Source organism: Arachis stenosperma, chromosome 5 (genome assembly GCF_014773155.1).
Source record: "Arachis stenosperma cultivar V10309 chromosome 5, arast.V10309.gnm1.PFL2, whole genome shotgun sequence".
Taxonomy (NCBI): Eukaryota; Viridiplantae; Streptophyta; class Magnoliopsida; order Fabales; family Fabaceae; genus Arachis; species Arachis stenosperma.
This window is the reverse complement of record NC_080381.1, coordinates 118,232,175-118,304,263: the sequence shown is the minus strand read 5'-3', so window position 1 is coordinate 118,304,263 and position 72,089 is coordinate 118,232,175. Positions and strand designations below refer to the sequence as shown.

Sequence of the window (72,089 nt, the reverse complement as noted above, 5' to 3'; positions counted from 1 at the left end):
TCCCTTCCGATTCATTCATGTATGATGTATACATGTAGATAATGAAAAAAAGGTAGTTTAGTAATTATGTCTTTAGTAATTAACTATTATTCCTTTAGGCGGCATTTATTTATAAATATAGGACAGTAAAATAAGAATATAAAAATATAAAATTATATTTAATAAATAAAATATAAATAAAATTATTATATCTAAAAATATTAAATTAGTATATTTTGTATTTATTACGGATCCGATCTTTGAATCTCGCACTGGAACGAATTTTTATTCAGATACTCGGAATTGGTCCCCATTTTTTTCTAACAGGCCTAAACTGGCCCATATCTTCTAACTAATATTCAAATTTAAATACATCATTTATCTTATCTAGATAAGATAAGATAAGAACTACCACCAGCTATATAAAGAAGAGCTAAAGGCCTCTCAGATACATCATTCATTTTACACACTTCATACCTTTCAGATTCATTTTAACTTGAGCTTCGAAGTATCTTTGTAGGTAGCTCCCCCTATTGCTTCAGTCAGTTAATCCGGCGATCACCCTGATCTGCAAGTCCTCGATCCATCTCACAATCCGTATCAAAGACATCTCGTACAGTGTCAATCCTGAGAGAAAAGACACATAAATATTAGCAAAAAACTCAATTTATTTTTCATTTTTTCTTTCATTATTTTTGTTTATTTTTTATTATTATATTTATCTTCTTAAATTTAAAAAAAAAATAAAAATAAATTAAATTTTCATAATTTATTTTAATTTATTACTAAACAGAGTACAAAAACACAAAATTTTATATTTTTATCTTTTATATCTTATTTTTGGTATCTTATCTTGTCATATTCTCATAAATAATTAAATGCAACCTTAGCTATGAATCTTTTATGCTGTTAAATAAGTTTGGTTAGTAAGCGACTCAGTTAATATATCCTCCTTAGCACTGGTTTATTTGCTTTATTTATTTTTTCTTCAATTTTTTTTCTTTTCTTAACATTTGTCCGTCTATTATTTTGTTAGTTGATTGATAGTTAAAATTTATGAAAATTTATTTCCTAACAAGACTGTATTTTACTATATCTAGTTAATAAATAGAGTTAATATTTAAAATAATTCCTGAAATTTGATCCCTAATTCAATTTAACTCTTTAATTTTTAATTGACTCAATTTGTACCTTAAAACTTTAAGGTATGATTTAGGTTAGTCCTTCCGTCTAACTCCATCACCGGAGAGATGATGTGGCACCTAAATTTCACTACATACCTTTTCTTTTTCCTCTTCCAGGGATAACGACTCTACTTCCTCCATTTTCGACTCTTCATCTTTACTATTCTCAAAAAATTATTAAAAAAAGCCCTAAGAATTTGAAGTCATCTTCCTCTTTCAACTCGCAACTCCATCTCTTAACACGTAACTCCCTCTCTCCCAATAGTGTTGTTGTCTTCTTCCTCAATACGTCATAACCCTTCCCTCCAACTTGTCATACATCTCTGTCCAACCCTCCCTCATCGTCGCTCATTCCTCACGCCGTCATTTGCATTTTTCAACTCGTCGCATTGTTGTGTCTGTCTCTGAAATCGTCGCGACGCCGCCTCGTTCTCTCAACCCTCTTCCTCGCCACCCTCACTATTCAACATCATAGTACTTCACCCTTTGTTCACCATTTCTGTAACTTTTTTCCTCTTTAATTTTTCTTAAGCATTCATTGTTAGGATTTTGATTTTGTTTAATTTTAGTTGATTATTGGTATTGATGGTTTGATTTAATCGTTTAAAATTTTCAATTTTTGGTTTTATTTGATTTAATGTTCCTCTTCCATGAATAAGGATCCGGCAAGAAGTTCGGCAACGGTGGCAAGCATATGTTGGCGGTGAACGGAGGTGGGTCGAGCCGCTGAGGTAAGTTTTATGGTGTTGTGGTGTCTGAGAACGAGCAGTGAGCTCCCAACAATTTGACAGAGACTGAGAGTGAGGGAGATTGGAGTGTGGGGGTGTGCTTTAGAAAGATTGAGTTTTGCGTCAACTAAACGTGCCACGTCATTTATCCGGTGATGGAAATAGATAGAAGAGTCAAATTTCAAGGGTCATTTTGAGTATCAACTCCAAAAATATACGATAACTAATTTTAGTAGCTGATTTTAATGTGAAAATAACATTTTGATCTCCTAAATAATGATTATTTGAGACTAAATATGGGACTTGTCACTCCACTATGTGGTTTTAATAAAAAAAACTGAACAAAAATAGTTATACAATATGATAAAATTTAATTTGTTCTCCACCAAAATAATAATGTCTCTCTATATTAAGACTAATCTCATTTCATTTATCATTTCCATTGCTAAGTAAAATTTGAAAATTATCCATTTCTTATGCATAAATTTATTATATATTACTAATTTTACAATTAAAATGTGTCACATGACACTCTTTTATTGCAATTGAAATAAATTTTTTTCTTTTCAAATTAAATAGTTTTTTCTTTCCCTCTCCTGTTTTCTATCTCTTTCTTCCTTTACTTACTACTCTATCTCTCTTATATATCATTATTAATGAATAATTATTAATTATTAATTTGACAACTAAAATATACAACATAATATTTTTTAATTACAATTGAAATTAAAATATATTATTAATTTTACAACAAAAAAATATCACATAATACTTATTATAGTTGAAATAAATTCTTTTTCTCTAAAATTAAGTTTTATCCTCTCTAGTGGAGGGCCTCCTCTATTCACTCTATCTCTCTTTTATTTATATTATCAATTGAAAAGACCCATATGTGTTTTAAATATTAATACAGAAAAAAGATTTTGAAAAAAAAGTGCAGATATCAGTCTTCTAGAAAAATATCTCAATATTATCAACTAACCACCTGTTGACAAAACCTCACTGACCGATTGCCAACTTACCTACCAACTAACCACCTATGACATACGTTGGACATGGACTGACCAATTGCCTACTTAAAGTCCCAAACCAACTGCTAACGTCATCCAAACGATAGCTTGACCACCTGCCCTATCCAACTGCCGACAATACTGACCAACCTACACCGATTGATTGGCTACTCCTTAACCGACCAACTATTTACCTTCCTCAACCTATCAATTCATTTTTTATCTGCCTGACCTATCACCCCACGACTAGCCTATGTCAAACTGCTACTGACTGACCTCGGCCAACACAAATAGATGACCTACCATTGGTCGACGTTGGTGGAACGATTGGGTTGATCATCAAACAACACTTGGCCACCTAACCTACCAAAATCTTAATCAAGTGCTGGACAACACCAAACTATGAAAGTTGACTCGATTGCCCATCCCTAGACGTCTGTTATTCTACCATAAATGACTCTCTTGGGTTATGAGAGTTTTTGGAGTTGGTTCTATTAGGCTTATTAGGAAGTTTGTCTCCACGACCTTTTTGTGTGGTTTATTGGCTTTGTGAATATTTTGGAATGTACCACAGAATTATGACCAAGTCTATGTTAGGTTGACGCTATTGACAACTCTATATATATTTTTTCTTTCTTTAACTTGATAAAATTTTTAATATTTATTATAAGAATGTTAAATGTTCATACCCTAACCTAACAAATAAACGTCAAGCCCAATAAGACAAAAGGCCCACTAATAAAGTGGCCCTTCATGGTAAACTCTTAAAGAGGTTGGACATCAACAAAAAAGACCAACTCTACTTGATCTAACGAGTAACTGGCTCCGGATATTTTTTTGCTACATCTAGAAGGGAGATCTTAATAGACTCCTGAGATAAAATGAATAATTATCTATCAGAAAAGATAGAATTACTCCAACAAAGGTGATTAGCAGTTCTACTATAAATACACTGAAATTTCTAGGTATAACTCACGTTCTAATCTACTAAAAACCTGGCTAAAGCTCATGCTAACTTAAGCATCGGAGTCTCATGCAGGTACTACCCCCACATCCTCACGAGGAATTCGGACAGGTGACACCTCAGCACCAGAGAGGTCAGATGCTGCCATCACAAAGAACCTGGACCTCGCGTTCAGACCCAAACCAACATTTCAGGTAACCTGATAAACCCCAATTTTTTGGTTTATCTTGTACTTATTTTGGGGGATTTTATCACCTTTTCTCACATTTATTCAATGAAATGGCATGGTTTCATGACTTTCTCCTAATTTGTGCTTGAAAGTGAAAACATGCTTTTTAGGCCCCTAATTTGCTAATTTTAATCTACCTTTGATTCTACTAGATGCCTTGATGTGTTTGTTAGGAAATTCAGGTTGAAAAGGTTAGGAATGGATCAAAGAAGTGAAGAAAAAAACATGCAAAGGGGAGAAGTCATGGAAAATCAAGGATTTGGAGTGCTGACACCGACGGGCACGCGTGACATACGCGCACGCGTGGATGATGAAGTCGCAAGGTGACGCGTACGCGTGCACTACGCGTACGCATGGATAGCCAAACGGCAAACGATGCGTACGCGTAACTGATAAACCACTATTTTATGGTTTATCTTGTGCTTAATTGAGTGGATTTTATCAACTCTTTACCCACTTATTCTTATGATTTGCATGTTTTTATATTTTCCTTCCTGATTCTGTGCTATGATTGAAAACATGCTTCTTTGGCTTTTATTTCCTTTTATTTTAATCCTCTCTTATTACCATTAGATGCCTTGATATGTGTGTTAAGTGATTTCAGGAATTACAGGGCAGGAATGGCTTAGAGGATGGAAATGAAGCATGCGAAAGTGGAAGGAATACAAGAAGTTGAAGGAACTGAAAAGCTGTCAACCTGACCCTTTCGCACTAAAACGATCATAACTTGAGCTACAGAGGTCCAAATGATGCGGTTCCACTTGCGTTGGAAAGCTAACATCCGGGGCTTCGATTTGATATATAATTCGCCATAGTGGTCGTACACATAGGCAACGCGAACGCGCGCTCCACGCGGACGCGTCGCATCTGCGAATCTCATTCCGCGCGGACGCGTGGATGACACCTCTGCGTCACTTTGCCGCGACCTGTACGGACCAGATTTCACAATCAGCGATTTCTGGGCTGTTTTTGACCCAGTTTTCGGCCCGGAGAACACAGATTAGAGGCTATAAAGTGGGGGAATGCATCCATTCATAATCATGCTTTCATAATTCATAATTTTAGGTTTTAGATGTAGTTTTTAGAGAGAGAGGCTCTCTCCTCTCTCTTAGGATTTAGAAATTAGGATTTATTTCAACTCTTCATCAGGTTCAATATTTCTTTTACTTTATATTTCTCTTCTACTTTAAGATACTTTAATGCTTTTATTTGTATTTGATTTATGTTGCCCAATTGACTTATGAACTTTTTCATGTTAGATTTTACTACTTTGAATGAATGTTATTTGAGGTATTCCAGATATTTATGATTTCAATTTAGCTTTCCACATTATTGGCTTTAATTGATTAACTGGAAGCTCTTGATTTATCAACTATTCATGATTGATTGTTATGTCGGCTAATTAACTGGAATTCCACTAACTCTAGTCTTTCCTTAGGAATTAGCTAGGACTTGGGAAATCTAACCAATTAGTTCACTTGACTTTCCCTTGCTTACGCAAAGGTTAACTAAGTGGGATTAATTTTCATTCTCATAGGAGTAACTGGGATAGGACTTCCGAATTTTCATATCTTGCCCAAAAGTTTATTTTATAGTTAATTATTTATTTTATTTGTCATTGAATTTACTTGTTCCTCACCTTCAAAACCCCAATTTACAAAAACTCATAACCAATAATAAGATCATACCTCCCTGCGATTCCTTGAGAAGACGACCCGAGGTTTGAATACTCGGTTATCAATTTTAAAAGGGTTTGTTACTTGTGACAACCAAAACATTTGTAAGAAAGCTTGATTGCTTGGTTTAGTAACTATACTTACAACGAGAGTTTACTATAACTTCTAAACCATTAATCATCCTCTCTTTAAAATGGCGCCGTCGCGGGAGAATTGCAACAGTGTGCCTTATTATTGGTTATTGTAAATATTTTTCTTTTACTTGTTTATTGTTTCTTCTTTCCCCCCTTTTATTTCTGATAATTACTATGAATTCTCACCCCTCTCGCTTTGAGTTTGGTTCTAATTTTGTTGCAAGGAATGGAAACTATAACAGGACTATGCATCACGGTCAAAGCAATCAAAGATGGATGGAGCCAAGAGGATCTGATCACCCCTTTAGGCAACAACACCTTCCTAGATATCATGGACAGAGACCATTCTACAATGCATACCAAGCTGATAGATATGGTGGACCACCTTGTAGCTACCAACAAGCCCCACCATATGCTCAAAGACCATCCTTTCGACACAACCTCAACCCACCATACTCACAAGCTTCTTTTCACCATTCGCCACCATATGATCCTTATCCACCTCAACACCAATCCAATTACTCCCAAGAACCACCACTCCCCCATACACCATGCCCATATCCATCAAAGCCAGAATCACAGGTTTGCCTCGAAGAATCAGTAAACTGATTTAATGCAACCCTTCATCAATTGGAGCAAGCAATAAATCAATTATCTTTCAGATGTTCAGACACTGAACAGACTCACATGGCTTCATGTGGAGAATCTAATGAAGAATGTGTTGTGAAGAAGACACGAGACGCTCCAGTGGACAGCATATAGCATAACTTCGCCCTGGAACAAGTAGAGGATGCTATCATTATAGAAGAAAAAGAGTTGGTTGAAGATTTAGGAGATGCCGAACCTCCGCAGGAATACAGAGTTGCAGAGAATTCCGTCGAAGGCGTAACAATTAATGCTAAGGAGGTTAGTGCACAACCCCCAAGGCAGATATCTTATGAGGGACTGGACAGAGTGATCCAAGACTCAGGTTTTCTTGATGATGATGATAGTCACCACTCGAGTTCTCCTAGTAATACACTTGCGTCTGCAAGTGAATTTTTTGAGACAGAAGAATCTTCTCCAAGTGAATACGAAGATGATGCAGAGGTTGACATTTCTCAACCTCCCAATTATGACTCAAGTGATGAAGAAGATAACAGTGACGTTGATCAAGACATGGTTGAAATGGATGAAATTTGCAAGAAAGTGGAGGAATTCACAGATGATCACAAGGGAGTAAAGCTTGCAGAACCACTCGAAACACCTATCCCAAGGCCATTACCACCCAATACAGACTTCATGTGGGTAAAATCCTTGACTCTTATCTTTATTTTTCCACTTGAATATGGTTTACTTGAGACAGATGGCCAGCTTAGAGCTCTTTGCGGCTTTAAAAGAAAACGGGAAATGACTCGCACTCAGAGCTGGTGCGCAAGACTCAACAAGGTTTCACACTTCAAATTAAGGTGCAAGGATTGGTGTCAAGCTCAGATGAATGGATCTCGGAAGCTGTTAGGTCATTACAGTGAGAATTCAGATCACTTACCACCCGGTTGGAAAAATACAGATCAAGACAGAAACGGGTGTAAAAGTAGAAATTGGGATCCTGGAATCTATTCCGACAGTGGTCACCCCGGGAGCCTGAGCATATGTCTGAAGCTGCTTAGAAGCTTTACATGCCTAATTTGGGACCTCGGAGGATGCTGGCACTCCAAGCACTAGTGGAGATTTTAGGATGAGTTCAAGCACAAGCCACCATAACAAGGAGCTCGCCAAATGTCCAACTTAAGGACTTTAACTAAAAGTGTTAGGTGGGAGACAACCCACCATGGTATGATCGTTCTCTTTTTAGTTTTAATTTTAGTCTGTTTTTGAATTTTTATTGAACCTGAAATTTTTGCATGACATTCATTACATTTTGCATTCGGCATACTGCATAATAAAAAATATAGCGCACGCGACGTGTAAGCGTCGCTGACGCGTCCGCGTCACAAGTGCGTTGGGAAGATAGCAAATTGAACAGAGAGTCACGCGAAAGTGTGGCTGGAGGCGTGCCTTTGGCACAAATTGCCCCACTCGACCGCGTCAAGTGGGAAAAATGCCTCCCACGCGTCCGCGTCACCCACGCGAACGCGCGCCTCAAAATCGAAGTAAAAAGGGTGTATGGCCGAGAGTTGAGCTAGAATTGGGCTGGACTCGTGCTAGAAGCACAAGCCTTGCCACGCGTACGTGTGCCCCACGCGTCCGCGCCGTTTTCAAATTCAGGCCATCCACGCGATCGCGTCCACCACGCGACCGCGTCACCCTAAATTTTGGCAAAATGAGTTTCAAACAGAAAGTTGCGCGAGCGCGCGGCTGCCCTCGCGCCACTAGCACAAACCATGTCACGCGTCCTCGTGACCAACGCTCCCGCGTCACCTCACTTACGTGCTTCCTGCGCGAACGCGTGCCTCACGTGTCCGCGTCACCAGCGGCGCACATCTTATCTTAATCTGCCAAAATATCTTTTTTTTTTTCTTCTTCCCCAAATCCTACTTTTTCTCTTCCTTTCTTATTTCTTCCTTCCCCCTTCCTCCTTTCTTCCTTCCTTTCTCTTCATCTCTTTAACTTCTCATCCTTCTTTTCCTTCTTTCTATTTTACTTACTTTATCTGCATACTTTCATTCATTGCATTCATGCATATTTTTATTGGTGTTGATATTTATTTTGTGGATTGTTGAGAAATTATTTGACAATTATATATTATTTTTATAGGGTTGCTTGCATGTTCTAATTAATATTTTCTATACCTTATTTAATATGCATGCTTTGTGTTTGTGAAAATGCCCATATGGCATTTTGCACTATTCTTGGATCTCTTTTAAATCTACTACTCTAAATGCCTGCTTTTCACATAACCCCTTCTCTATTTTATTATTTAAATATAATTGTCTTTACAAACGTATTATTAATTTGAGAGACTTGGTAATCTAAATTGGACATTGAATGCTTGACCTATGCTACTCATGCCCTTTGCTGGCATGCCAATAAACACCTTGCATTCAACTTTTCTCACATGCACTTGCTATATTTCCATTGTTGATTTGCCACATGTAGTCATGACCATGTATTCACATCATTATCCATACTTGTGCATTGATTACCACCTTTCCTATTCTTTTCCTTGCTATAACCCTTGAATGCTAATGTCTTTCCTCGTTTCCTTTCAGGATGACCACTAAGAAAGGTAAAGAGAAAGCTACTCCCATACCACTGGCAAGGAAAGGAACAAAAAGAGCACTAGCTGCGGAGCCACCCATCCACCTGTACATCTTAGCATGCATCGAGGACGGTGCAATCTTTAAGTGTGGGGAGGTCGACACCGATCTCCGTGGGTTAGTTACTTCTTTTTTTTTTCAACACCAATGTTAATTTGTTAATTGCTGCATTTGCATATTTGATTGCATGTTTGTTTGATTTTATACATTTAGTCACTACTTGGTTGAAGTAATATTTTCTTTTTCAAGAAATTTTTATAGTATTTCACTAATTTAAATTGAAAATTTTGTGTTAAACTTGTTTTGAAGTTGTATTTGGAACATGGGTTTTGAGCCAAAGAACACACAACCTGTGAGATTTTGAACTTAATTGCATGGTTATATTATTTAACCATAATATTTTATTCTTGTATGTTTTCTTCTCTATGATTGCAATCTTTACTTTGTTTCAGTCTATATGTCCATTGTTTAGTATATTTACATGCTTGCATATGATTGAGGCCATATTTGATTATTAACTCACTTATCCCAAATAAAGCCTACCTTTTATGTTACCTTTGTCAGCCACCTTGAGCTTGTTAATCCCCTTTTGTTTTATAACCACATTACTAGCCTTAAGCAGAAAAACAAATTAAAAATCCCAAGTTGAATCCTTGGTTAGCTTAAGATAGATATTGTGTATAATTTAAGTGTGGAGAATTTTGTGGGAACATGGGTTAATAAGAGAATGTATAATGTTTCTAATATTGAGAATTTGGGAACCTACTCATGAAAAACCAAAATAGAAAAATAATAATAATAAAAAAAATCCATGTGCATTGACAATGTTATGTTTATTTTTATGATTCAAAAAAAATTCAATAAATAAGGGGACAAAATTACCCCAATGTTAAGCTTTAATAGAAAGATCAATGCACATGTGATAAAAGTAAAGAAATATCAAAAGTTTGGCATATGAGTATGTGATACAAAAGTGGAAATTATGGGTAGCTAGACGTGATTTAAGAAGTTATATAGAGTGTGTGTGTATTTATGTGAGAGCTTATGTTAGTCAAAGATTCAATTTATAGCTCACTTAGCCATACATATATCTTCACCCTTACCTTGGCCCCATTACAACCTTGAAAAGACCTCATGATGTGTGCATGGGTATACTAAATATTTGTTGATTGGTTAGATGAAGGACAAAGTTTAGAAAGCATGATTAGGGAAGAATAGAGTGAAGTACCCTATACACTTGAGAGACTAGAGTGATATACACTACTAGTGAGGGTTCAGTGCTTGATTCTATGTTCCCTGCTTTCATCAGCTATCTTCTTACAAGTTTACTTGTCTTTTATTGTGTAATTTGAATTAGCGGAATTTGATTCATATTTGTCTTGGAGAACTTATTTACTTTTAACCAAGTAGGTAAAAACATTTTGCATATAGTTGCATTCACATAGATAGGTTGCATTGCATACTCTCTATCATTCCTCTTCACTTCTTTATAGCTTCTCTTAAGCTTAGCATGAGGACATGCTAATGTTTAAGTGTGGGGATGTTGATAAACCACTATTTTATGGTTTATCTTGTGCTTAATTGAGTGGATTTTATCAACTCTTTACCCACTTATTCATATGATTTGCATGTTTTATATTTTCCTTCCTGATTCTGTGCTATGATTGAAAACATGCTTCTTTGGCTTTTATTTCCTTTTATTTTAATCCTCTCTTATTACCATTAGATGCCTTGATATGTGTGTTAAGTGATTTCAGGAATTACAGGGCAGGAATGACTTAGAGGATGGAAATGAAGCATGCGAAAGTGAAAGGAATACAAGAAGTTGAAGGAACTGAAAAGCTGTCAGCTTGACCCTCTCGCACTAAAACGATCATAACTTGAGCTACAGAGGTCCAAATGATGCGGTTCCACTTGCGTTGGAAAGCTAAAGTCTAGAGCTTCGATTTGATATATAATTCGCCATAGTGGCCGTACAGATAGGCGATGCAAACGCGCGCTCCATGCGAACGCATCGCATCTGCGAATCTCATTCCGCGCGGACGCGTGGATGACGCCTCCGCGTCACTTTGCCGCGACCTGTACGGACCAGATTTCACAATCAGCGATTTCTGGGCTGTTTTTGACCCAGTTTTTGGCCCGGAGAACACAGATTAGAGGCTATAAAGTGGGAGAATGCATCCATTCATAATCATGCTTTCATAATTCACAATTCACAATTTTAGGTTTTAGATGTAGTTTTTAGAGAGAGAGGCTCTCTCCTCTCTCTTAGGATTTAGAAATTAGGATTTTTAGAAATTAGGATTTATTTCAACTCTTCATCAGGTTCAATATTTCTTTTACTTTATATTTCTCTTCTACTTTGAGATACTTTAATGCTTTTATTTGTATTTGATTTATGTTGCCCAATTGGCTTATGAACTTTTCCATGTTAGATTTTACTACTTTGAATGAATGTTATTTGAGGTATTCCATATATTTATGATTTCAATTTAGCTTTGCACATTATTGGTTTTAATTGATTAACTGGAAGCTCTTGAGTTATCAACTATTCATGATTGATTGTTATGTCGGCTAATTAACTGGAATTCCACTAACTCTAGTCTTTCCTTAGGAATTGGCTAGGACTTGAGAAATCTAACCAATTAGTTCACTTGACTTTCCCTTACTTACGCAAAGGTTAACTAAGTGGGATTAATTTTTATTCTCATAGGAGTAACTGGGATAGGACTTCCGAATTTTCAATCTTGCCCAAAAGTTTATTTTATAGTTAATTATTTATTTTATTTGTCATTGAATTTACTTGTTCCTCACCTTCAAAACCCTAATTTACAAAAACCCATAACCAATAATAAGAACATACCTCCCTGCAATTCCTTGAGAAGACGACCCAAGGTTTGAATACTCGGTTATCAATTTTAAAAGGGTTTGTTACTTGTGACAACCAAAACGTTTGTAAGAAAGGTTGATTACTTGGTTTAGTAACTATACTTACAACGAGAGTTTACTATAACTTCTAAACCATCAATCATCCTCTCTTCAGTGACCCACGCGTATGCGTCGATACTCGCACGTAACCTCATTAAAGTGAATATGCTGGGAGCAATTTCTGGGCTTCCTAGGCCCAAATCCAACTCACTTCTGATGCTATTAAACCCAAGGATTGAAAGGGGATCAACACATTAGCACATAGTTTAGTTTAGTTGAGGCTTTAGTTAGTTTCTAGAGAGAGAAGCTCTCTCTTCTCTCTAGAATCAGGTTAGAGATAGATTAGAATTTCTTAGATCTAGGTTTTAATTCTTGTTCTCATCTACCTTTCTTTTCAATTTCTTGTTGCCACATCTTTACTCTTCTAGTTCCGTTTATTAATTTCTTGTTCTAGTTACTTTGTTGTTGATGTACTCTTACTTCTTCTATTTTTCTTTAATGCAATTTATGTTTGATTTTTTTTATTGTTTAATTGCTTTGTTATGGTTATCTCCTTGCATTTGGTAGTGTTAGATTTTATATTTCACTGTTTATTGCTGCTTAGTACTAAATAGGATGTTACTTTAACATCATTATTGCTAACTCCTATTGTTGGATTTCATTATTGAGGTTATATTCTGCTACTTGGTTTTGAGTTTCTTTATTAAACATTTTTGAATACCAAGTGAATGAGAATTGCCCTCAAGTTTCTTAAATTATTTTGAATTGCATGATTTGGCCACCATGTGATTTGAATTCTTTCCTTTGATTAGGTAATTTCTTGATGGATGTTGGGCATTTATCTTAATGCATTGTGTTTCTTGATCATATGCATCTATATGTTATATATTTGCTTGAATGCTTTCATGCTTCTTTATCGCTTGTTTGGTTGTCTTAACCTACGAGTTTAGAGTATTTCAAGCACACTAGAATGAGTGAAGTGCATTTTTCTTTTGTAAAAATTGTGGCAAAGTTTTTTATGCTAGTATGCGTGTGTTCTAAACCATGCACAATTTAGGACCCACACACTTATTTTTCATTAATGTCACACTAATTCACTCACTTCTTTCTAGTGATCATTACCTCATTCCAACAATTTATGCTTCCTTGCTTTTGCATTTACATTTCTCACTATCCTGTTTTCTATTTTTCAGGATGTTTGTCGTAAGCAAAAAAATGGAAGCGGGAAAAAGTACACGTAGCAACCGGTTGATCCACTGTACCCCCTTGCTCATCTTAGAATGCACCGAGGACGGTGCAAACTTTTAAGTGTGGGGAGGTCGTCCGACCAGTCGACGTTTTTGGGTAACAAATTTTTAATCCCAACATTTTTGCATTTCATTTTTTAGGTCTTTTAGGAATTTTCATTTCATATATATAATAAGCTTAGTTAAAATAATGAAATTCTCCAAGAAAAACATTCTTTATAGAGCATTGACATCCCAATTGATTTGAGTAAAAAACTTTTCGTTGAACTTGCTTGAATTATATATTGTGGAACATGATTTTTGAGCTAAGAATACAAGCTTGTGAGTTTGAGCCTAATTGCGTGGTTACACCTTATAACCACTTATTTTCCTTTTTGTGTGCATTATTCTCTTTCTATGATTGTAATCTTTGATTTATTTGATTCTTTATGTCCATTATTTTGTGTATACATACATTTATCTGAATGAGGCCATCATTTCATTTAACTTACTTACCCAAATAGCCTACTTTTTATCTTCTATTGTTAGCCAATTTTGGACCTACGATTAACCCACTTTGTTCTTTAATTTAGCACATTACAAGCTTTAAAGCGAAAAACAATAAATATCCTTAATTTGGATCTTTGATCAGCTTAGGCTAGTGAGTGTGTGTATCATTCAAGTGTGGAGAAATTTGGAACATTGGTTGAGGTAAAAGGGTGTTTTAGTATTTTGTTAAAAATATTGGGAATTGGGTACATGCTCATGTATCAATTAAATATTTAAACTATATGCATTGATACCTTTGTATATAATTACATCAAAAGAGAAAAAAAGGAAAAAAAAAAGAGAAAAACAAAAGAAAAGAAAAATAAAAAGAAGAAAAAAATAGAAAAAAAAAGAAAGAAAAAGAAAGGCAATAAGAAGGGGACAAAAAGTCTCAAAGTGAAGTTCAACAAAAATCAATGCATATGTATGGTGATCAAAAAGAGAATGCATGAGTATGTAAAAAAAAGTGAAGAATGGGTAGTTAGGTTAGCACTTAATTTGTATAGGTTGTCATAGGTTAGGTGGAAAGCTTAGGTTAATCAAAGATTCAAATTTCAAGCTCACTTGACCATATGCATCCTACCTTGATCCTAAATCCATTACAACCTCGTGGAAAGATCTCATGATAATTGTATGCATGCATAAAATAATTGTTGATTGTTAGATGAAAAACAAATCTTGGAAAGCATGATTAGAGGAGAATTGAGTGAATCAACCCTATACACTTGAGTGAATAGAGCGGATACACGTCCGGTGAGGGTTCGATTTCTCAATTACATGTATCCACCTAGAATCATCACTTTTCTTGCAAGTTTGTAAAAATATTTAATAACTCAATTCAATTGTGGATTTGATTTGATTGCTACTACTTTAGCCCTTATGCTCATACATGTTTTCTTAGAAATTGATTTATTTTGACCAAGTAATTACATTCATTTAGATAGTGCATTTAGGTAGATTGCATTTAGGTAGTTGTTACATTGAGTAAATGTTGATGCCCTTTGTTTCTCTCTCGATTTTAGCATGAGGACATGCTTGGTTTAAGTGTGGGGAGGTTGATAAACCCTATTTTTAGGGTTTATCTTGTGCTTAATTTGGGAGATTTTATCACCTTTTCTCACATTTATTCAATGAAATAGCATGGTTTCATGATTTTCTCCTTATTTGTGTTTAAGTGTGAAAACATGCTTTTTAGACCTCTAATTAGCTAAATTTAATTCACCTTTGATTCCACTAGATGCCTTGTTATGTTCGTTAGTGAATTCAGATTGGAAAGGCTAGGAATGGATCAAGGGGATGAAGAGGAAAAGCATGCAAGTAGAGAACTCATGGAAAATCAAGGATTTGGATGCACAGATCGACGCGCACGCGCAGCAGACGCGTAAGCGTGAAAAATGAAGTCGCATGGCGACGCGTACGCGTGGATAGAAAATGCCATCGACGCGTACGCGTCGGTGCTCGCACGTGACCCACTTAAAGTGAATCCGTTGGGGGCGATTTCTGGGCTTTCTAGGCCCAAATCCAACTCACTTCTGATGCTATTAAACCCAAGGATTAAGGAGGATCAACACATTAGCACATAGTTTAGTTTAGTTGAGGCTTTAGTTAGTTTCTAGAGAGAAAAGTTGTCTCTTCTCTCTAGAATTAGGTTAGAGGTAGATTAGAATTTCTTAGATCTAGGTTTTCATTATTGTTCTCATCTACCTTTCTTTTTAATTTCTTGTTACCACATCTTTACTCTTCTAGTTCCTTTTATTAATTTCTTGTTCTAGTTACTTTGTTGTTGATGTACTCTTACTTCTTCTATTTTTCTTTAATGCAATTTATGTTTGATTTCTTTTATTGTTTAATTGCTTTGTTATTGTTATCTCCTTGCATTTGGTAGTGTTAGATTTTATATTTCTTGTCATTTTATTATACTTTCCTTTTATGCCTCCTAAGTGTTTGATTAAATACTTGGAAGGATGTTAGAGTAGATTTTTCTCCAATTGGCTTAAGTTGAGTAATTAGTGACTCTTGAGTTATCAAACTTTTTTGTTGATTGATAATTGGAAGTTGCTAGTCAATTTGAATGTCACTAAAGCTAGTCTTTCCTTCGGATTAGACTAGGACTTATAGATCCAAATTCATTATCTTCACTTGACTTGCCTTCATAGTTAGAGGTTAACTAAGTGGAGCAATGAACAATTCTTGTCACAATTGATTATGATAATGAGGATAGGACTTCTGGTTCTCACACCTTGCCAATAGCTTTTTTAGTTGTTAGTTTATTTTTTTGCCATTTACATTTCTTGTCTCTTATCTTAAAAACTCCAAAATATACTTCCTAATCAATAACAAGAACACTGCCCTGCAATTCTTTGAGAGACGATCCAAAGTTTAAATACTTCGATTTATTTTTATTGGGATTTATACTTGTGACAAACAAATTTTTTATTGAAGAATTATTTGTTAGTTTAGAACTATACTTACAACAAAATTTCATTTGTGGAATTCTTTATGGATAGACAATTTCCCTTCATCATAACCCTTGGTACATTAGATATCATTTTTTGTTTCATAATAAAAATAAAGCATAGACAAATAGTTTATTTAGAAAAACTTATAATTTCGTAATATTGTTATGTGTAAAATTACTAGTTTAAAATTTTAAAAGCACTCTATTGTAGTTTATCTAAATGTTCAATTTAAAATATGAAATTCTACCCATATTTTAAATCGGTTCCTAATTTACCTTTTATACAAACCAGTCTCTAAAATTTTTAATGTAAATCAAATTGGGTAATCGCTACTTTACAGGTCACAAGATCATATATGAGGTTGGAATGACCTTACTCTTAATTCTTTTGCCTGAGTCAAAGAACTCAGAAATGCATGAATTGTGTGGCTTGCAATATTGTTTTACACTGTTATTTTGCACTTAATTGTCTATTTATGTGGGCAATCTTTTAATGAAGTTATTAAGACCGAAGATGATTGATACAATTTTTTAATTCTTATCTTGTATTTGAATTAAAAGTTTTCAATTTTTCAATCTTTTCTAGTAAAAGGATTGGCCGCCTTTAATATTCTCCTAATAAAATAAGTTTAGGAACGTAACTAATTTGACTTTTAAAAAAAATTAACTAACTTGAATTATTACTTATTAGTGAAATTTCTAAGAGTAAGTGGAATATTTATTCAAAAGAATATATATATAATTATATATGGGTTTTTTTTTTCATTAAATATATGGGTTTAGTCTTGATTTTTCTTTACCCAAAAGTAGTCTTGTAGCTATTACTTGGAGAATACAAAAAAAATATATACATAGTTGGGTTTCTGCCCATTTGAGCACAAAATCCAAATACATACACATTTAGCCCCATTAAAAGTTTATCAACTTAAAAAAAAAAACTATAGAGGATGTTTATGTGATGTTAGCATTCCTTCCTAAGCACCTTTTGCAAACACAATTATTATAACAAAAATTTGCTTAATCATATCAATGTTCCAAAATAAAAATACTTGAAGGACAAATATCTTTGATTTCTAGTAACACTCTCTTGAAGAAATATAATAAATATCATATTTTAAAACAGAAAGAGCAATTAACTAAAATAAAGTCAGAATTTTATTAATAAATATTATTAGAGTATTTATTATAATATAAACTTAAAAATTCATAAAATAAAATTAATTTTTTAATAATATTAAATATGTAAAAGTTCATCCTTCTTGTAAAAACACTATTCTTAAAAAAACTCATAAAGTTAAATAAGGTTTTGGTTTTTATATAAAATATTTCTCAATTTTGATCTTTATAAAATGGAAAAATATAAGTAGACAATAAGAATACTAAATAATATGAACAATAATGGATATGTTGAATGCTCAATTCAATGGGTATGCAGATGATTATGTTCATTATTTTTAATTGGATGATTATTTCTTTTGATTTGATTTACTCATACACAGTTAACAATGGCTGGATGTTCAATTCACTAGGTGTGCAAATGGTTATTCTAATATTAAGGTTTAGATGGTAATTTGGATTTTAGAAGTTGAGTGTTTTTTTACTTTATTGGGTCAATTCTAGAATTTATTGTTCACATTGTTTACAAAAATTATTGTCTACGTAACAAAATCATTATAAAATCTTTATTTTTGTTTTAATTCTTATAAAATTTTAAAAGTCTCTATTTTAATTCCTGTCGTTAATTTATTTATTAAATATTGTCATAACATGTTTATTGTAAAAAAAAATTATTGAGAATAGTATAACACATAAAACACTTAAAATAAGATACAAAAAAAGGTACAAAATTAATATTTTTATATTTTATTTAATAATAAATTAAATATAAAACATAACATATTATAAAAGTTAAATTTATTCCTATTTTTTTTTCCAAAAAAATTAGTAAAGAAATACAACGATAAAAATTTAATTATGAAAAATTAATACGAATAATAAAAAATAAAAAATTATATCTTTTACTAGTGTTTCTATATCTTTTCAATAAAAAAATATACAAAATATAATAATTCAATATCTCATGATATAATACATGTATTCAAGTTTTATTTCACAAACATAATTTTGTGTTTTCATATTTTTGTCTTAATGTCTTGTATTTATGAATATATGCAACTTAAATATACAAGTTAAAATTATCAATTATTTAACAAAAAAAATGAAGTTGAAAATCTTTTATTAATAAAAAATTTTAATTAAATTTTAGATATTTTTAACTTTAAGAGTTTTAAATTAATTTTTTTTAATTAAAGATTGGTTTACAATTAATTCCCAAAATTTTCTCTTATTTTTTAAAATCCTTTCGTAAAGTTATATTTAAACAAATTTTTTCTATGAAATATGATCTTTTTTATTTCTGGTCTTTATAATTTTTTATTTTTATTCTTATAAATGTTAAAGTTTTTATTTTAATTGAAATTTATCAAATTTTCGGAGAAAGAAGACTTGTGGTGAAAAATCAACAAATGAGAAAGCAGAGGCGGAATAGAAAAAGAATAAGCTGAAAAGAATTTGTTATTAAGAGAACCTTTTTTTTCTCTCCTATATTCATATACTTGAATCTTGCTATTTTATAGTCAATAATAGCTAACTCTAGCTAATATATCTCACATCCCCCCACAAACTTAGGGAGGTTTTTGTGCCAACCGAAGTTTGCTCTTGAACTTGCTGAATAGCAATGGAGATAGGGGCTTCGTCATAATATCTGCTACTTGTTCTAAGCCTGGAATATGAGTAACAGCAAGCTGTCCTTGAATCACCTTATCCCGTACAAAATACAAATTCAATTCCAAATGTTTTGTTCACTCATTTAAGATGGGATTATAAACTAATAATACAGTGAACATGTTATCACAAAAGACTGTGGGAGATGAAGTGCAAGGCTGCTTTAGTTCACTAAGTAGGAATTGAATACATATTAACTCAGAGAAAATAGCTGCCAACGCCCTGAATTCAGCCTCTGTGGAGCTTCTGCTGACAGTGGGTTGCTTTGAACATTTCCAAAAAATCAAGCTTGCTCCAAAGTACACACAGTATCCAGACACAGATCCTCTATCATCAACATCAGCAGCCCAATCCGAATCTGAAAAGGCAGTTAAACAAAGATCATTAGTCTTATGAAATTGCAGAGCAAGATCAACTGTAACTGCTAAATATCGAAGAACACGCTTTGCCGTATCCAACGATTTTGGCTCGGATTTGACATGAATTGGCTAAGTTTGTTTACTGCAAATACGATGTCTGGTCTTATGACAGTGGCATATTAAAGTCCACCCACAAATGATTTAAACAATGTGGAATCTTCAAAAGGAGTACATGTATTTGTCGATAATTTTGAAGAGCTAATAATAGGAGTGCTAACCGGTTTAGCATCTTGCATACCAGCCCTGCATAATAATTCTTGTATGTATTTATTTTGATTGAGAGAAATTAAATTAGGTGAGAGAGTGACAGCCTCAATGCCAAGAAAGAAGTTTAAGTCTCCCAAATCTTTTAGAAGAAAAGTTAAATGAAGCTGCTTTAAGACAGAAGTGATTTCAGTGTCATTGTTCCCTGTCACTAACATATCATCAACGTATATGAGTATATAGATAATAGAATTAGAAAAAAATTTTGTAAAAAGTGAAGGATCAGACTTAGTACATGTGAACCCAAATTGTTTAAGTGCAGCAGTAATGGTGAGGTACCAAGCCCTATGGGATTGTTTTAAGCCATAGATGGCTTTGTGCAATTTACATACAAGATGGGGATTTGAGTGTGTAAAACCTGGAGGCTGAGACATATAAATGGTTTCATTGAGGATAAGATTTAAAAAGGCATCGTGGAAGTCATATTGTTTAACTCTCCAACCCTATGATAACGCAGGAGTGAGTATGATTCTTATAGTGACAGGCTTGGTTACAGGTGAGAATACTTTATCAAAATCAACCCCAGCAGTTTGAATATAACCTCTTGTCACAAGACGGGCTTTATGTCTCACAACCTGTCTGTTCATACCCTGGTCCGAACTACTGGGTCGGATGAGCCAAAGACAAAAGGACCAACCTCACGAAAGGTTGGCCCACTATCTATCTCTTTATAAAGAGCTCGGAAGACTTCTAAAGAGGCCCAAAATGAAGAACCACCGCCTACTAGGAAGCGGCTGGCAAAAGATATGGTCTCACCCACAAAAGATAAGATAAGATAACGATCCTATCTCAAAGAATGTCGTTAAACACCACTATAAATACACTAGAGCACCCATGTATAACTCATATTTCAATTCTATTAAAAACCTGCCTAAAGACTGTACTGACTTAAGCATCAGAGTCTCTTGCAGGTACCACCACCCCTCGGTTATCGAGGACCAGCGGCACTTCAAGCTCCAACAAGTCGGACACGACAGACTCAACCAAACCAGAAGATACTGCCCGAGATCGACCTCAATGTTTCAGGTGACCCTCGGAACATTGGCGCCGTTGCCGATGACCTGGAAGTCATCCCAACATCATGACAAACAACCCTCCTAACAACCACTACACCTCCGGGTTAGAAGACGGCACACCAACAAAAAACGCAGATTCCATACCAACCTCACCAAAGGAAGCGCACCACTCCAAGGGGGACAAACAACCCTAAAACACAGAGATCTTAGACGCCATCCATGAACAACAGGATCGCCTCAAACAGCTCGAGCGAGAGGCCGAGCGACAACAGGAGGCCGAGCGAGACATGCGAAGAGAAACAAGACGGCACAGAGAGCTAGAAGAAAAACTTCAGAAACTTGAAGCCGACCTCAAAACCCAGACTGCTCGATCCAACCGAGAAGCTAGTCCTCATAAGGAACAGGACCCATTCACGGAGGAAATCATGAAGGCAAAAGTCCCCAAAGACTTCAAAGCCCCCGACATGACCCTATATGACGGGACATCCGATCCAAGCCACCATCTCAGCAACTTTATAAGTCGAATGTACCTCACGGATACCTCGGACGCAACTCGCTGCAAAGCCTTCTCGACCACTCTCACCAAGACAGTTATAAAGTGGTTCGAAAACCTACCTCCAAGGTCGATCACCAGCTTCGATGATCTCACCAAAAAGTTTCTATCCAGGTTCTCCATTCAAAAAGACAGCCAAACATGCTCCAAGTCTACTCGGAATCAAACAAGGGGAAAGGAGAGCCTCCGGAACTATATGGAAAGATTCAATAAAGCATGCCTTGACATACAAAATCTCTCAACAGAAGCAGCTATCATGGGACTCATCAACGGCCTACGAAAAGGACCCTTCAGCCAATCCATATCCAAGAAACACCTCACGTCCTTGAACGAAGTACAAGAACAGGCCGAGAAATACATTAACATGGAGGAAAACACCCGACTGGGAGAAACCTCGAAGACCGAATTCTCCTACCCCTCCCGGGACAAGGACAAAGAGCCAAGAAAGAAGGAGGATCAACCCACAGAGAAGCTCAGAAAATACCATAACCACACCCCTCTTCGGGTATCTTTATTGAATATATTCAGAGAAATATGCAACACATAAAAGATCCCACCACCCTGTCCAATCAAGCACAAGAGGGGAGGAAGTCGGACCGAGTACTGCTAGTACCACAAAATCTACGGGCACCCAACTAACGAAGGCTATGACTTGAAGAATGTCATAGAAAAGCTGGTACGTGGGGGAAGATTAGACCGGTTTCGAGTCGGCTTCTACTGGCCAACCTACAGAAAGAAGCGGCCGAGTTCATCAAAACATTACCCCATGCCAGAAGCGCGCCAACTTCCACATCGCCCCACCTGAAGAGCTCATTTGCGTCACCTCACCCTGGTCGTTCACAAAATAGGGGCTCGACCTCCTCGGACCGTTCCCCCAAGGATCATGGCAAGTCAAATTCCTCATCGTAGGAATATGGTACTTCACAAAATGGATCGAAGCAGAACCATTGGCCACCGCCACCTCCCAAAGAAGTCAAAAGTTCCTGTACAGAAACATTGTCACAAGGTTTGGGATTTCCCACTCCATCACCATGGACAATGGGACCCAGTTCACTGATACAGGTTTCAAGAACCTGGTAGCTGATCTAAAAATCAAGCACCAGTTCACTTCAGTGGAACACCCACAAGCCAATGAATAAGCGGAGGCCACAAATAATGTCATATTGGCCAGTTTAAAACGTCGACAACAGGACGCGAAAGAAGCCTGGGTTGAAGAGCTCCCCCAAGTCCTATGGGCGTACCGGACAACATCACACTCCACCACGGGTGAATCCCCCTTGTGACCTACTTACAAAATTGAGAAAATGATCCCCATTGAAGTAGATGAAGGATCCCCTAAGGTGATCTTCTACAATGAAGACCTCAACCCCCAAGAGCAGAAAGAAGAACTCGACCAACTTCCAAAAGTTCGAGAAAGAGCGCGGATTAAAGAGGAAGCCCTGAAACGTCGAATGGCATCAAGGTACAACTGGAAGGTAATCCAGCGAAACTTCGCCACCAATGACCTCATCCTAATCCGAAATGACATTGGAGCAGGTCGGTCAGGAGAAGGAAAGCTAGCAGCTAACTAGAAAGGACCATACCGAATTACAGAAGTACAAGGAAAATGTTACTATAGGGTGGCCGACCTCCAAAGGCGGGAGCTCCCGAGGTCTTGGCACACCTGTAACCTAAGAAGGTACTATAGCTGGAGAAAGGTCTTGAGCCAAGGTGTGCTCTTTTTCCCACTAAAGGGTTTTTTAATGAGGCGTCAGGCTAAGACCTGAAGGTGGCCCGACTTGCAGGGTAACCACACATGTATATACTCTTATTTACATTTTTTACTTTGATTTATTGCATTTCATTCTAATAAAAATAGAGATTCCCTAAAAAGTTTCCTACTAATGCACATTAATTTATGCTTGAAAAAACGCAAAAATCATCGCCTGACCAAGAAAGGTCGGCAAGGTGAAGTGACGAGGTACAAATTAATGTGAGAAGTTATAAAAACAACTCGTATAAAGCCACCTGATGAGGTCGAATAAAAAACAGAGTTGCAAAAATAACTTGAGAAGGCCCGACAGAGAAGTCAGACCAGTCAAAGGATCACTAAAAAGGAACAACGCTTTCCTAACCATGCGAAGGTCAGAAAAGGTTGAAAAACCTAGCGCTAAAGTTGCTAAGCTAAAAGGTAGAAGTTTGAAAGGGACACTACTCAAAAAGCAAAGGCAATCACGAACCCAGACCAAGCTCAAAAGTCATCCAAAGAACAACTAAAAGGTAAAAGTTCAGAACAGAATGCTACCTAAAAAGTATTGGAATCTGACTAAGGGTCCGAAGCACCGACGCTAAAACTACAAGGACAAACTTGCCAAAGCAGAGTAAAGATAACCCGGCAAAGGCCGTCAATACAACTAAAAGAAATGAAGGCCAGTAAAACAAAAGGTGGAAGTTCACGACAGAATACCACCTCAAGGTTATCAGAAGGGTGCTGGCCAGAAAGGCTCAAGCACGGCGACCCAAAGGTAAGGATTCGTCAAGAACACTGCCCTGGAAACAGCCACTACACTACCAAAAACAATCAAAATAAGAAGTTTCACAAAACGTTAAGCATTAAACCCCAAATGTTACTTAACAGCAACCCAAGGGTGAAAAGTGTTTTAACTAAAGACTAAAAGGTTGCTAAGAAGCAACCATAGGTGTCAGAAAATAAACCAAAATATTACAATAAAAAGAGTTCAAAGATCCACAGGCCAGACTGCATCAACACATAATCAAAAGAGCAATAAAAAGAGGTCATAAGGGATCCAATTTCGCTGCCGTCGTCGCATCCTGAGGAGCTGGAAGAATAACCAAAATAGGAACGGCCCCGACTATACCATCTGGACCATTCAGGATCTCCACGTCGGGGTCAGCCTCGGGCCGGGTAGCTTCAGCAGAAGGGGCCACAGAAGCCTTGGCCTTCGAGTCAGGAGCAGAAGTCTCATCGTCATCAGGGGCCGACACAATCTTACCATCCTCAACAATGTTGTCCATGCTAAATAAAGTGAGATCGGCATCAAGAGCAAAAACCCGGACTTGGACTTTCAAATTCTTGTACAGGGCGATCATGCCATTCACTATGTGACCCTGTAGCTCGGCATAATCATCATAGGAATACTGGAGTTTCTCCTTAACCTCAAGAAGTTCACCATAAGTCCGGGTATAGCTCTCCTTGGCCTTCTTCGCCATCTCCTCTGCCAAGTTAGCAGCCACCTCCGCGGCAGTAGGCCGAGCCTTCTCCTTCTCCTTCTCTAAAGAAAGCTCCAGCCCAACATTTTTTGCCTCCAGCTCAAGCCTCAGTCCCTCTACCCTCTTATAGTCAGCTTTAGCACTCCCAAGGAAGGCGTTGGTAGCATTGATAGGGGATTTTTTGAACTCCCTCGACAATGCGGCACTAAGATTGGCCATCCGGATACTGTTGTTGGATATAAAATCGAGGTGCTTGAGGATGGATACGTCGTCGGTCAGAACAAAACCATACGGAGCGATATGCTCCACAACAAAGGCCACGCCATCAAAATCCTTATCGTTAAGGTCATAAGCACCAGCAGTTCTTTGCCTCTTGGGAGAGGGCCCAGACGAAGAAGGGCAGTAAGCAGTACCAGAGGTTGCAAGAGGCAGAACAGAAGAGGCCATATGAACTTGAGGAGTCAGGATAATCTTCCTCGGACCATGAGGACCAGAGTCCGGCTTCTTCGGCGGGACCTGGGAAGAACCCTCCTCCGACGTCTTTCTTTGCAGGTTCTAGGCAGCCATCATCTTCTTGGTCTTGCGAAGGACCTTTATCGAATCAGAGCCTGAGGCCATCTCTGAAAAAGAATACCACATAAATAGTTACATAGTGGATGATGACAAACAAAGGCAGTAAAAATTTAGGAAGTCGGACACTACCTAGTTTGGAACGGAGAAGAGCAGGATCCCCTAAAAGCTTCTTCGTATCCAAATGAGGAGACTCCCCCCAATGCTCCTCCAAAACACCCACAAAGGCCCTCTCTACCTCATCAAGACTCTCTAACAAATACTTAAGAACTACAGGGTTCTCTTGCCACCAAAGGAGAAAAGTTGGTTCCTTATTCTCATCCAGAAAAAAGGGTGAACATCATGCACAGCCCGAACCTTAAAGTAGAAATTTTTAAAATTGTGGAAAGAGTCATAAAAAATGGAGAACACCTTTTTACCCTGGGTAGCCCGAAAGGAGATCCAAGAAGTCTTCTTCTCGGCCGCCCCCAGCTTAGTCAGCACAAACAAGTAAAGAAAAAGACAAAGGGAAGGTCGGACACCCAACTCCTGACACAGCAACTGAAAAACTTTCATGAAATCCCAAGAGTTGGGATGAAGCTGAGTAAGGGCAAGATTACAGTTCTAGAGGATGTCGGTCTCAAACTCAGTAAAAGGAAGGGTAATGCCTAACTTGGTAAAAAAGCAATTGTACGCATAAAAGAACGGACGCTCTGCCTGACTTAAAGGAGGAAACTTGACACTCTCCTCAGGGTCGGGTGATACCAACTCATAGTCCTTCTCATCCTCCCTATTCCCACAAATCTTATGATATCTTAAACTTTTCACAGTACTCCCAATCTGCTACAGTAACACATCCTAATACTATAGAATCTAACTAGTCAACCATATCAGGAGGAATCTTTGTGGACATTTCAACAGTATCCTACGAGACATAGAAACTACATGACAAACCCCAATTTGACGGTTTATTTTGTATTGAATTTAGGGTATTTTGATAACTTTTTGTCACATTTGGCCTATGAATTAGCATGATTTTGTTATCTCTCCCATATTTGTGCCCAAGTGTAAAAACATGCTTTTTAAGCCTTATTTTGATAAATTCTAGTTTCTCTTTGATTCCATAAGATGCCCTGATATGTTTGCTAGTAATTCCAGGATTGGAATAGGCTAGGCATGGATCAAAGGAGGCAAGGAAGGAAGCATGCAAGTGGAGAGAAGCACAAAAAGCCAAAGGATTGATCTAAGCCATGCACGCGCACGCGCACAAGGCGCTCGCGCGCACATTGCAAAACAAGTCATCGACGCGCACGCACACCGTGCGCGCACGCGTCGATGACGGCACATGACCCCACTAATGCAACACGTGCCTGGCGATTTGAGAGGGTTTCTGAACCCATTTTTTTGGCGCCAATGGCCAAGGGAAAGGAATATAAGGATGAAGGATTAAGGGGAAGGCATACAATTGATCAATTAAAATAGTTTTAGGATTAGTTTTAGAGTTTTAGAGAGAGAAGCTTTCTCTTCTCTCTAGAATTAGGATTAGGTTTAGTTCTTAGATCTAGGTTTTAATCTTTGCTTTCTTCTACTTCTATCCTCTTAATCCCTTGTTGTTGCATTCATCTTCTTCTATTCTTTTGTTGTAATTTCCTTTATGTTGTTCTTAGACTTTGTTGTAGATCCACTTTTGTTCCTTTCTTTCTCTTTCAATTCAATAAAGGTAAATCATAATAATTGTGTTCCTTTTGATTTGCGTTGTTAATTCCTTTCAATAATTGTTGCTTGATTTTGTTCTTGTTGTTGATTTACTATGTTTTCCTTTTATGCCTACCAAGTGTTTGATAAAATGCTTGTTTGGATTCTAGTGTAGGTTTTGTTCCTCTTGGCCTAGGTAGAGTAATTAGTGACTCTTGAGTTATCTAATTCTTTTGTTGGTTGATAATTAGAAGTTGCTAATTGATTTGAATGCCTCTAAAGCTAGTCTTTCCTTTAGGAGTTGATTAGGACTTGAGGAATCACATTGATTCATCCACTTGACTTTCCTCCATAGGTAGAGGTTAACTAAGTGGTAGCAATAAACAATTCTCATCACAATTGAGAAAGGTAACTAGGATAGGATTTCTAGTTCTCACATCTTGCCAAGAGCTTTGTTAGTTGTTAGTTTATTTCCATTACCATTTACTTTCATGCCTCTTATCCAAAATCCCAAAATAACTCATAACCAATAACAAGACACTTCATTACAATTCCTAGGGAGAACGACCCGAGGTCTAAATACTTCGGTTTATAAATTTTAGGGGTTTGTATTAGTGACAAACAACTTTTTGTATGAAAGGATTATTGTTTGGTTTAGAAACTATACTTTACCAAACAACTCGGCCAAAATAGAAAAATGAAGAAACAACCAGCAAATAGCAACAAGATAGCAAAATAGCAAAGGGCGCCTCAAGGTTCACAAAAACAAAATTACCACCACAACCCAGAGACACCCTTTGGAGGCAACATAAGTACATAAAGAAAATCGAAAATCCTAGCCCTAGCCTTTTCAACAACAGCAAGATAAAAGATAAAAACTTTAGGGGAAACAAAAACATGCAGCACCACTAGAAGCAAACACAAAAAGAAAAAAGGATCACAACTACCATCAAACTAAGAAAAACCCAAAATACTGAAAGCAAGTATCAACCTGAGAAGAAGAAGCAGAAATGATGACGAACGAGCGGCAAATTTCACGAACGATCCACATCAATAAGCGCCTCGAAGCTTCGAAGGGAAGGAAAAACTTGGGGAAAAACCAAAGAATAAAAGAGAATGAGAGAGAGAAAAGCTTTCTCCAAAAAACGAAATGAAGCAGACGAAGGAAATGCAATGGAAAGGAAGCTAAGATTTTGAACAAAATGCAAAGAGGGAAAGCGAAACGGCAAAGAGTAAAAGCCCAATTAAAAGGCTTTAAAAGCACTCGCATGAACCCAAAAAACTAGCGCACTCGAGGATGACGCAACATTTAAAGGTAAAGAAAAAACACTTCGCGTTTTGAAAGCATTAAAGACGCATAGTTCACCCAGGAAGAATAAAAGCACATCGGACGCGATCCAATAGGAAGATGCTTGAGTACGACCTCATAAAAGAGATCGAAGCTCAGAACGAGCATGATCCCATGAAGAGGACAAAACTCAAGGAGGGGCAATATTCATATCCTGGTCCAAGCTACCGGGTCGGATGAGCCGAAGACAAAAGGATCGACCTCATGAAAGGTTGGCCCACTACTGATCTCTTTATAAAGAGCTCGGAAGACTTCTAAAGAGGCCCAAAATGAAGATCCACCGCCTACTAGGAAGCGGCTGGCAAAAGATATGGTTTCACCCACAAAAGATAAGATAAGATAACGATCCTATCTCAAAGAAGGTCGTTAAACACCACTATAAATATATTGGAGCACCCAACTATAACTCATATTCCAATTCTATTAAAACCCTGCCTAAAGTCTGTACGGACTTAAGCATCGAAGTTTCTTGCAGGTACCACCACCCCTCGGTAATCGAGGACCAGCGGCACTTCAAGCTCCACAAGTCGGACACGACAGACTCAACCAAACCAAAAGATCTCGCTCGAGATCGACCTCAACATTTCAGGTGACCTTCAGAACACTGTCCCTGAGCATTTTTCTTCAAGGTAAATATCCATTTGCAACTAACTACCTTTCATTTAGTGGAAGTTCTACCAAACTCCAAGTCTTGTGATGAACTAATGCTCTTTATTCTGCCAGCATAGCTTCCTTTCAGTGAGTGAATTGAAGAGCATCTGTGACCGATTTTGGAAGATGTGGTATAACAGAATTGTCATGAGTATCGATGTTAGCATGTAGCACTCTTGGTTTTGTACTTGTTGTCTTGTATCTAGTCTGTATTGGATGAATATTATTAGGGACAATGTGATTGAAGGGTAAGGTAGTGTTATCAAAGTCCAAAGCATCCTCAATTGTTGAGATAGGGATTGGGTTAGTCGAAAGTTAAAAAGGAATATGAGAATTTTTGTTAGGTACTGTATTAATGTCTTGATGACTCATTGAAGCACTTGAAGAAATAGAAATAGAAGTAGATGGGCCTACTATGAGGTCTGATTGGGTTGTTGTAGAGATAGGGAAAGGATTCAATTGAGAGGGTGGAAAAGTGGCAATAATTGGAAGCATCTCAGTAGTAATGCATGTAGCAGTAGTACTATCACAACTAGAATTGTTAGCAATAAAAAAAAACTATGGGAAGGAAATTTTTCCTCGTGAAACACAACATTTTTGGAATAATAATTTTGCTAGTGGAGGTCATACATTTGTATCCTTTTTAGTACTAGAATATCCAACAAAAATATACGGTTGTGATCGTAATTCCAATTTATATTGATTATAAGGTCTCAAGTTAGGAAACCACAAGCAACTAAATACTCGAAGAAAACTATAGTCTAGAACATGATGAAAAATAATTTCAAATGGAGATTTATGTGAGATGACATAAGAAGGCATTCTATTTATTAAGTACACAGCAGTAGAGAAAGCTTCACTCCAAAAATACAACGGTAAAGAAGTAGCAGCTAAGAGAGTTAGGCCAGTTTCCGCAATGTGTTTATGCTTTTGCTCAGCAAAACCATTTTTTGTGGGGTATATGGACATAATAATCTGTGTTCGATACATTCCTCTCTTAGATACTCTGAAAAAGCATTGGATAAATATTCCTTACCATTGTTAGTTTGAAGAGCTTTTAAAAAATAACCAAGTTGCTTTTTCATGAAAGACTTATATTGTTTAAAAATTGAAAACACTTGGGCTTTATTTGTTAAGAGATAAATGCTGGTATATCTAGAAGAAGCATCTACAAATAAAACATAGTACCTAAAAATATGCAAAGATGAAATGGGAGCTGGACCCCAAACATCCGAAACAATTAGAGATAGTGACGAATTATAAATGCGATTAGACAAAGAATAAGGTAAAGAATGAGCCTTAGCTATACAACAGAATTCACAATTAAGCTTGCAATCTGAATTTTTATTCTCATGTGCAACAGGTAAATCACATTTAGTAACTATATTCTTTACAATTTGAATAGTAAGATGGCCAAATCTTCTATGATAGGCATCTAAAGAAGCATGTTTAGCTAAAAAAAAAAAAAAAAAAAAAAAAAAAAAAAAAAAAAGTGATGTCATAGTTTTTGGAATTTCAACTTTCTCAAACTTATACATTCCATTTTCAGCCTTGCTTTGGTGAAGAACCTCTTTGGTAGCTTGCGATTTTACCAAACAAAATTCAGGCCAAAAAGAGAAGTATACATGATTATTTTTAGCAAATCTAGACATATTGATCAGATTTTGAATTATAGATGGAACTAGCAATAAATAGTATAATTTATAACTTTTTTTTGTTGCACAATATTGGAAAAAAGAATTGTCCAACTTTAGAGATATGCATACCTGATCCGTTGCCAACATATACCTGCTCTTGATCTTGATAATCTTGAGAATATTGTAGATTTTGTGGTTTATGTGTGCAGCAATATGTTACTCCTATGTCAGCATACCATGAAGAATTTGCTACAGATGCAGGAGTTGTAATCAGTGCATGTGGATTATGAAATAATGGAAGGAATGACAGTGCATTATGTATAGAGGTGGAGGGGTTATTTTGTTGAGCATGATTAAAAAAGTAAGATGAAAAGAATTTATTATTAAGAGAATTTCTGTTTTTTCTTTTCTATATTCATATATTTAAACTTTGCTATTTTATAACTAAGGATAGGTAACTCTAACTAATATATCTCACAAAATTGATAATTTGTTTTATTAAATATTAATATTATAAATTAACCAAAAAATTTTATTAAAACCAAAGCTAAAATAAAAAAAAATTATTAAGAGCAAAATAAAAGAATAATAAAATATTTTATAAAAGATTCAACGTTTATACAAAATCAGTATAAAGTACTTTTTTTATAAATAAATAAATTTAATGTTTTATTTATCAAGGTAGGTAATATGGAGAGTATTTATATTTTTAAATTGTATTATATATTTTATTTATAGTATAAACGAGATAAATATATGTAATAAGTGATATGAGTTAAATTTTGAATGATTATATCTTATTTATATTATAAATAAAATATATATCAATATTTATAAATATAAAAATATAATTCTTTAAAATAATAAGAAGATATTTATATATAATATAATTTAAATTTATTTAAAAAATAAACATTAATATAATTTATTATAATTTAAATAAAATAAATTAGATCGATTTAAATTAAAAAATTAAAATAATTAGTTGGAAGTTGTAATAACTTCTTCGTACCACTTCCATCACCTTCTAGGCTTCTACCATTACCTCTCTCTTACACGTGTTTTTTTGATGGGGACTCTCTTACACGTGTTTATAAACAGATAAAATAACTCCCAATCAATTAATAAAAAAATTGATTTCTTTTGTTCTGGATTTTTTTTTCAAATAATTATTTTATTTACTGAAATATCTAATTTATAATATATTTATTAATTTATAAAATTTAATTTATTTCGTTTATACAATAAATAAGATAATTATAAATACATATTATTTATATGATAAATAAGATAAGTCAAATTTTATTTTATACGTATTTCGTTTATAAATAATATATTTAAAATTAGAAAAAAATACACATCTCTCCGTATAATAAGATAGGTATATTATTATAAAAAAATAATTAAAATAATATCAATAATCTAAATTTTTAGTGTATAATTAGTATTAAAAAAGTTAGTAAAAAAATTAAAATAGATATTTTTGATTAATTAATACTCAAAAAAATATATAAAAAAATTTTAGATTAAATCATAGATCAAATTGGATTAATTTAAATTTAAAAATAAAAAATTTTTACGTATTCAAATTGTATAATGAAAATAAATACGATAATTGTGTCAACTCCTAAAAATTAAAAAATGAAAATGTGAAGTTGATGAGAAATAAATAAAATAGAGAAAGAATGAAGAGATAATCGTTCAATTATGTGCCAATTGTTAAGAGATGTTAATTGGGGATAAATAAAACAGAAGAAAAGTGGAAGATAACGTGCTAATTGTTAGGAGATATATCCGAATCAATTCTCTTCCACTCTTTTTTCTGTTTTATTTATTAGTGTCGACTGTGAGGAGAGATATTAGAAGAGATAACGGTTATAATTGTGTATCAATTGTTAGGAGAGATAACCGTTTTAATTATGTGTAAATTGTTTGGAGAGATAACTATTTCAATTCTCTTTTCATTTTTTTCTATTTTATTTATTGTGCATCAATTTCGTACTTCCTATCTTAAAATTTGTATGAGTTGGCACAATTACCATATTTATTTACCTTTTATTTTAATCTCTTCCGCCAACCTTAGTAAATATTAATTGCACACTAAAATTTAAATTATTGATATTATTTTGATCATTATTTTTTATAATAATACACATATTTCGTTTACACAAAAATAATATATGTGTTTTTTTTAACCTCCAAATATCTTATTTACAAATAGATACGTGTAAAATAAAATTTGACTTATCTCATTTATAATTTACGTTACAAATTATATATTAAAAATTTCTTTTTCTCTAGCACCCTATTTTCTTTCTTAGTTGTCACAAATTTTTTCAATCAATTTTTTTGTTACAAAACAAAAAAAAATTAATTATATAATCATTTAATTATATTTTATTTTTTATTAATATGACATTGTTAATTGAATTCATATGTAAAATCAATTTACACTTATTATTCACTAAAATTAAATTTAGGAAGAATAATAAAAATGTACCAAAAAATTCAAACGCTAATCATAATTACACCTAAAATAGTTAATGACATATGCCTTCACACTATTTATTTGTTCTGATCCTTTTGATAATGCCATAATGGATCGCTTGTTTTAGCATATACGTGAGAGGTTTTGGTCTAAAATAACACTATTATTATAAATAATATGTCTTTTGTGGTCATATAAGATTAAATAATTTTAAAGTTAAATGATTAAGTGAAACCAAAACTACATTCTTTATTTTTTATCTCCAAAATAAATTTATAGTAATAGTATCATTTTGGTCCAAAATCTCTTAATTAAGTGTATACTAAAATAAACGGAAGTACATGTTCATTGTCCATTTGTCGGACAGATAAAGGTGTTAATTGGAACAAATAAATAATGTATTCACGTAACTTACTAAATATTTTAAGTATAAATAATGTAAACTTTCAGTTTATTTCTGTCCATTTTTCTTTAAATTCAACATAATTAAAGAAAAAATAGAGAGAAAGCAAAGACCGAAGATACAAAGCAGCTCTAAACAGCCTATGAGATTACGGCACAATACATCTTGGCAAACTAAGGTTTGGTTTGGTAAAATTTTTTAAAACAGTGCTTGTATTTTTAAAAGTTCAAACTCTTCATTTTATGTTTGGTAAATCAAAAAGATTATGTGCTTATGTTTGCAGTTTTTAAAAGATCGAAGTACTTTTGAAAGCACTTAGGATAGAGCTTTTCAAAGTTGGCTTGTGCTTTTCAAAATTTAAAAGTTTAATATAACCTCATATGTTAACTAATTTTCAAATTTAATACTTGCATTTATGTCTATTATAGTATTTTTAAATTTTAAAAGTTATTTTACCAAACACAATTGATGTTGTTTTTGTTTATTAAAAGCTATTTTTGATTTGATTTACCAAATATAAATGTTACAACTTTTAAAAAGCCATATTTTAAAAGTTAACTTTTATAAACTACTTTTGAAAAGTAAAAATTTTATTAAACTAAGCCTAAATCAGCTTCTCCTTTTATAATTTCTTATTTGATTGAAAACTATTTTTAGGCGAAATATAAATTAATTTAAATATTTTTAAAAAATATTAACGATTTAAAATTTTTAAATAAAAAATATTTATGATTTAAATAAAAAATATTAATTTTACTTTCTAAATTAATAAAAGTTATACTATAAACATCTTTTTTAATTGTCTGATAATCTTATTTTGTATACATAATAATAAGATAAATGTATACGTATTTTATTTACACATTATGTATAAATAAAATATGACCACTTAAAATTTAAATCATATTTTATTTACACTATAAATGAGGTATGCATATATTTATCTTATTTTTACTATAAATAAAATAAATAACAGTATGTAAATTAATAAATAGGGTTAATTATCAATTTGGCATCCGAAAAATTTAGTTACTGACAAACAAAATTTTTAAGAGATGTTATCTACAAAATAATTCTTTTGAATGATTTGAAAATACAATAAAAAAGACAAATAAATATTATATGTTTTACAAGTAATGAAAAAAACGGTCATATTTAGCAAACGAATTATCCATTAAATTTAAATTTTTATGAAAATATTTGAAGAAATATTTAGAAGATGCACAAAAAAGATCTAAAACAAAAATTGATATCTAGATTTTCTTTTTAATTTTTAAAAAAAGATGGTCATTCATAATTCTTTTTTTAAATTTACTTTACCAAAAATTACGAAATTTTAAGGATGAAAATATTTTATTCTTGTAATATTGATTTTAAAAATTTGTATCAAAATTTAATTTCTAAAATTATTTTTTAGAATATATATTTAAAATCTAGTTCAATTGTCCTATTTTTGAATCTCTCAAAAATTTATTTGTGGTTAACATCTTTGTAGTTCGTTTTATCAGTGATACAAACTTTTAAATACGATTTAATAGTTTACTCCTAATAAATATCTCTTAAAATTATGAATTTTAATAAATAAAGTATTTAATTTATTTATTTTAGAAAATTCTCAATATATATAATTATTTATAAATTATCATAATAAATAATTTAAAATTATATTTTTTTAAATAGGTTTAATTATTCTGCATGTCCCTATAATTTTATCAAATTTTCAATCAGGTCCATATATATATATATATATATATATATATATATATATATATTTTCAATTGGCCCCTACATCATATAATTCTTTTCAATTTATTTCTTACCGTAACAAAAACGTTTGAAATAACAAAATATTTTGTTAAAAAAAACGAATATTCTCACTATTAAAACAAAAAAATTAATTTAGTACACTTTCATATTTCGAAAATTATAAAAAAAAATCCTTATTATTTTGTTCTACACTCATAGTCCTTGGTCTTTAGTAACCCACCCACCTACACCCCCAAGTTTAGGGGTGGTAATGGGTAGGGTAGCGTAGGGTTTGGAGCCAACCTTAATTTTATCCGTGAGTTGAAATTTTTAGATAAATTCAATTCTATCCTACCGGCGGGTTGAAAATATCACAACCCTAACCCTATTCATTCTTAACCTGCGGGTATTCGATCCTGCCCGCAAGTTACAAAAAAGATACATTATTACATAACTTAATGTGGTTAAGCCAGATGTATATACTGCATATAATTATTTTCAATTTGCGAATGTGGTTAAGCGAGATGCATCGGTCTTTTGCCTTGTTCTTGATGTTTATGTGAGGTTTAATTTATTTTTGAAGGGCTTGTTGTCAATTAGATTAATGGCGCTAACTGGGACAGTGGCTGATGCACACACGGTTGTAATAGTTTCACATTGATTGATGTTGTTGCTAAGCTTGAATTAATAATTTGTTGAGCTTGCACTTCAAATTGAATAACATTGATTGATGATGTTGCTAATCATCATGATAATAAAGAAAATAGAAAAGATGTTGGCAAAGATACAAAGGTTATAAGTAAAAGAGAAAATATGAGGATGGAAGAAATCTCAATTCATATGAATTTATTATAACTAGAAGATATGGGTAGATAAGTAAATTTATAATGTATTATCATTTTTTAGACGTTTAATATTATAGGGACTAAATTAAAAAAAATTATTTATTATAAAAACTCAATTGAAAAAAAAAATATAAAGATCTAATTAAAAATTTTGTAAAACTATAAGAACTTACAGAATAATTAAACCTTTTAAATATTATTTAAATATATACAACAACAACAATAAAGCCTTATCCCATTAGGTGGGGTCAGTTACATAGATTAAATGATCTTCCTAGGTTTTCCTCTGCCTTTCACCCCCTGTCCATTTTTCATCTTATTTGCCCTCTTGACTAGGTGTTCTATCGATATTCTTCTCACATGTCCAAATCACATAAGACGCGATCCTACTATCTTTTTCATAATAGGTGCTACTCCAACTCTCTCTCTTATATCTTCGTTCCTTATTCTATCCAATCGCATATGACCACTCATTCATCTCAACATCTTCATCTCTGTCATACTTAATTTATGTTCGTGCTCCTTGGTGCGGTATTTTACAACCCACAAACTAACCGACAAGTGCACCGGGGCGTACCAAGTAATACCTTACATGAGTAAGGGTCGATCCCACGAGGATTGATGGATCAAGCAACAATAGTGTTTGATAGGATTAGTTAGACAAACAGAAAATAGTGTTGGAAGTTCAAAGAGCATTAAACAGTAAATTAAGAATTTTAGAAAGCAAGCAGCAATGAGTTGGGAATAAAATATGGAGAAGATAGTTAAGGTTTTAGAGTTATCTATTTTTCCGAATTGACTTTTCTTAGTAACTAATTTAATTATGTAGGATTTAATTCATGGCAAACTATGTGTGACTAGACCCTAATTCCTTAGACCTTCCTAGTTTCCTCTAAAATTCATTAACCGCCAATTCCTTGGTCAATTAATTCCAGAAGGTGAAGATCAATTTCTAGTTTATATGCCAAAATAATCCTAATTATCCAAAAATAAGGGGATTATATGTCACGTATCCCTTTAAATACAAACAATTAGAAATTCAGTATAATATGTTTTCAAGCTGTTGTTCAAGTAAAGAGTTTTTCCAAGTTTTACAAGAACTCAATTAGAACATGGGTCATACTTCCGTTCCACCCAATATTCATAAAGTAAAGAGCGAAAATAATTATTGAAAAATAAATCAAAACATGGATTAAATTAGAAAGATCAAACAAATCAATCCATACAAATAGACAAAGCTCTTAACCTTAACAATGGAGGATTAGTTGCTCATGGTTCAGAGAGAAAATAAGGATGGTCAAAATGTACAGAGTTCCAGTCTGATGGCATCTAAATTCCTATTTATAACTAATCCTAATAAATTTAAAATCTAATTATCTAAAATTAAAAATAATATATTTTTCTATTTTAAAATCAAATTTGAATTTAAATTCGAATTAATTAACAAGTCTTCAGCTGATGGGTGGGGACCACTTGATTTGTCCATTTTGCAGCTTCTAATCTGTGTTTTCTGGGCTGAAAACTGGGTCAAAACAGCCCAAAAATTGCCTCCAGCATTTTTCTGCACGTGGTGCATGTCACGCATGCGCGTCAGTCACGAGTAGTCGATGGTCTTTTCTGCGAGTCACGCGGACGCGTCGGTCACGCGAACGCGTCGCTAAGCAAATCTTCAATTCACGCATTCACGTCAGTCATGCGCACGCATCGCCATGGATACCTCCAATTCATGCACACGCGTGCGCGTCGCTACTCGCAGCCATCTCCTTTGATTCTCGTGCTGTAGAAACTCCATCAAATTCCGCCGAATGCTACCTAAAATAAACAAAATTGCAAAAGACTCAAAGTAGCATCCATAGTGGCTAAAATATAATTAATTATTGATTAAACTCAACAAATTAGATGCAAATTCACTATGAAAAGATAGAAAAGATACTCACGCATCACAACACCAAACTTGAACTGTTGCTTGTCCTCAAGCAACCAAAACTAATATAAGCTTAGGGTGTGAATTTGCATGAGAATGAGAATTCGATTAAGCTCATGTCTCTTTTTATAGTGGGGTTTATAACTGTAATCCTGGATAGGTTTGGCATCTCACTCTCCTTTGAATAAGGAGGATGTCATTGTCATTCGGAATTAGAATCCGGATAGTATTATGAATTCTCTGATCTTTACATTTCAGTTTAATCCTTGAGCCAGCAAAATTGACTTTAATTTAATTTTTTTTTCTTTGGTGCTTTGCACCTTGAGCCTAGCCGTGACTTTAAATGTTTTGTCTCAAGGATTACTTGACACAGAAACACCACAAGCACTTAACTGGGGGACTCTCTTTGAGTCCTGATTTTTCTTTCAGTTACTCCCAGACAGTGGTGCTCAAAGCATTTGGCATACTCTGTTAAACGCACTTGGTCTCGACTCTAAGTGTTCTGTCTCAAGGATTACTTGACACAATTACACCACAAGCATATGACTAGGGAAACAACTCTTTGAGCTTTTAAACATGTCTGACCTCCCTAGTCATTGATGCTCAGAGCCTTGGACCTTACTTTTATTATTTATTTATTTATTTATTTATTTATTTATTTTTCTTTTACTATTTCTTTTGCTTCAAGGATTAAATTTTTGTTTATTTCAGAGAAATCATAATAATTCTCTAAATTTCTGTTCCTTATACATCAACATCCCTTGATTCAAATTCAAATATGCACCGTTCATATCATGCATTCAGAATTACAGAAAATACCACCACATTTAAGTAAATAAGACTACTCTTTAAAATTAACTCAATTTCTCATGCAATAAATCAAAAAAATTTTGATTTCAAGCTTAATGGGCAATACATGAGACATCTTTCAGAATTAAAGCATTTAAGGAAAAACTAAACTAGACCTAGGATTCTCACTGATAAAGGATCATGCAACAGACAAAGCAAAATAGCAGAGAACCGGAACATAACACAGAAAAGAGGGGAGGAAAAGAAAAAATTGAAAGGAACTCAACCACCTTAGTTATCCTAGTGGTCGCTTTATTCTTCAGGTTGTGCTCCTCCGTGAAGATGATTCGCCTCTCTTTTGTGCCAGAAAACCCATAAGCGCAGCGTCAACACCAAACTTAAAGGTTTGCTTGTTCTCAAGCAAAGAAGAACTGAAAATAAAAACAAATAGTGAGAGGAAAGAAAAAGACAAAGATAAAAGAACAAGAGAGAATTAGGAGTGGGAAAGAGAGAAAGAAAAGTGAAAACTGTGAGGCGAAGGCGACGCGTACGTGTGCAAAACGCGTACGCGTGGGTCACGAATTTTCTTAATGACGCGTTAGCGTCAGGCACGCATCCGTGTGCCATGGGTTTTGTGCGATTCGCGTGAAGCCAGTCGCGCGCACGCACAACTCTCTGTCAAATTGTTGTTTTTCACGCACACATGATTGACGCGTTCGCGTCAGTGACGCTTGCGCGTCGTGTGCGGTTTTTTTTTTTTAGCTTGAGGTGTTCGGTCCCTGGAATAACATAGCTGCATGATCAGAAAATTAGTAAGAACTCAATAAAAATAAAATAAATAAGAAAACTACTACTACGAAAAATAAAAATAGCTAAGGATACAAAATTACCGGGTTGCCTCCCGACAAGTGCTTCTTTATCGTCACTAGCTTGGCAGTAAGCTCCTCTAAGGAGGAGGATCATAGGGGCTCAGCTCTTCACCCCTTACTTTGAACTTCTTTCCTGTGTCTTCATAACATAGTTCAATATGCTCCAGAGAGAGGATTCTGATTAATGTATAAACCCATGCTGGATTGTTGGTCAACACCACCTTCATTCTTGGGGAGAAACTTTTAGTGGGGATCTTTTTGTTTCTCCATCCTCTGGGTACTTTATTCTTTTTGGGAACCTCCTCCTTGGTAGATGATGCATTTCCAACACTAAACTTAGGTTTGATGTCAGGAGAAATTTTATTGATTGTTGTCAAGGGAGGTTTGAGCTGCAGATTCTGCTGTGTATCATCAAGGGATTTTTCAAGGGTTGGATCAATAAGCTCAGTCTGCATGCACCTCTTTTCTTCACCTGTTGAATGTATATCTTTGAAGACATGAAAGACCAGTTGCTCATTATGCACTCTAAGCACTAATTCACCCACTTTTACATCAATCATAGCTCTTTCCGTGGCTAGGAATGGTCTTCCTAGAATTATATAGGCATTCTCATCTTCCCCCGTGACAAGAATCACAAAGTCTGCTAGGAGGAAGAACTTACCCACTTTGACCAAGATATTCTCCATTAATCCGTATGCAGGCTTCATAGATTTGTCTGCCATCTGTAATGCTATATTTGTGGGTTGTGCCTCTTGGATTTGCAGCTTCTTCATCACAGATAAGGGCATTAGATTTATACTTGCCCCCAGATCACATAGGGCTTTCTCAAATGTTGTGCTCCCAATGGTGAATAGAATTTGAAAGCCACATGGATGTGGCATCTTCTTTGGCAAGTTATTCTAAATTACAGCACTACATTTCTTAGTTAGGACTACTGTCTCATCTCCCTTTAAACACTTTTTCTTTGACAACAACTCCTTCATGAATTTGACATATATAGGCATTTGCTCCAAAACCTCAGCAAAAGGAATATTGATTTGTAACTTTCTGAAGACTTCCAAGAACTTTGAAAATTGCTTGTCCTTTGTCTCATTTTGAAGTCTCTGAGGATACGGCATCTTAGGCTTGTACTCAGGAGCCTTTGACAGTGTAGGATAAGTGTCAAGAGAGTCTGGGAATGGATTGTCTGTACGCTTTGGAGGGGCGTGCTCTACTTCTTCCTTCTTTTCTTCTGGAGCTTCTTTTTCAACTAACTCTTCATTGACCTTGGTCTCAGAGCCAGCTACTTTACCACTTCTCAGTTGAATAACTTTGCAATCTTTTTCAACTGGCTCCTCAGCAACTTGTGCTTCCATACTTGCCACTTGTTCGCTTATCAAGGTGATAGCCTTGCATTCCTCTCTTGGATTCACCACTGTATTACCAGGAAGGCTATTAGAGGTCCTCTGATCAATTTCATTAACTCTGGTGGCTATTTGACCCATCTGAATCTCCAAATTCTTGATCGATGCTCTGGTTTCCTACGTAAAACTCTTCATCATTTTTCAATTAGAATCTTCTTGGGATTTAGAATTTGTCTGTGGAGGTGGTTGTTGCTGATGAGATTGAAATTGACGGTTATTGTAATTGTTCCATTGAAAGCCGCCCTGAGAATTATTGTTGAAGTTCTGAGGTCTCTGAGGTTGGTCTCTCCACCCAAAATTTGGGTGATTTCTCCACCCTTGGTTGTAGGTCTGAGAATAGGGATCATTATTGGGATTTCTAGGAACACTGCCCATGTAATTGACCTGTTCAGAAGAGAGTTGAGCATAATCATAATTATCATTTTGCACAAAGTTACCTGTCATGTCATAAGAGACCTCTTGAGGTTGATTTTGGGTGTTGATAGTTGAAACTTGCATGCCACCCATGTATTGAGTAAGTAGATTTATTTGCTGAGACATAAACTTATTCTGAGCAAGAATAGCATTAAGAGCTTCCACTTCCATGACACCTTTCTTCTGAGGAATTTCAGAGTTCACAGGATTCCTGTTAGATGAGTATAAATATTGGTTGCTTACAACCAATTCAATCAACTCAATAATCTCCTCTGGTGTCTTCTTCTTGTGCAATGAACCTCCTGCAGAATTGTCTAAGTACATCTTGGACATTTCACCCAAGTCTTTATAAAAGATATCTAGTTGAGTCCATTTGGAGAATATGTCTGGAGGGCATTGCCTAATCAGTAGCTTGTATCTCTCCCAAGCTTTATACAGAGTCTCACCATCCTTCTGCCTGAAGGTCTGAACCTCCACCCTAAGCTTAGTTAGCTTCTTTGGTGGGAAAAATTTCGTGAGAAACTCAGTAACCACCTTGTTCCAAGTATCCAAACTCTCCTGGAGTTGGGAATCTAGCCATAGCTTTGCTCCATCCCTTAGAGCAAACGGGAAGAGCATGCGTTTGTACATATCTGGGTTTACTCCATTTGTCTTCACAGTATCACAAATTTGCAGAAAACTAGAAATAAATTGATTTGGGTCTTCGTGGGGAAGACCATGATACTGGCAGTTTTGTTGCACCAAAGTGACTAATTGTGGCTTCAACTCAAAGTTGTTCATAGCTATAAGAGGCACCACAATGCTCTTTCCATACAGATTTGCTGTAGGAGCGGAGAAAGAACCAAGTACTCTTCTTTATTGTTCATTCCCATTCGGATTTGCCACATTAGCATTATCAGTATTATTCGGATCTATAGTGGATTCTGCAGCCTTGTAAAGTCTTGCTTATTGTAAACGCCGCCTGAAAGTCCTTTCAGGTTCAGGATCAAAGTCTAAGAGATGTTCTTTGTCTCTGTTCCTGCGCATACACAAACAGAAAACAAGAAAGAATGAAAATCTTTACGTCAGAGTGCAGAGAATCCCAATGAGATAACCTGTGTAAAGAAATAAAAAGTACTAAATAAAATAAATAAATAAATAGAAAAGAGTTAAAATAAAAAAACTAGGTAACACCAAACTTAATTTCAGAAATTAAGGAAAATATTAGTGCTATTTAGTTATTTAATTTTTTTTCGAAATTTTTTTAAAAAAAATAGATTTTAATAAAATAAAAAATAAAACGCCTAATCTAAGCAATGAAAGAACTAATAGTTGTTAATCACTATCAATCCCCGACAACGGTGCCAAAAACTTGGTGCGATATTTTACAACCCACAAATTAACCGGCAAGTGCACCGGGTCGTACCAAGTAATACCTTACATGAGTAAGGATCGATCCCACGAGGATTGATAGATCAAGCAACAATAGTGTTTGATAGGATTAGTTAGACAAACAGAAAATAGTGTTGGAAGTTCAAAGAGCATTAAATAGTAAATTAAGAATTTCAGAAAGCAAGCAGCAATGAGTTGGGAATAAAATATGGAGAAGATAGTTAAGGTATTAGAGTTATCTATTTTTCCGGTTTGACTTTTCTTACTAACTAATTTAATTATGTAGGATTTAATTCATGGCAAACTATGTGTGACTAGACCCTAGTTCCTTAGACCTTCATAGTCTCCTCTAAAATTTATTAATTGCCAATTCCTTGGTCAATTAATTCCAATTAGAGGGTGAGGATCAATTTCTAGTTTATATGCCAAAAGAATTCTAATTATCAAAAAATAAGGGGATTATATGTCACGTATTCCGTTAAATACAAACAATTAGAAATTCAGTATAATATGTTTTCCAGCTGTTGTTCAAATAAAGAGTTTTTCCAAGAACTCAATTAGAACATGGGTCATACTTCCCTTCCACCCAATATTCATAAAGTAAAGAGAGAAAATAATTATTGAAAAATAAATCAAAACATGGATTAAATTAGAAAGATCAAACAAATCAATCCATACAAATAGACAGAGCTCATAACCTTAACAATGGAGGATTAGTTGCTCATGGTTCAAAGAGAAAATAAGGATTGTCAAAATGTTCAGAGTTCCAGTCTAATGGCATCTAAATTCCTATTTATAACTAATCCTAATAAATTTAAAATCTAATTATCTAAAATTAAAAATAATATCTTTTCCTATTTTAAAATCAAATTTGAATTAATTAACAAGTCTTCAGCTGATGGGTGGGGACCACTTGATTTGTCCATTTTGCAGCTTCTAATTTGTGTTTTCTGCGCTGAAAACTGGGTCAAAATGCGCAGAAATCGCCCCCAGCATTTTTCTGCACGTGGCGCATGTCACGCGTGCGCGTCAGTCACGCGTACGCGTCGATGGTCTTTTCTGCGAGTCACGCGGACGCGTCGGTCACTCGGACGCATCGGTCACGCGGACGCGTCGCTAAGCAAATCTTCAATTCACGCGTACGCGTCAGTCACGCGCACGCGTCGCCATGGATACCTCCAATTCACGCGCATGCGTCAGTCACGCGTGCGCGTCGCTCCTCGCAGCCATCTCCTTTGATTCTCGTGCTGCAAAAACTCCATCAAATTTCGCCGAATGCTATCTAAAATAAACAAAATTGCAAAAGACTCAAAGTAGCATCCATAGTGGCTAAAATATAATTAATTATTGATTAACTCAACAAATTAGATGCAAATTCACTAGGAAAAGATAGAAAGGATGCTCACGCAGCACTCCTCTTTAACCGCCTAAGACTTTGTACCATATTATAGCTGGTCTGATAGCAATGCGATAGAATTTACCTTTAAGTTTTAAAGGCATTTTTTTGTCACATATAAAACTAGAAGCACTCCGCCATTTTGACCAACTTACATGGATCCTATAATTTACATTATGTTCAATCTTTCCATTATCTTGTATGATGCACCTAAAATACTTAAAACTTTTAACTTTTCGTGTAATGTTTTTTCCAATCTTCACATCTGTATTAGGTTTTTCTTTTGACGACTGAACTTATATTTCATATATTCTGTCTCGCTATGACTTATGCGCAGACTATACATTTATAGAACTTCTCTCCATAAATACAACTTCTTATTAGGCCATCCCTTAACTATTTCATAAAGATGATATCATCGACAAAAAGTATGCGCCATGCACATGTTATTAGATATGCTTTGTGAGTACTTTCAAAATTAATGTGAAAATATATGAACATAAGGATGATCCCTGATATAATTTTATACTAATAGAAAATTTTCTTGTCAATTTATTTCCTTTTCTTTCCTTTCTATTTTCTTTCTCTCTATTTCTTTCTTTCCAACCAAACATAATCAAATTATAATTCTACTGTACATATCTTTAATTATACGAATATATATAATTCTTATTCTCTTCCTTCAATATATAAACTTAATTAAATATTTATATAATTTTTTTTATATTTTAATATATCAAAATTAAACTCATTTGAAAACTTTATTTAAGCTTTAAAGTTATTCCTATATTCAATGTATCTGGTCAAACACATGTTAAAGTGTTGAAGGACACTTTTGTCATATTGTGTTAATTGTGATAAGTGGGAATGAAAAGGAGAGATTCCTTTCCATTTTCACCTAACACAATTTCCTACACTATGATTCTCAACAATGCTTAAATCACCGTTCATTTCTCTTCATCAAACTCTTATCTTCCTCATAAAAAAGAAAGAAAATAAAAGTATTCAAATCCAACGGATTAGAACCAACGGTTACTATTACTGTAATATTTTTACCGTTGTGATTTTGTCGGTTAACATGGATATTCCAACAGTGGAAAAAATTTTCCAAGAGAGAGAAAATGCGCGAGTGGCGAGTGCGGTGAAAACTGTGCTGTTTTTTTCGCGTTAGATGGTGATGGTGACGATAAATACCGATTCTTCGCGCCGTGACTCGGACTGAGTCAGCTTCCTCGGAACTTCAAAACCTCTCTGCTCTTTCTCACGTTCTCTCTCTCAGCAAAGCAAAATTCGCATGCAAGTGTTTTCTTCTCTGATGATGTTGGATTTTCTTCTGAGGTTAGTGTGGTAGTTGAGTTTTTTGTGTTGAATTTTTGCAGAGGAGAGAGAAATCGACATTGTAGATTCCGTCTGAGTTTGCTGATTTGGAGAAGGAGAGAGGAAGAGGCAAGTAACTGTTCCACTTCATGCATTTGTTTTTTTTTTCCTTTTCCAATTTGTTGTTAATTCGGTGAAATTTTATGGTGTTTTGGGTTAGCTAACTAAAAATTCGAAGATTTTTTTTCTTCGAGGGTATTTGTCATGCTTCTGGGAATGGCGATTTTTTTTTGATATATTTCACATTTATAGTTCTTGTTTTATTTTGGTATCAATGCATGTGTTGTTCTGAGTTGTGATTACTGATCCCAGAAAGAGAGAGCCTAATATGTGAACCCTAGCCTAATCGCTTAGTCTCTCTTATTGGCTCTCTGTTCTTTGCTGCTACGAGTTCCATCTTTCATTGCCCCCCCCCCCCCCCCCCCCCTTTTCTTTTTTTTTGGGTTCTCAATTCTATCATAAAAAAGTGTGATTTCGTTTTGCTTATGTTTAAATTATGATGTTATATTTATATTTTTGCAGGCACTAATTATAATTTTTCAAGAGTTTAGAAGTTAACTACCTTGCTTAATTTCAACAGTGTGCGAGGTTTATAGCATGTTTAACTTTTCTAATTTCCGTGTGAAATCCATTGTTGTTTGGCCCGTTTAGTTTTTCTGTTGAAACTGGAGCAGCATTGTAATAGAGAGGATGGAATGTCTTGAGAGTAAAATAGAGTCTTGTGCATGCAGCAATTCATTGGACACCTCCAAACCCTTAAATGAAGTTCTAATTCGCGACGGATTAGTGAGGGATACCATGGGAAAAAAAGGTCTATTTGGGAGGTCAGAGCTGAAATGTAGTCGTTGTGATAAAACATTGTGTGCCCGAGAATCAAATAATTAAAACCGTAGTTTGTTTGAGAGTTTTACAAAGGATGGGAGGAAATGATTCATGATGGAATCACAAAGAAAAACAGGGTACAGTGATGCATAATTATGTGTTGGTATAATTACATGTTTTTTTTTCCCTACTAAATAAAGTTCGGATTTGGGAACTCCTTTGCTTTGTTCTATTGGATATGGTAGCTGTTCTGTGATCCTCTGTTCTTCAGTACTGTTTCATGATAGTTGCTTGAGATGTTATTTCCCAATAATAATAATAATAATGATGACGATGATGATGATATGCTATCCATTTTGGACCTTTTTTCTACTGGTTGGTGCTTTCGCATTCTTATAGCTTTGTAATATATGACCATTGTTTCTTTGTGTGGGCAGCCCGAAGATCTGTGTCTTTGCAAAGCTGAGAGATTGAAGATGGTATGATTTACTAGTAAAAAATATGTGTATTTCGTTTAATTATAGGTTACTTAGTGAAATCTTTAAGATGATCCTACCTTAGGGAGACCGGAAATGCTGTTTGAATGAATCTTCTCCCCCCCCCCCCCCCCCCTCCTCTTCTTTCCTTTTTCTTTTCCTTTTCGTAGTTTCACTTTTACTCTTAGCTTATGGCTTCTGCTCCTTCTGATGTATAGGAATTATTGCAGGGTGGCGATGAGTCTGGTGGGGAGAGTGATAGCTTTGATTGGAACAGCGAAGATGAGCGTGAAATTGAGAACTTTCAGTCTTCTTCTTTACGTTTAACTGTTCCTAATGGAGCGGTTCTCACCGGGTCTGGAGAGGTAATGTTTTAGACACTTATCTTTCTGTGTAAGTTTATCTTTGTGATCAGTTGAATGTCAAGAAAACAGATTAGATGCCCAATTACCCAGAGAACAAGTGGAATATAAAATAAGATTGAAAGTTTTCAAATACAATTTTTTTAAAAATATAATTGTATGAATCTTGTTAATGTAATCCCTTTTATTGAAGGAAAAGGAAGGACAGTTAAGGTTAATACACGTACATTTTCTGTAGAAATTATAGTAGTCTTCTAAAGATGAAAGCTGGTGCAGCTATAGTTTTATTTTGTCCTTTACTGGTTCTGAATGTTACATTGTAATCTTGTATGAATGATGTATAATTGACTAACAATTACAATTCAATATATGATTAGCTAACCTTGTAAGTCATTGCAGAAATCTGCTTTTGAGAATTAAGGCCTTAGAAAATTGTTTTATGCATATCATGTGTATTTAAAATTTGTAGAATTTATATGCTTATTTTTTCTTTGTTATTATTTAATGACTTGAATTTTATAAGGACATATTACGTGATTTTGCATCCACTATTTCTGTTATGCCTTGTACTGGAAATCATTATAAACCCAAACCAAATATGGATAAGACTCCGAAAAAGAAATGGAATTTTTAAAATGCTAACATGAAACTATCGTTTCTTCTCTTAAGGCAAGCCCCTCTGCAGGTCCATCTAATTCCAAGGTATTTGATCATTTCGTGAGTATGGGATTTCCGAGAGAAATGGTCTCCAAAGTAATTGAGGAATATGGTAATGGCAGTACTTCACCAAATTTGAGTAAAGATTTTGTAAGTTAGGTTCACAAGTAATGTTTGCTCTGATCAACATCCAGGTGAGGAAAATGAAGACAAACTACTTGAAGAACTTCTCTCGTACTCGGTGTGTTGATATTTTCTTTTTGCTTATTTATTTATTTTTGTGTTAGTGCCACCCATAGTATTGTCCATTGGAACTATTTCCTTGTTATACGCAGTACCATGTACCATGATGTAGTTGTCTCACCTCACCCACACATAATTTAAGAAACCGTTGTGTCCAAGTCATTGGCAATTTTTTCTTTGTTCTGCATGTGTAAACAGCACATACTAAACTACACAATAAATCAAAGATCATTGTGATTTTTCTCTCTTTAAATTCCTACCTGGGTCGTATCATTCAGGAATCAGGATCCACTCACCTACATTTAAAGTGTTATGCTACTAATATACAGTTTGCTATTTTGCACATTGGATATGTTAACATATTTTTGTTCATGTGTAAACTCTATTGGGTATAATTAAATCCCAGCTTCCACTCAATTTATATTGATATGAAATAAGTGGTAATGAAATAATGAATTAATTTTGTTGGTCAGGAGAAATGCTTCTAAATTGTTTCTTTTGTCTCTGTTGTGGTATGGGATTTGGGGATATCTTAGTGGCTTCTTAAGGCCTCATCATTTTCTTGTTAAAGGGGGAACCCCTTTAAAATACGCTAAGGTCACACAAACAAGAATTTTTCTCCTCTTTTTTTTATTTGTATGGAATTATTACTTAATTAGTACTGGACTTTTACCAGTTTGTGTCTTGAGTTGCCTATATATAATCGAGTCTTAATACAACAGGGATAATATTTTACAATCCCCAGACAAGTGACCTTTCTGGGCTTGTGGTTACCATGTTAGTAAGAATTAATGTGGAAGAATGCCTTCACAAAATTTGGAGGTTCACTAGAGTATTTTAAACAAGTATTCTGTTTCCCATGTTTATATGAACTAATGCTGATTGCATTTTGTTTTTGTCCCTTTTTTTTTCTCTATTTTTTAATTTTTTATTTGCAAAAACTATGACTTTTCTTTCTCTCTTGGCCTTTCAGTTTGGTCTTCTTTGGCTTGATAACATTTTCTACTGAGTTATTGTTCACACATTTATTGTACAATTTGATTTTTCTTTTTGAAATTTGAAGTGTTAAATGTTAGAATTATCTTGATTTTTGTAATTATTTGCAGGTTATAGAAAGTTCTCCTCAGCCCCAACAGCGAATTGAACCAAATCATTGCTCTTTGGTAAATTTTGGTTTTTCTTTTTATATGTTTTTTGTTGATGCTCTTTCTGGCTGTCTTTACCGACATTTTTTTAGTATATTGTTTGCCTATTTTTCAATTTCAAGTATAAAAGTTAGCATTGTCTTGGCATTTATGTTATTTTATTTGTAGGTTTTAGAAAGTCCCCATCAACCACAAGTAAAAATTGAGCCAGATCTTAGCTCTTCTGAAGGTGGAGTGAGCTCTTGGGAAAACTCAGATTCTGATGCTTTATCCGATGAGGAGGTAGTCTATGCTCTTTCGAATATGATGTCTTTTGCCTAGTGCTCATTGTTTGTATGATTTGAATTATAATATAATCATTGTATTCTGTCTTTGTTGCTACCATACTTAGTACTTCAGCAATAGGAAATAAAGTTATGGTCATATTATCATTTTCAAACATGGCTTACATTGAATATATAAACACATTCGTATAGCTTTATGCAACAACCGTTGAGAATTAGGTTTATGATATTGTATCAAATCCACAAGGATTGTTTGCCAATAACCCATGCTTTAATGCCAGTAGACTCTATATTAAAGGGTTTGTTAGATATACAACCATTTACATACCTTTAGATAACAATGTAAGTCTTTTGAGGAGATACTCTGTGACAAGTGACAACATAAATTATATGGTTATGTTCCTTTATTGGCACTATGGCATTCTCTTGTCCATGTAGCCAATCCCATCTAACTGGGCAAGGTATCCATGTATTGTCACAGGTAAAATGAAATTGTTGTGATTCATGTGATCATACTTGCTTTTATTTGCATATCTGGTATGCAAGACAAAATTTTGGCTGCAAGTTTTCTATTTTAATTATGGACTGTTTAATTACTTTCTTACAGGAAATGACGAAATCTCTTCGTGGGAGTGACAACATTGTATTGACGTTGGTGAAAATGGGGTACAAACAGGATGAAGCCCTAATTGCCATAGAAAGATTAGGTGCATTTTAAGGATTCATTATCTTTTTATTTGACCGTAGTTTCTTAACTTTTTGATTTTATCCTTATTGCATGAATTTTGTTACTAGGGCTTATCAGTATAACTCAATATTTTATTTAAGCATTTTTGAATACAGCTTCCATGTAGGAATGTTGGTTAGTTTTGTGGTAAGGTGCATCATAAGATTAGTGGATAATGAAATTTATTATTGTGGGGCTGGTCGAAGTGGCGGAGTGCGTTTGGTTTTATATACGACAAAGAAGTACATTAAAAACTTAAAAGGGAAATTTTATTGCACTGCCATTAGATCGACTATATTATATGGACCAAAGTGTTGGACGGCAAATGGTGAGTATAAACATAAATTAACTGTGGCAGAGATGAGGATGTTGAGATAGATGAGCGGCTACACACATATGGACAAAATAAGGAATGAAAATATAAGAGAGAAAATTAGAGCAGCGCCTATTGTAGAAAAGATAAAATTTCGTCTCATACGGTTTGGACGTGGGAAGAAGATTGGCAGAGCATCCGGTTAGGAGGAATGAAGATATAAGAGAGAAAGTTGGAATAGTACCTATTGTAGAAAAGATGGTAGAATCTCATCTCAAGTGGTTTGGACATGTGGGAAGAAGATCGGCAGAGCATCCAGTTTCGAGGATGGATGAGATGGAAGGTAGAGAGGAGACGAATGGTACAACAAGACCCAAAAGGATCATACATGAGGTGGTCAAAGGATATTTACGTGTAAACAGTTTCGCTGTAGGCATGATACATAATAGGGCTCAGTGGAGCTAACTTTCCATGTAGCTAACTCCACCTAGTGGGATAAGGCTGCTTGTTGCGCAAATTACATCTTCACCAATTTAGCTTGATCAACCACGATAATGACCTTTCATGAAATTCTTTTCTTTGTGTTCTTAAGTTTACGTAGTTTCTAACTGTTTGACTTCTACTCTACTATATTGGCCTCATTTAGGTTATTAAATACTGCAGGTTGCAACTCTTCTGTAGATGAACTAATAGATTTTATAGGTGTTGCTCAAATGGCTAAGGCTGAAGATGCTCTTCTACCTCCTGAAGAAAAGGTAGTACATTGATATTATGGGATGCATTAAATAGAGGAAAATGATAATGCTACTTCTCACGTTTTTTTTTTCCGTTGTATGTTTGTATAAATTTATTGAAAAAAAGAGTGGCACTGTCAAAATAGGAGTGACATTAAGATTTTCCAAAAATAGAAAATCTAATGCATGTAATTTTCTGATAATCTTTCACCCGTTAAATTGTATGGTCAGTCATCTATCCGATAATTTAGTTTCAAGCATCTATTAGATCTTTAACTAATTTTCAACTCTATTTTCACAGCCTGGCATTTCTAAGTTAAATAAGCGAAGATATTATGAATTAGAAGTGTTGGGAAGGAAAAGGCCTAAAAGCTGTGAGAAGAGAATAATCAGTGAAGATGATGATGAGCCACTTCATCTTCCAAACCCGATGATTGGTTTTGGGGTTCCTACTGAGCCAGCTATCATAAAACACAGAAAACTTCCAGACGATGCTGTTGGGCCTCCTTACTTCTATTATGAAAATGTGGCACTTGCACCAAAGGGGGTTTGGCAAACTATTTCTAGGTTCTTGTATGAGGTGGAACCTGAATTTGTTGACTCAAAGTTTTTCTGCGCTGCAGCCAGGAAAAGGGGCTATATCCACAATCTTCCCATTGAAAACAGATTCCCACTTCTTCCACTTCCGCCACGTACAATACACGAGGCGTTTCCCCTAACAAGGAAGTGGTGGCCTTCATGGGACACTAGGACCAAACTAAATTGTCTGCAAACAGCTATTGGCAGTGCAAAACTAACAGAGAGAATCAGGAAGGCTCTAGAGAACTATGATGGAGAGCCACCTGAGGATGTCCAAAGGTTTGTTCTTGAGCAATGTCGGAAATGGAATCTGGTTTGGGTGGGAAGGAATAAGGTTGCTCCACTAGAGCCTGATGAAGTTGAAACACTGTTGGGTTTCCCAAGGAACCACACTAGAGGAGGCGGGATAAGTCGAACTGACAGATACAAGTCACTTGGCAATTCATTCCAGGTATGAGAATATTTTCTCTGTCTATATCTGTATAATCAATATATGTAGTTTGAAGCCTCCATCAATATCCTTTGGGGTGAGCTTGCCGTCATAACTTTATCAGCCTGCCACTCTGCTAAAAATTTTGTGCAGTTTCGATATTTATTCTTGTGTAACTTCCCATTTGGTTTTGATAGCTTAAGACGAAAACATTGTTTGCTTTAGAAAAGCTACTTATATTTTCTTTATATTTTGTTTGTTCCAGGTCGACACAGTGGCATACCACTTGTCAGTTCTGAAGGACATGTATCCCAATGGTATGAACATTCTTTCTCTGTTTTCTGGGATCGGCGGTGCTGAGGTTGCCCTTCATCGTCTTGGCATCCCCCTTAAGAACGTTGTTTCAGTTGAGAAGTCAGAAGTGAACAGAAACATAGTTCGAAGCTGGTGGGAGCAAACAAACCAGAAGGGTAATCTTATTGACTTGGATGATGTGCAACAGCTAAACGGTGATCGTATCGAGAAGCTGATGAACACATTTGGGGGTTTCGATCTCATTGTTGGCGGCAGCCCTTGCAACAACCTTGCTGGGAGCAATAGGGTAAGCAGGGATGGATTAGAGGGTAAAGAATCTTCCCTCTTTTTTGATTACTGCCGTATTCTTGACTTGGTTAAGAATATAATGACCACCAACCAATGAACTATGTCTAAAGAAAGAAAGAAAGAAAAAGGAAAAAAAAAAACTCTGTTTAATGTTCTTTGTAAAGTCCAAACATTTTGGATGTTATCTAACTTGGAAACAGTTCCCACCCCATTTTTGTTGCCAAAGTAAAGGCAACGGGTTTAAATAAGTTTTCATTTTTCACATTTGTGATTTCACTTTTACTATTTTAAGAAAATGACATTGAAGACTCTTCGACTTATTTTTACCTGTTGGATTGATCTTGTTTATGCCTTATTTCAAACAAACTTTGCTTTTAATGATGGTCTTGAATCTTGCCATGTTTGGAAGTTTTAATGATATGGAAGACCAAGATCAAGTTTCTAATATCATTAGTAACCAGTTCTGTTCTAGGAACAAAGTCAATCAAAACAATTAAAAACTAAAGTGATTGATCTATTGTAAAATCTATTCTCTATTATTCTGTCATCCTTATGAATTCAGTTAATTTGTGAATTATATCAATTTAAGAAAAAAAAAAAATGCTAACAAACTCAGCTCATGTTTGATGCAAATTAGTACCATACTAAAATTAGTTCATTTTTTATTTTATTTTATTTGTTCTGTACTCAAATTAGTGACTGGGCTTGTTCTTAAAACTTTGTTTATCAAGCTTTAGATTAAGATAGCCTTATTATTTTTTAAATTTTATCGAACCAAACCATAAATTTAATTTTAACACAGCTTGCTTCCAACTCTAATTACAAATTAGATATATGAATGCAACTGTTAAGGCAATCATGTTTAGACAATATTAGATGTATTTTAAAATTAGTTATTAAAATTAGTCATTAATATAAAATATATAATTATTGAATTTTGATTATTTTTGGTATATAAATAGTATTTTTGTTATTCAGATATTGAATAAATAAATTATTGGATATAAAACATACATTAAACGAATGTTCACATTTTCTTGTTTTGTGTGTGTGCTTATAATACGGAAAATGGTTCTATTTTTTAGTATTTTATTAGAAGAATAAATTACTATTTGTATTCATGAAAGATATAAACGCTGGCAAACGTATTTATACAAGAATAAAATGACAATTGTACCTCGAAAAATATAAATAAAATGACAATTGTACCACAGAAAATAACTTCTATGTGCTAAGAATATTCTAATGGACCGATTGTGTAATCAATGCCTGGATATTCTTGGCACACGGAAGCCATTTTCTGTAGTTATAATTATCGTTTTATTCTTAGGTACATTTGTCAGTATCTATATCTTTTATAGATACAAATAGCAATTTATTTTTACTAGAATATGAAATAATCTTTCATTTATACTTTAACGTATGCGCACAAAAAACACTATCATCATATCATATTTCATCGTAAAACAAATGAGTACCCCAAAGAGAATGGATATTTTTCTATTGGTTGATGATGTACCAATAACTTTGTCCCTTTCAAGTTTACTTATTTCTTTCCTATTTTTCCATTTCAAAATGTACTAAAAAAATTACAAAAACAAGCTATAGAGATTGATGTAATTTATTGAACTTAATAAAATTCAGAAGATGTAATTTATTTCTTTCTTTTAGTTAATGTGAACTTAGTTTATTAAAACTCTTCTAATTCTACTTCTAATTTTTCAATAAAAGAAAAGCCAACATACCAAGTCATAATTAGCAGTGAGATGGCCCAAACCAAACCCTATAGAACGCATAGCCAACTTGACCAAGTTACATTGTTGGTTGCTTTGATGTTTTTCATTTCTGGGAATTTTTATATTTTAAATTTTCTTGACACGTTATTGAATTACGAAAAAAAAAATAGAAAAAAAGAAAAGAAACTATAACTGCTATATCCATCCACCACCGCTAACTTTTCGTCACACTGTCACACACACCAACACCGCCACTACACGGTAAAAAAAAAGATCAAAACTTATTTTATTTAGACTATTTTTTTATTAAATATTTTTATTTCATAATAATCAAATATAGAAATACATTCATAATGATTTTTCTTACCACTAAAATTACAATTACAAATTTAAGGATGATTTATTCCATTTATTACAATAACCTACATTTTAATTAACCTTTTTATGTTTTTTATTTTTTAATAATTAATAATTAATATGCTTACGTGATTCTTATAAATAAGGGTCTCTCTTCCATTCGCTGTTCCTTCTCTCTTATTTCCCGTCAGCTACTTCAACTTCCCCTTCTCCGGTGCGTGCCGTTGGGCCTCGTCGACCCGGAAAACCCGCAACCCGGACCCGAATCCGATTACATATTCGTACATACTACATAGAAGTTGCACGCAGAATCTGAGGCTAGTTCTCGTTTACATCTATCTATACACAGGTACGCTTAAGATTCGCTTCCGATTTTTTTTATTTGTCAATTTTCGTTTTGATTTTTCACGCATTCCGAGCACCGTGTCGCGATTCGTCAGATCTGGATTCTGTGAAAATCAATAGAGTTTGCTTGTTGCGTGGTTAGGTTTTTGGTGCGTCGTTCACTGAATCTAGGGCTTATTATTGTTTTTTTTTCCCGGAAGTATGGTTTCTGAGTTTCCGCTGCTGCATGTGTCTATTTTAGGGTATTATTCAGCTTAATATTAGATGGATTGAATGTTGATAATTTTTTCAGCTTCTGAGCCCTTTTTTTTGGGAGTTTTTCTTTTTGGATGTGAAAATGGGTTTCTGTAAAAGAAATGTTGCGGGTTAGGGTTTGTCAATATGCTGGGGAATCTTTTGAGCTTGTATTCTTCAGCTTAGGTTGGGTGCGGTTTTTCCTTTGGTTGGTCTCTGGCAATTGGGTTGGTCATTTCTATGTTTGTGGACGAATTATGCTTGCTTGGTTTTGGTGATAATGGATTTGGAGTAATTCTTTGTATTAAAATGTGTTGATTTGACTGGTGACTGAAATTTCATTTCTGTGCCGTTATCATTGTAGTCAAACACGTCTCATGGGTTAAATTATACTTATTTACGACGTGCAAGTTTTAATTATTGCTGGATGGGATTTGATTGTAACTAATTTGGTTGGTTATGTTAGATTTACATTGCCGTTCCTTTGCAATGGCTGCCACAGCAACTGCCTCTTCAGTTGGTCCGCGGTATGCACCACCAGACCCTACTTTACCAAAACCATGGCGCGGTCTTGTGGATGGAAAGACTGGGTATCTTTATTTTTGGAATCCTGAAACTAATGTTACCCAATATGAGCGGCCTTCGAGCTCATCTGCCCCACCTAAGTATTCTTCTTCGGTACCTAGTTCCTCTGTCCAGGTTCAACAGTCATCTCAAGGGCAGCAGCGTGGTCGCAGTCCTGAGTTGAGTGATAGGTATGATAGAAACAGTGGAGGTGGGTCAAGCAATGAAGGTGGATTGCGCAACTACCAGGTTTATACCCTACTTTTATTTTCTTCTATTTTAAAACTTAGATAAAAGGGAGCCTTGAAACAGCTGTTAAGTTGTCTCTGTAACTTCAAAAGTCATGGGTTCAAGCTGTGGAATCTGAAGCTTGCGTTTTTTTTTTTTTGGGGGAGGGGGGTGTGGCATTTCCTTGAACTTCTGCAGTTCTGGATGATGCAAGATTCTTGTGCACCGGCTGTGTCTTTTGGCAATTTGATACCTCAGATGACCCATGCCACTAAAGAATATATGCTTGTTTTGGTTTAAAAATGACTTATCCTGGTGTCCTCATGAATGATGAGTAGTAGGTCTCTCAGTTTGTATTGAACAATTGATTCTCTCCTTCACATGAAATAGATGCTAGAGATGTTTGGGAATTACATTTATGTAGGAAAATGAAGTTATCATTTTGCTATAGAGAAGGAAGGTAGCATTGGAAGAACAATTGTATGTTTTTTTCCTTCTAGTTTGTTTGGGGACTTAATTTACTTGATCTTTTGTTTCGTATTAGGAGTCGAAAGGTGGAAATTTTAGCTCTCATAATGCTCCAAATGGGATGCATTCTGCTGGAAATGTTAGTTCCTCTATCAAAGGTCAAGGAGCACCAGATACTGGAGTTGGGTTATCTCCAGAGGCTTATCGGCGTCGGCATGAAATTACAGTTACTGTAAGTATATCATCGGCAAATAATGTCATATTACAATGTCATTATATGTTCATATTCTGTATATTTGCATTTGGCGTTGTCGCAACTAGAATATATACACTGGTGAAATAATTTTTTCCATTTGCCAGTGTTTGAGAAACAGTCTGGATAATCGAATGCTACCCTTGCTTTTAGGCTTGTGCCAATTACATGACTTTCTATGCTTTTCATTTTTTATATTCCTAGGGTGATGATGTTCCTCCACCACTTACGTCATTCGGTTCAAGTGGCCTTCCCTCTGAGATTCTTAGAGAGGTAAGACCATCCATTCTTTTCTTGTCTTTCCCAAATAATTGCCGCTAGGAGGATAAACAAGATCCCTTAGGTATCTGACCAAGTGTTTCCTTTGCAAAATTCCTGAAGCTCCAATTTCTAAGTTTCAGGCTCATGATAATTTTTTGCTATCTTTACTTTGTTGTCGTAGGTGCGATATTTGCTCCTGGGGAGGAGCTAATGTCGTACGCTGTGGTGCCCTCTTTTTGTGGGCTAGCATTTTATTTGGAGCGCCCTTTACGGTGGACCAAGTTTTTGCAAGGGCTTTCCGAATCATCCAAGTTCGTGGCTGGGACTGCCGTTGGTCATGATTCAGTCTGCCACTTGGTCTGTACGGAAGAAGAGGCCTCCTCCTGCGCTAGCTTGCATCAGCAAGCATTGGTGGCTTGCACATGGAGGATGATGCTTCTTCCGGCATTAACCACTCCTCTATAAGTCCCAAAGAAAACCAATCTCCTGGATTTTCCTTTTATAGGTACAAAATGCTGGGTTCTCTGCCCCAACTCCAATTCAGGCACAGTCGTGGCCTATTGCTCTTCAAAGTAGAGATATAGTTGCAATTGCTAAAACAGGTTCAGGGAAGACTCTGGGGTATTTAATTCCAGCATTTATTCATCTCAAGCGCACTGGTAATGATCCAAGAATGGGCCCCACAGCATTGGTACTATCACCAACAAGGGAATTGGCAACACAGATACAAGATGAAGCTGTGAAGTTTGGGAAATCGTCGAAAATTACTTGTGCAGTAAGTAACTATTCTTGTTAGGAACTTGTTAGTAATTAGTTAATGATCATCCTTACTATTTATTTTTTTATCTCTTCAATTCGATGTCTTGCTCGGCTTGATGGAAAATTACTTTTGTACTCACAAATGAAAATGTGAAACAAATATTGCTCAAAAGGGTTCTAATACTGTATGTATTTCTGTTTTTTCTCCCTTTTTTCCTTCTCTAGTGTTTGTATGGAGGAGCACCAAAGGGTCCTCAATTGAGGGATATTGATCGTGGAGCAGATATTGTGGTAGCCACTCCTGGCCGTTTGAATGATATTCTTGAGATGAGGAGAATTACTCTTAACCAGATTTCTTATCTAGTGCTGGACGAGGCAGACAGGATGCTGGACATGGGCTTTGAGCCTCAAATTAGAAAGATTGTAAATGAGGTGCCTGCTCGTAGGCAAACTCTTATGTATACTGCAACATGGCCTAAGGAGGTTAGGAAAATTGCAGCTGACCTGCTGGTCAATCCCGTTCAGGTGAACATCGGGAATGTAGATGAGCTTGTTGCTAACAAATCTATTACTCAGGTTCGAGTCACTTTCCATCAAAATGCTATGTTTTGTTTAGTCAGTGTATTGATGCCAGGGGATTGGTAACAACTGTGATTAATACATCGTTTTGTGTTATTATAGCATGTTGAAGTATTGACCTACATGGAGAAACAGAGACGACTGGAAAATATTTTGCGGTCACAGGATCAAGGATCTAAAATAATTATTTTTTGTTCTACCAAGAAAATGTGTGATCAACTTGCTCGTAATCTTGCACGCCAGTTTGGAGCTGCTGCTATTCACGGGGATAAATCCCAGTCTGAGAGGGACCATGTCTTGAATCAATTTCGGACTGGGAGGTCTCCTGTCCTTGTTGCTACGGATGTTGCAGCTCGAGGATTGGACATTAAAGACATCAGGTTTTTCCCTATTTTGATGACTAGTTTTCTTTTTTTATTATAGCACAAATATTTTCTGTTGGGAATCTGTTTACATAATATGAGCTTAAGACTTGGAAAGTGATCATCACATCTGAAAGTGACTAATAAATGTTTTTTAGGGTGGTTGTCAACTATGACTTCCCTACAGGAGTGGAAGATTATGTTCATAGGATTGGGAGGACCGGGAGAGCTGGGGCCACTGGTTTGGCATACACTTTCTTTGGGGAGCAGGATGCTAAACATGCTACAGACCTCATCAAAGTCTTGGAAGGTGCAAACCAGCGAGTTCCTCCTGAACTTCGGGATATGTCAGGACGGGGTGGTGGGATGAATAGATCCAGACGATGGGGTTCTTCTGGTTCTGGCCGTGGGGGACGCGGTGACTCTGGATTTGGTGGAAGGAATAATGATTCTGGATACGGTGGAAGGGGTAGTGATTCTGGATACAGTGGAAGGGGTAGTGATGCTGGATATGGTAGCAGAGTTGGCGACTCTAGTTATGGAGGAAAGGGTGGGTGGTCTGCTTCTGGCAGAGGTGGAGGTCGTGGGTCAGACTATGATTCACAGAGGTCAGTTTAGCTTTTTATTGTTATTTTGTTGCAAAAATTCTTGATCCATTAAAGAGTTTGTGTAAGAGGATTTCAGTTCTGTAAAAGGATTCGTGATGTCATTCTAGATATTTATAAGTAATGGTTACAAATATGTTTTCTCTGTGGTGTAGGAATGATCGGGCTCGGAGTCCTGACAGGGGATCTAGTTGGAGTGATCGCTTCAAAAACCGTGATCGCAGTCGTAGCCGTAGCCGTAGCCCTGTCAGGGTCCCACCAAATTCCAATGTCAGCTTTCACAAAGCAATGATGGAACGTGGTGGAGGTGATAGTGATCGCAAGGGTTTTAATCGGGACCGAAGCCGCAGTCCTGTCCCCTACAGCAAGGACCGGGCTCCCACTGGTCGCGAACGTTCCCCCCCTTACAGTTTTCATCGCTCTGTTATGGGACAAGGTCGATCATCCTCCCCATATCGACAGCAGCATGCAGAGGAAAAAGCATTAAGACGCAGTCCTAATCGAAGTTCACCATCCTCTCCTGGTGGTGGTAGATCGAACAATGGTACTCAAAAGGAGTGGGGAGGGTCTCATGGTGACGGGAAGTATGGTGGATCTTCCTATAATGGAGAAGAGGAGGAAGGCATGATACCTGATGAAGAAGGCATGATAGGTCAAGATGATGGTGTATATCAAAATGCAGACTAGAGGCTTTTCAGCTGTGGTTAACAATCTTACTTAAAGGTTATTTTGGTGTACTTTTGCATATGGAAAAGACAATGTTACTTGAACAAAGGGCAACCTAGGATTTGGTAGTGAAGTACATGGCAAGTGTATATTTTTGAGGGGCTGAATGGGAAAAAAGCCTTCAAGCCTGGAAATGGCATAGATGAACTTAGTAACGAATATTATTATGGTGTTTTGTTTAGTTGCAAGTAGTTAGCAGCATATATTTTGGTGAAAGCAAGCAGCGAACAAATGTGACGGTGACACACTGACACTTGTGCTTTTGAGTTGTAATTTGCCGTCTGCTAATGCGAGCTTTAGATTTTATTTACAAGACTTGCTATTTTTGTGTGTGTAATCTGTGAGTCGGTTTTAGAGAACACTGAACAGGTACTCATGATTAATTAATTAAATCCACTATTTGGATGGAGGAAAAAAAAACTGCATCCTCCTCATGTTTCTGTTTTCAATTTTCAATTTTTCATCATCATTCCATATATTGTTGAACCGGGGTAACAGCCTTACTCTTTGATAATTAAAATTAGTCTTTTTGCTTTCTTTCATAAGCCTAGGTTCGTTTTAAGTGCCTCTTAAGTTATGTGCATCAATAATTTCAGTTCCTGAAATTTGAAAATGAACATTTTAGTCATATTATTTCCTAATTTGGTTTTCATAAATGTATTTTCTATTATAATTCGATTGTAACTTGATTAAATCAATAAACTTTTAAATCAATTTTTTATTTGGTTAGGTTTTAACTTTTAGAGGAACGCATTGTTCTTGTCTTCAATGTTTAAGGTAAATTTTAAAGTTGTTCTTTAACGTCTAAATTGTCCTATTTAAGTTTTTAACGTTTTAAAATCATTTTAATGTTGTCTGCCGTTAGTGAAAAATTAACAGAATTGATAGTGGGACAAAATTAAGATGAGACGATTTTAAAACGTTAGAGATTTAAATAGAACAAAAAAAGAGTTAAGAACACAAGAGAACAAAAAAAAAAAAAGCTTTGGTAGAAAGAATACTTTATTACTCAAGATTTACTTTTAATTGTACCTTTCTAAAAAAATATCTGAAACCTCTAAAAAATTTGAACATCTAAAATTCAAGAAAAAGAAACACCCAAATTTTTTTTGTTTAATAGTTTGCTTTCATTTATTTTTAATTGTACATTTCCAAAAAACATCCCCTCTAAAATTTAAACATATAAACTCCAAGTATAAGAAACATGCAAAAGTAGTAATACACCATTCTTACGCTCTCGTTAGTGATCTGTTAATAGAATTGATGGTAAGACAAATTAAGATGATTTTAAAATATTAGGGACTTAAATAGAAAGAAAACGTTGGGGATAAAAACAATATATTACTTTTAGAAAAATTAACAGATCAAGTAAACTGATAATAAATTTTAACAAAATGAATTGTATTACGAATTTAAGATTTTTACTCATACTTATAGAATGACTATTATATAAACTTTCGAAAAAGGAAAACAACAACATATACATATATGGTAAAGTATAGATTATATCTTTTTGTCTCTAATATATTCCAAACTTTTTTAATGTTTAATTTAATTAATCTTTATTTTTTACATTTTAATAAATTTTAATTTTTCTTCAATAATTTTAATTTTTTTACGACAGATAATTATTTAATTTATTTATTAATTTTACTCATAATAAAAAATAAATTTACTTAGAATAAAAGTAATATGATTAACAGTAATTTACTTAGATGTCCTTAAAAGATAAGTGAATACTTATCTATCGTAAAAAAATTGATATTATTGAAGGATAAAATTAAAATCTATTTTAAAATTAGTAATAAAATTTAAGTAAATTAAGCATTAAAAAATATCGATACATTAGAGATAAAAAGTATAATTTATATTTTATTATATATGTACTATGGTCTTGAAAGTTTATGTATTAGTCATTCTACAAATATTTCATGATGAGTAAAAATTTTTAAGAGTAAAATTAAAAGAGAATAAATTTATTTAGAATCAAAGTAACATGATTAAGTATAATTTACTTAGATGTGATTAAAAAAATAATTGAATAACTACATACTGTAAAAAATTGATAATATTGAGGGATAATACTAAATTTATTTCTAAGTTAAAAATAAAGTTGATTTAAATTAAACATTAAAGATATTCGATATATTAGAGACAAAATGATAATTTATACTTTATTATATAGGGTAAAGTACTAAATTGGTCCCCTATATTTAGGCGTAATCCTGTTTTGGTCTTTAAAGTTTAAAGTGTCCTATTTGAATCCAAAAAAGTTTTATTTAGCTTCAATGTAGTCCCACCTTGAGGTCAAAATTAAATAATTAACAGAATGTCCTACATGATAGCACTACAAGAACAAGGTCGATAATCTGAAAAATAAGTACAAGTTCTAGATGTACAAATCAACTGTAGATGTATCAATACATTTATTTATTATTTTTCTTAATTTAAATGAAATATTTTCTATAGAACTAAAGAGAATGATAAATAAATGTATTGATGCATCCATGGTTGATTTTGTACTTTTGGGGATTGTACTTGTTCTCCAGATTATCGACCTTATTCTTGTACTGCTGTTATGTAGGATATTCCGTTGACTACATTAAAGCTAAATGAAACATTTTTGGATTCAAATAAGACACTTTACACTTTAAGGACCAAAACAAGAATTCGCCCAAACGTAGGAGACCAATTTAGTACTTTACCCTATTATATATGTATCAATGTATCATACTCATTTCTTTTTCATTTTCTGGAAGTTTATCTACTAATAATCATTCTAGAAGTATTCTACGACGAATAAAAATCTTGAATTCGTAATGCAATTCATTCCGTTAAAATTTACTTTTATTTTATTTGATTTGGTCATTTTTTTAAGAGTAATGTATCATTTCTGTCCCCAACGTTTTCGTCATATTTAAGTCATTAACATTTTAAAATTGTCTCAATTTTATCCTACCATCAATTTTGTTAACAGATTCATAACAACAGGACAATATTGAAAGAATTTTAAAATGTTAGGAACTTAAATATGATAATTTAAATATTAAAAACAATTTTAGAGCTTATTTTAAATATTAGAGATAAAAATAATATTATATTCTAACTTTTTAAAAAACTTTAAACTATTTCTCATTTTCTCATACCAATAGGAGAAATGTTTGTAGAAAATATGAAAAGATATGAAGATAATCTATTTTAACGTCTAATATTGTTGTATATTATATAAATGCTCATTTAATTAGGTGACTATTTATATAAAGATGTTTTTACATAAATGTAATATTTAAAAATTATTATATAATTTAATATGTTTGATTAAATTATTTAATATAATGTGTTTATATTTTAACTATTATTTTTATATAAAAAATATTTTTGTGAGTAGCTATTATTTAATTATTTTCAAAATTTATTGCTACATGTATACATATCTAATTAAAAGATAATGTGCAAACAAAAAATAAGTTATCAAATCAGTATTATTATTTAATTTATTTTTAATATATAATTTATATTTTAACTTATATTACATATAAGTGATTAATTTAAAAAGTGATTTTTAGTATATTGTAATTAAGTGAAAATTCAAACGCATTTAATTTTATATAAAGTTAATAGTTGAGAATTATTAAATAATTTAACAAGTTTAATTAAATTATTATCTAATTATTCTCAATCATTAATTTTACATAAAATTAAATGCACCTGAATTTCTACATGTAATTATTAGACTTACTTTGTGCAATTAAAGTGGACTGTGCGTCAACAATCAATTCTGTTTGACACAGAATGTATTATAAGTGGCTTTCTCTGCATGGAGTCTAAACCATGCTTCTCATGAATCTGAGCTCAAAATTAAAAAAAAAAAAAATCCTTTGCAAAAAGGCAACTACAACAGCAGCATGAATGTGGCAAACGGAGATAGAGTGCTGATATGGGACTTTTCTAACAAAACAGTGACTACAACAACAACTACTCATCATGCTGCTCCGCTGGTGGTTACAGAGAAGGATCCAAGTGCCAATGCCAATGCTCGTCCCCGCCGCCGCAACCACATTCGTAGCCAAAGGGCTAATGCTAATGCGCCTCCCACTGGCAACCACATTCATGGTCAATGGACACCGGATCAGGACATGTATGTAACAACTTTTACACAGGTTTTTCGTGTTTTTGCATGTTCTCGCTCTCTTTCTTCCTTCATTTTTGGTTTTCTTCTCTCATTAAATTCTTTTCTGATTATAATTGATTCCTTATTGACTTCTTGCAAGTCATTATTATTGAGGAAAAAACTCTACAGAATCAACTATAACAAAAGCCAATTCAGTTAACTCTTTTTTATTTTTTATTTTGAAATTCTAGAAATAGGAGTAGTGGAATTTTACTAGCGTATTTTTTAATTAGTTAGCTATAATAGCTATACCTTAAGTTGGTTTTTTAGCGAAATTCTTATTAAAAATGTTTCTTTTTTTACCACTCTTAAAAAAAGGGGTCTTATTAATTAGTTTCAGTTGAGGAAAATTTAATTTTAGTTTATTGTTTATAGGACTCTGGAAGCATTAGTGAATGAGAATAAGCTGAAGAAATGGTCACAAATTGCAAAGTTACTTGGTGGCAGGAATGGGAAGCAGTGTAGAGAGAGATGGCACAACCATCTCCAGCCAAATCTTAAGGTTTTTAATCCTTTTTCACTGCTTCATTTTCTTCATCTTTTATTTTTGATAAACACATGGATCCTTTTTTTTTTTCGAAGCTATACTTCGTAATTTTTTATGGTGGTAAATAATAAATTGAGTGAATACCTAATCCGGCTCCTGAAAATTATTTCGAAAGGACGACTCTTGACAAAAAAAAATTCAACCCAATTTCTGATTTTTTTTGGGATTGATTAGTCTGTGTGTAAAAAAAAACAACATTGACTTTTTTTAGTATAGGGGCTAATCAGTCCCATAAAAGTAAGAGAGCCACTCATATAAAGACATTTAAAACGTCTTTTTTTAAAGACATTTTTTAATAATTAAAAATTTTAACTTATATAATCGATCAAGCTGTATTATTTTTGTTAAAATTAGACCAAACAAACCAATTTGACTAAAAAATCGATAAATCAAATCTTGAATCGATCTAAATTAATATTCTTTTTTATAGAAAATGACTATAATACTTTTATTATAAAAAATTACTAAAATATTCTTATTATATATATTAATTTTAAAAATCTTAAATTCTAATTCTATGATGGCATAAAGAGAAGAGAAATGTTAGAATTTAGAGTTTTAAAATATATAGTAGAAATATTTTAAGTTATTTTCTATAATAGGGGTATTATAGTCATTTTTATAAAAAATATTAATTTAAATCGGTTCAAAATTTGGTTTATCGATTTTTCGGTCAAACCGATTTATTTCATCTAATTTTGACAAAAAGAACACAATTTGATCGATTATATAGGTTGAATATTAATTATTAAAAAAACATCTTTAAAAAAATATTTTAAACATCTTTATGTGAGTGGCTCTCTAAAAGTAAAACCCAAAAATTCCGTTGAATATATATATATATATATATATATATATATATATATATATATATATTTTTTTTTTTTTTTTGTCAAGGACCTCGTTATCTTTCAAAATAATTATCAATGCTGTTTAGGATTTTTTTCTCTAATAAATTTGATGACTCATAAATGTCATTTATTTCGTTTGAATGCAAACTTTTACATTACTTGAACTTCTATATTTTGTTATCTCCTTCACTTCCTAAATTTGGATAATGGTAGTATAATTACAAAAGATGGTGTATTCTTAACATATTTTCCTTTTAGGTAAAAGGTTATTTTAGTTTTGAGTAAACAATTTTAATATTTGAAATATTTTATTTTTGTCTAAAAATATTTTAAATAAATTTAATGTTGTTAGACTTTTTTAAAAAAATTAAATAAGGTAAATATCATATTTACTTATTTATGTATTTTTTTTAAGATATTCACACTTTTATATTTTAATTTGTTTGCTATCGCTATATGGTATATGAAAATTATTTATATCCATCTTGTTTATGCGACTAATGTGATAATATATTACACTTTTCTGATTTGCAAACAAGATAGTTACGACTATATTTAGTGTTGAATGTAAACAAGATAGCAAACAAAATAAAAAAAGTGTAAATATCTCTAAAAATGCAAATAAATTAATATGATAGTTATTTTAAAATTTTAATGTTGTTTCACCATTTAAGTATGGGTAAAATATTAAATGATAAAAATGTTATTAATTAAATAATTTATTTCTTAATATGTGTGAATATTTTAATATTGTGATTTAGAAATATAAAAAAAGTTATTAATATTTGTGTGCTAAAAGATATTAAGATTTACTTGATGAATAAGTATGTTGACAATGAAAAGCCCAAAATAAAAATAGATGAGTTAACAATACTTGATTAATCAATTACGCTGTCATTATGTGTGCATGCTTGTGTGTGCGAAAAAATAGTTTAGTATCACGATGATAAAAAGTGCAAAAAAATAATTTAGTATCAGGATGATAAAAAGTAAATAGTTTGGAATTGTGGAACAAGGGAGTATCTCACACAGCACTAATAAATTTTATTGATCAATATACAAGCGTACGTTTCATGCTTATTTGGATGTGAATCAAGTTTTAATAAATTTAAATATGTAACGTCAAACAGTTCCACTTTTTCTAAATTTCTAAATTACACACGCACAAAGAATTTTTTTGAAATATTTTAGGACAAAAACACAATAGGTTTATTTACAATTTAGATGTTGAAATAATGTTATTATTTTATGATAATTTATTATACTTCATTTTCTTGTCTATCACTTTATTTAATTTGAATATCAATAATTAAAAAAATTAAATTAAGAGTAATTTTAATGCAACATTATTAAACAATACTTAATAATGAAGAGAGAAAATAGTGAAACAATTTTAGTATTGTTATTGATTAAGAATATAAGTATTCATTCAACTTGTGACAGATAAAAGAAATGATTAGAGAAATATATAAGATATATTTTTTCATGTACATGAAAAAAGTCTTTAAATAAAATATGATAAAATCTTTATAGAAATTTCATATTATTTTAGGTTTTCATTATTTTTTTATGTATGTGAAGATGAATACTTTTTTTTTTTTTATAAGATCTATTTTTCTCCTAACATTAACATCACAAATTTAGAAAGGGCCATGGACTTGGAAAGAAGACATGATTCTGATCAAAGCCCACAAGGAAGCTGGTGGAAACAAATGGGCTGAGATTTCAAAGAGATTGCCAGGTAGGACTGATAACTCCATCAAGAATCGTTGGAATACAATTAAGAGGAGTAGGCCCACAAAAAAGTTCAAGTTCATTAAGCCCAATAACAACAATAATTTTGATGGGTCAAAAATGCTCAAAGCCTATATCGATGCAGTGGCTGCAGCCCAAGCAGAAGTAGCAACTTCATCAAAGTCAAAGTCAAAGTCAAAGAATGATTCCAACAACAATAAGGGCAAGGCCAGGGTTAAAATTGATCTCAATTCTATTCCCTTGGAGTTTCCAAATGATGACGTCATCAACATTCATGGAAGTGATGTTGGTGGTGAATATGGCAACTGGGTTTAGGGTTGTGCGGTGAATGGTTGTAGAATAAGAGCTGGTGGATAAGCTCATAAGGCTATTTTACATTCGATTTTTTAAAAATTTGAAAAGTTGGATTTATGGATTGAGTGTTCTATTTATGAATTTGAGTTTGGTTTGTTAAGGTATTGTCAAATTTTAGTTTTATTACTTTTTGGTGTTATTAATGTTGTGATTTGTGAAGAATGTTTTCATTTGAAAATGGATCGATTTTCAAATTTAAACGAGGCTCTTGAATGATGCTTTTGTTGCTAGCGGAGTTGGATTATGCAGAAATAATAAGAAGGAAGTGAATAAAAAGCGTTAACATTTCTTCCCAAACTTAAAACTCAGATCCTTTTTATAAGCAAAGTTATTTGTAAACAAATTACAAGAGAATAGCAAACAATTAGCATGATATAGTCTACAAACAGGGATGATAAAAAAACTTGCATATGTCAGCAGAGATTAATTTTAACGTAGAAGTTAACGAAAATCTATAAAATTTTTATGGAGACAGAACCTGTTTCCGTAAGTTAATAGAGATGGAGCGGAAATTGTGATATCTGTCTTACGGAAATCTGCAAAATTTTTATAAAAGAAATTTATTTAAATGTCCTTGTATATAAGTTATATAAATAATTGAGTATATACCTATTTTAGTCCTTAAAGAATTTTAAATAAGACATTTTAGTCCCGAACTAAAATTAATTACTCGATTGGTCCATAACAATTAATTTCGTCAGTCACTTACGTCATTAACTCTGTCAACTCTAATAGAAAACAAAATGGTCCCTGAAAACTCTAACATGGGACAAAATGATTCTTGACAACTATAACAAGGGATAAAATGATCCCTGACCCCTTTATTCGAAAATGACACTGTTCTTCCCCAATTTTTATCATATCTCGCATAACCTTAACATTCATACTCTCATTCTTCACATTCACAGTCTTCTTTTCCATCTTTTCCTTCCTCCTCTTTAGCTCCAAGATTAAGTCATGGTGTAATTGTCACACGTGTCGCACCTATCTCAATATGTCATAGACCACGCACTTCCTAAATCTTTGTGACTAATACATCCACCTCCTCTGTACTTCACCCACCAAAAGCATCCACTTCCACGTCTTTGATAATATCACCTCCAACCCCAACAACGTCCACGACACCTCATAATCAAGTTCCACAACTACTCCAAAGGCACGCCTTTCTCCACTCTCCGGCAAGCAATATAGACTGTTGGACATTAGGATATCATGAGAAGATTCTCCTTCGACATCATATGCAAATTTTCATTTGAAATAGACACCGAGTGCTTTATTCCTTCTTTCCCGTAGTCCAAGTTGGCAGACAGTTTCGACTTCGCATCCAAGCTATTACAACGAGTAATGTCACTGTTGCCGCTCATATGGAACTGAAATGATTACTGATGCCGCTCATATGGAAACTGAAGTGATTACTGAACATTGGTTCGGAGAAGAAGTTGAAGGAAGCGATCGGAGTGGTGGACAATGTGGTCATGGAGATGTTAGGGCAGAGGAGGAGGGAGATGATAACAACAATGACGAGTTTTAACAAATCAGACTTGCTGTTTAGATTCGTGGGATCCATTGAAGACGACAACTAGTCGAGAGACATAGGCATTAGTTTCTTGAGTATGAATTGGTTGAGAACAAGTTGAGGATTTTTTTTCTTGTGAACATTAAATTTATAATGTGCATTGTGTAGTTTGAAGTTACAGCGTTAGACTGTTAGTGTTATACGAGATATGATTGAAATTGGGAGAGAACAGTGTTTCTGAACAGAGAAGATCAGAGACCATTTTGTCCCCTGTTAGAGTCGTTAGGGACTATTTTGTCCTCCGTTAGAATTAATGGAGTAAAGGACCTAAGTGATTGACGAAGTTAATTATTAGGGACCAATCGAGTAATTAATTTTAGTTAGGGACTAAAGTGTCTAGTCTGAAATTCTTTGAGGAACAAAATGAGTATATACTCTAAATAATTTTAATTCATTTTATTTTAACTATGTCAAAAAATTTATGTATATATTATTATGTTAAAATTGTGTTTGATTTAATATATTTAGCTGAATTATATTAATTTTATTATGGCTGTGTTAATTTTTTTTAAAAGATTAAAATTTAATATCTATAGATATATATAGGTATCTACCTTTTTTACATAAAAATATAAATTCGGATAAAACAGAAATGGAAAGTATTTTACTAAATGGAGATGGAGAAGCATGAACTCATAGAAATTCATTGTCATTTCTATCCACAAAAATGATAGTGATGACACTATTGCACGGATAAAAAATTGTGTATAAGTTCTAAGTATATTTTTTGTTTTTAAAATTTATTAAAAATTAAAATATCTCTAAGATTTATTTTATTTTAATTTTATTCTAAAAAATTTTTATTTACATCAAATATATTTTTGACAATTAAATTTTTAAAAAATTTAAGATTACTCTAATAATAATACATGATAATTATTTTTAGTTTACTTATACTAATAGTTATTCTTATAAAATTATTATTAAATTAGTCTTAATTTTTAAAAAAATTAACTGTTAAAAATATATTTAATACAAATAAAAACTTCTAAGATATAATTAAAAAAAATTTAAAAATAAAAAATATACTTTATTCCTTACTCTATTGGCCACGGATTGAAGAACAGCGAAGACTACCTTCCATTAGTCCAATTTTTAATTTTAACTACATGAAAATATTTCTCACTCTTCAATAATTAATAAACTCCCAACTTTTGACAACACAAAAAAAAAAAGATTTTTTAAATATCGATCCTCAACAATATCATTGAAAAATCTGGAACAATAAATTATTATTATAATAATTATTATTAGGGTAAACAAATATTTTTTCTAATTATAAATTGAATTAATAATCAAATTAGTCTTTAAAAAAATAAGATACTTTTTAAATTTATCTTTAAAATATTTTTTCAATCAAATTGCTATTTTAAAAATTACGAATTAATCATATTTATTTTCAGTAATTCCATTAACAATTTTTGTCAGCAATTAATGATATAAAACGTTAATTAACAATATACATAATACTTGACATATCTATCTAGACGTTGACTAGATATATTTATAAAAATTTAGTCTCTTTTTTTCTTTTACATAAATTATATTTCTAATATGACCTAAGCACTAAACTGATAAATTGTTATAAACATATTTAGTCAGTATTTAATTAGACATGTTAGGTATCATGTATACTATCAGTTAATATTTTACGTTAAAAATTATTAATGGAGTCACTAAATGACAAATATAATTATTTCGTAATTTTTAAAAGATTAATTTAATTAAAAATAATTTTTAAATACAAATTTAAAAAATATTCTATTTTTAAAGGCTAATTTGACTATTAACCTATTGTAAATTTCTAAAAAGTTTATCCATCAGTCCCTTATGTTACATCTCACATTTTAAAAATTTTGGACCTAGCTTGGAGAATTATATATAGTTGAACCTTAAAAATGGAGCGAACTTTTAAATTAAAAAAAAATTTCATATCTACTTTAAAAGTTTGTTTACATAATTTTGAGTATGTTTACTCCCAACAAACTAAATTTTTCATTTTAGAGAATTTGAAATTCCTAATATTTGGAGTATAGTAATTTTATTTATTTAATTTTTTATGATGAATCGTAGTTTCTATTGCAACTAACTACTTTTAGATATGTCAAAAAAGATATGTCGAGAAAAAATTAAGAGTAAATGTTTAATCTGGTCTCTAACCATTTGAACGACAGATAAAGCATCCCTTAAAGATGTAAAATTGATCTATCGGACCCCAACCACACACGAAACTACTTATAGTGGACCATGCAACTGGATCTGAAAAGGTGGAGTGATGACATGTAAGTTTTTTCGCCACATGGATATTATTTTTCTCTAAATTGAGACCAATTAACCCCTCCCAGTTTCAAAAACGATGTCGTCAAGGCTGGATTGAGTCTTCTCCAAATTAGATTTTGGATCTTTGTTGTAGCTACATTTGGGGATTACTATATGCAAGTCATGATTGGGGAAGATGGTGGTTACTCACAAAGCAAAACCGAGAGGGGTGCCGATGCACAAAGCGAGGGTTCGAGTGCGATGCTGGG

At 33.8% G+C, this 72,089-nt stretch overlaps 4 protein-coding genes across 13 annotated transcripts; all 4 read left to right on the top strand.

Annotated features, from left to right (window-relative positions):
* The first annotated feature begins 21,074 nt into the window (after positions 1-21,074).
* LOC130981222 (uncharacterized) lies at positions 21,075-22,479 on the top strand. Its single transcript, XM_057904832.1, has 2 exons — positions 21,075-21,845; positions 22,189-22,479. The coding sequence occupies exons 1-2, from the start codon at positions 21,075-21,077 to the stop codon at positions 22,477-22,479; spliced, it is 1,062 nt and encodes a 353-aa protein (XP_057760815.1).
* A 22,769-nt stretch (positions 22,480-45,248) lies between these two features.
* Positions 45,249-53,150, top strand: LOC130981642 (DNA (cytosine-5)-methyltransferase DRM2). 10 transcript variants are annotated; one of them, XM_057905248.1, is made up of 12 exons: positions 45,249-45,374; positions 45,458-45,524; positions 46,715-46,756; positions 46,984-47,118; positions 47,790-47,884; positions 47,967-48,013; positions 49,122-49,178; positions 49,329-49,442; positions 50,052-50,151; positions 51,148-51,239; positions 51,520-52,248; positions 52,493-53,150. In XM_057905248.1, exons 4-12 carry the CDS (start codon positions 47,090-47,092, stop codon positions 52,925-52,927), a joined length of 1,698 nt encoding a protein of 565 aa, XP_057761231.1. In that variant the 5' UTR covers positions 45,249-45,374; positions 45,458-45,524; positions 46,715-46,756; positions 46,984-47,089; the 3' UTR covers positions 52,928-53,150. The 10 variants fall into 10 exon arrangements, with proteins under 10 accessions (XP_057761231.1, XP_057761228.1, XP_057761227.1 ...); XM_057905245.1 differs by having other exon boundaries at positions 47,785-47,884; XM_057905244.1 differs by having other exon boundaries at positions 45,253-45,374; positions 46,972-47,118; positions 47,785-47,884.
* Positions 53,151-55,105: 1,955 nt separating this feature from the next.
* LOC130980016 (DEAD-box ATP-dependent RNA helicase 46) lies at positions 55,106-60,756 on the top strand. The gene is made up of 9 exons (XM_057903605.1): positions 55,106-55,272; positions 55,969-56,315; positions 56,839-56,994; positions 57,220-57,288; positions 57,782-58,051; positions 58,261-58,611; positions 58,717-58,994; positions 59,135-59,584; positions 59,737-60,756. The coding sequence occupies exons 2-9, from the start codon at positions 55,992-55,994 to the stop codon at positions 60,266-60,268; spliced, it is 2,430 nt and encodes an 809-aa protein (XP_057759588.1). The 5' UTR covers positions 55,106-55,272; positions 55,969-55,991; the 3' UTR covers positions 60,269-60,756.
* Positions 60,757-67,547: 6,791 nt separating this feature from the next.
* LOC130981221 (transcription factor MYB98-like) lies at positions 67,548-67,946 on the top strand. The gene has a single exon (XM_057904831.1). The coding sequence runs from the start codon at positions 67,548-67,550 to the stop codon at positions 67,944-67,946; it is 399 nt and encodes a 132-aa protein (XP_057760814.1).
* Positions 67,947-72,089: the final 4,143 nt, after the last annotated feature.

Excerpts from the sequence above, each read along its gene's own strand:
- LOC130981222 (XM_057904832.1), top strand. The coding sequence starts at position 21,075 with ATGCGAAGAGAAACAAGACGGCACAGAGAGCTAGAAGAAAAACTTCAG. Across the intron at positions 21,846-22,188 it reads ATAACCACACCCCTCTTCGG|GGGCTCGACCTCCTCGGACC; the intron begins GTATCTTTATTG and ends TTCACAAAATAG.
- LOC130981642 (XM_057905244.1), top strand. Across the intron at positions 47,119-47,784 it reads TTCTCACCGGGTCTGGAGAG|GCAAGCCCCTCTGCAGGTCC; the intron begins GTAATGTTTTAG and ends TCTTCTCTTAAG. Across the intron at positions 48,014-49,121 it reads AAGAACTTCTCTCGTACTCG|GTTATAGAAAGTTCTCCTCA; the intron begins GTGTGTTGATAT and ends AATTATTTGCAG.
- LOC130980016 (XM_057903605.1), top strand. The coding sequence starts at position 55,992 with ATGGCTGCCACAGCAACTGCCTCTTCAGTTGGTCCGCGGTATGCACCA. Across the intron at positions 56,316-56,838 it reads GTGGATTGCGCAACTACCAG|GAGTCGAAAGGTGGAAATTT; the intron begins GTTTATACCCTA and ends GTTTCGTATTAG. Across the intron at positions 58,612-58,716 it reads CTAACAAATCTATTACTCAG|CATGTTGAAGTATTGACCTA; the intron begins GTTCGAGTCACT and ends GTGTTATTATAG.
- LOC130981221 (XM_057904831.1), top strand. The coding sequence starts at position 67,548 with ATGATTCTGATCAAAGCCCACAAGGAAGCTGGTGGAAACAAATGGGCT.